This window comes from Castanea sativa, chromosome 8 (genome assembly GCF_040712315.1).
Source record: "Castanea sativa cultivar Marrone di Chiusa Pesio chromosome 8, ASM4071231v1".
Classification (NCBI taxonomy): Eukaryota; Viridiplantae; Streptophyta; class Magnoliopsida; order Fagales; family Fagaceae; genus Castanea; species Castanea sativa.
In genome coordinates, this window is record NC_134020.1 from 54600874 (window position 1) to 54661927 (window position 61054).

The window sequence follows — 61054 nt, forward strand, 5'->3', positions numbered from 1 at the left end:
AAGAAATATATCATTGAAAATTACTGGTTTAGAGACCAGACTAGGAAAAAAAAAAGGAAGAAGAAGATAGAGGTGCTATAAGTGTGTATATATAATACATTGATAAGTGTCTTATAAACCGTACACAGTTAAAAATAAAGGTGATGATGATCTATAACAAGTAGTCTTCTTCCATAAGGGTCATCCAAGACCAAAGACGTCCAAGACAGTCTTTAGAAAGGAGAAAAGAGAAATGTGCACTAGTTCATGAAATAAGGACATCAAAGCATGTTACTAGTCGTCCAAAGAGACTTTGGTCATCCATACTATAAGAAAGTATGGACGATCAATAAACACTTAGTAAAATTCTAAGTATTTTCCATTGCTCGCAAATGGTTAGACCACTCTCCCCACTAAGTCCACATATCTACCGCCACCTATGACACATGACAGCCTCCACTCACCCATGATGCCTAGGTTCACGACAACATGACCTACGCTGGTTATGATTTCATCGACATCAGTAATCTAGTAATTTGTCAAATGCATGATATTAGTTTTTAGCTTTTTTATTTTTTCATTTTTTTTATAATAGATACAATATAATTTTAACATATGACATTTGTTATATGATGATTGTTCTTTATCATAAACATTACCAATTAAACTAACTAGAACCAACAGATGTAGAGTAGGTTGATGTTATTATTTTTCTTGTTAATTCTTAATTAAATTTTAAATTTTTAAGCAAGACTAAGAAGGAGAGTTGCTGATGGTGTCCAACTATTTTAAGGCACGATTAATTAATAATATGATGAATTTTGAGTAAGTTATATGGTATAATAACTTTCTCAAAAAAAAAAAATAACACTCAAATGTTTGGGTGTATTTGAGAGAGAGAGAGAGAGAGAGAGAGAGAGAGAGAGAGAGAGAGAGAGAGAGAGAGAGAGAGAGAGAGAGAGAGAGAGAGCAAAAATGGTCATGTTTTTACCTTTAACATATGTATAAATCTAACTATTTAGGAGTTTGATAGAGTATGTGGCATGTTTTACCCAGAAAAAAAGTTGTAACTGTGCTAGATCATTAGTGGTAATTAATGTTAGAATATGCATGCTAATCCACTAAAGTCTTTATAGTTTGTGAAGAAGAATTTGGAGCAAAAGTTCATATATTTTTACAAAAAAGGAAAGATATTCTTTTTGGTTTATTGACTAATCACTTCAAGGTTTTTCAATATATAACCCCTTGGATGATGTATTGAAAGTGACCTTAAATGGCCAAATTGGATGAATGATGAATCGGGTAAAATGTGGAATGATTTTGTAAGTAAACTGGCAAGTTTTGCATATACGAGACCCAATGGACAAATTTGAGTCTTTTGCGTAGAGAAGCCTTAATAATATCACAATGTCCACAATACTTGACATTAAAAAGTTGCTCTCACAAATTTATCTGGAACGTGATTGGTAGTCACAAGTGGTGCATTACGCCTTGTCTTATTTGAATGCTCACAAGTAATCATGTGTTCCATTTAATTTAGCGTATCCACAGGCAAGTAAAAAAAGGAGTGGGTGAGTCAATAGTCAATTTCTGCTCTGAAAAGTAGATAAATAATATACTTAGCTCCCTTGTGGATTCCAAAAAATATAGCTTAAATAGTAAATATTTCCACACTCAAATCATTCTAAAATGAAAGTGCAGAAAACAATGCTTCAAAAAAAAGAAAGTGAAGAAAACAAGAAAGTATACAGTGTAGCAATGGCGGAAGAGAAAGAACAGAGTAATATCTATGTGATATGTGATTGAATATTAGCAATACTAACTGAATAAAACAATGTGTATAGTTCTCTATTTACACCTGTGATTAATGTGCTCTTTTTCTTTTTTCTTTTTTGAGATAATGATTAATGTGCTCTTAACAGAAAATATCTAATTGCAAAAAAATATCTCGGCAGCTAATCCTTTAAAGAAGATGCTAACACTGACTCTGAAGCTCCAAGGCTAAACGATGCCGTATAGCTTTGACGGAAAGAATTCTCTTTAAAACCAAAACGTCACCGTTTGTAATAATGAGATACGGTGCCATTTTTCTGCAGAGTTAAAATATGACCGTTAGCTGAAACTAGCCGTTAGGCTCTGAAGTTTCTATTCTGCTATCAGAAAGCACAACATCACGACCTGATTTAAAGTCTAAATATTCAAAGTTTCATTTAAATATTTTCTAAGTTCGCTAATCATCTAACACTTCTATTGAGCTTCCACATTCTTGTTTTGGATTTATCTGCAAAACAGAAAAAATACAAAAGTTATTTTCTTATTGAGGAAATTAAAGATTGTGTGAAGTTTTAAAAAGAACCAAATAATATTTATTTGTGCAATTTTGCTTACTTCTTCAAAAAATTTCTTTTCTTTACTTCTATACAAATTGTTTCCTTGGATACTTCATTTCCATTCTTCGTCCTTTTTGTTGTTTCCTATAATCAAAGATGCAATATGTCATTATGCATCACTGATAATATTATAACTTCATCAATCAAGTATAAGTGAACCATTTTTACCTGTAATTGTTCATTTCCTTCAATTTCAAAAACTCTAGTTATCGTAAAGTTTTGTTTGCGAACGAAGAAATTGTATGCAGTAACTTTCACTTGGAAGATGTAGGTTTTCCCAATAATGCATTTGATACTATTTGGAATAATATTGTCACCATCTACATTCTATTATTAAAAAAAAAAAAGATTTCAATTAGTGTATCATAATAGAATTAATTTAATTAAAAAAATAACCTATTTCTTTCATTTTTACCTCTTCTTCCATATTGGAGAGTTTTGTATCAAGAACTTTAAATCACTTCTTTGCTTCCTTGTCAAATACTACAAAATTTGCATGTTTTGTTATATCACCAACTTGCATGTCAAGCCTGTATTTGAAATATTATTTTCAATTTACATCAGCATTTAGATATATATATATATATATATATATATATATATATATATATATATATATATATTCAAAATTAACCAATAGTAAATATATAGAATTACTTACCTATTTTTTGGAAATTCACATGCTTTCATACATGAGTCACACCATAGTTTTAATTCATGTTTTTTCAACTTATTAGGACACTCATCACAGTAGACATAAATCGTGTCACATTCTACCAGAAGTGTGATGTAAGATCACCCACTAAAAAACAAGGCAAAGCTATGGGGCGATAGACTAACCACTCATCAATCAATACTAACCACTCAAGCCAAAAAAAATATAAGGTAATTGATGAATATCACTAGACTATGCAACCATAAAGTGGGATTGCATAGATACTAACCACTCAAGCCAAAAAAGTATTAGGAGATCAATGAATGTCGCCAGACTACCGTTTGAAACCACCTTGAGATAAGACTAACCACTTAGCAATACAATGGGCGATCTTCCCTTGGCTTGAGCATGCCTAACCGTGGCCAAGTACATGGGGGGATGCCATCATGCATCGCCAAACTACTCCTCCCCACTAAAGAGCACCTAGGAGCAGATCCTTCCTAGCACTAGGAAACGTGCTAGGAAACATTGATTTGTAGAGGAAACATAATGACCTCTTTTGGGGCAATTCTTTGAATCTTGTCCTTATTTTTTGCACACATGCTAAGAAAAATCCAAATTTTGAAGTAGGAAAATTTTCAAGTACAGATTCAACTTTTTTTTTTTTTTTTAAATTTTTGGAAGTTGAAAATAGGAAAAATCATAAAAATTAAAAAAAGTACTCGAAATGCTGAACCGATTGTTGGAAACCCTCTCTGAAATCTTGGAAAGAATTTAGGAATGGAATGAATTTAGGAACACAATTTGGCCAAAGGGAGGGGGACGAGGCGATGCAGTATGCAAGCGGGCATGCCGAAATAACCTCCTTTGGGCATCCCAGCATGCACAAAGAACCTCCATTGGGCATGTTGGCATGCCCATGGCAACCCCATGTGCATGCTATCAAGGCCAAGGCATGGCCACATGCACGTTGCCAAGGTCATGGTAGCCCAACGTGATCATGTGGCCAAGGCCATAGCATGCTCGCGTGCATGCTGCCTAGATATCCAAGAGAGGCCAAGTAAATTTGTATGCAAACGGTGTATGCAAATTAAGTGCATCGTGGCAGCTCAATTATGCCAAAATGATGGCCTAAGAAGTGTTATGGATCTGATAACCAATACTCTCTGTTGGGCATCAAGGTCACGCGGACAATATAATCAATATCCCCTTACCGTAATTTCTCTCTCTCTAAATCCGATCTTGATCTAAACACCTCCATCTCTCTTTGATCTCTCCAATCTAAAAGAATTGAAGCATCCATGCTCCTCAGCAACAAACCCCAGCCACCACCATCTCTCTCTCTCTCTCTCTCTCTCTCTCTCTCTCAATCCGAGCATAAAGCCACTCTGTGGACCTGATCTTTCCAAACCCTAATAGAAGTTTGAGAAGCATGGAGACAAGGGCGCAACCACTGAGATATATTTAGACTACAAGCTGAGTGACAAAGGGGTAGTTCAAATGGAGTATAAGGTGATAGACTATATCAAACTTTGCTAGCTATTATGGGGGGACAGCATGTGTGAGTATCTATGGAGCAGATCCTTCTTGGCACTAGAGTAATCTCCTAGAAAACTGACCACAAGTTTTTTCAAAGTGTGTTGAAAAGACATGTCTATACCATGATCCATCACATCAACCATTGCTAGTACAGAAAAAAGATAAAAACGATGGAAGGGATAGAAGGCAGAGTCTTGATTCAATCCCATATGATATCATCCTTTATAGTCTATATGTCCTCAATGCTTCCACTTTTTTGTGTCTTCAAATTGAAGTGTGTGTAAGGCATGTCATGTGTTACTATTAGTGCCAAACATTTTTTTTTTGATAAGTATTAGCACCAAACTTTAGTTAAAGTAACTTTTATAGATGATACCCTCTAAACCTAATGAATAACCTCAAATAGGGTGGGTGAACTTTCCTCCCAAACATAAAGAAACTATTATTTTTAGGACAAAATTTAGCTACAAAATTGGTTATAGCATAAGGCTACAACCTCACTCATTATATTTTTATTGAAGGTGAATTTCAACAAATCCACTATTAGATTATATTTTCTTCTTATATCTTTCATACTTGCAATATTTAGAGAAAATTAAAGATCAATAGTTATGTCATCAATAAATTGTTTAAATTGCAAGTTTTTGTTAGTTTAAAATTATGTATAAAATATAATCTTGTAGATAATATAGTAAATACTGATTGACACAAAATTTGACATGCGTATTAAGAGCGTAAAGAATATGCAATCAAACGATTAGATTTTCAAAATATGTTATAATGTTAATGATATTGAGTAAAGTTGTAGCCTTAAGCTACAACCAATTTTGTAGCTAAAGTTTGTTTTATTTGTGTGTAAACAAATATTAACTATGAAATAGACACATCATTAATAAGCTTGGACAGGAGGACAAAATTCAAAACTCCCAAAGTAGAGATCGATGAATGATATTAGACTAATAGGTAGTTTGTGTTATGCATTGGAGTTTCTATGGGTGAATAACAAAAAAGTTTACACCTGCTAGTTCAGCTTGAAAGACAATAGCGCCCATCAACTATTGACAGCTCAGAGAAAGTGAGATCGATGGATAAAGGGGAAGATCGAGGGGAAGGCCGCTTCGGTGTTGGTTTGTCACCGACGAGATGAGAATGGATGACCTTGGTGGTCGGCCATGGAGGTTCAGAGAGAGAGAGAGAGAGGTTTCTAGAAAATTGGGCATACAGCTAGGGTTTTCAGTGGTTTAAGTAGTAGTGGACAAGCAACCTCAACCAACTCTTTAAAGAATAGTTCTTTAAGCCTCATATGAGAAGAATGACATTTGAATAATAGCAAGTGGAAAGCATTATCATGCTACTGGTATGCTTGAAAGGCATAAAGGCATAGTAACTCACATGAAACAGAAGCCAACCTATCAGACGTTGTCACTTTTCCCAATTAATATTTCCTATTTTCCTTTGATTTTGTGATTTCTATAAAGAAATTTTATTATGTAATGTCTAGTTACAGGAGTTGTACAGCTTTTAAGTAAACTTCCTTACAGAAGGAATAGTTAAACACACCTGTAGCACTTTTTATTCCACCATTGAGTCAATTCCCAAGAGTTTTTAATATATTGATGGTTTGTTGAAGAACACATTGTTCACATACAGATTTGAACGTTGTACGTCTTTTTTGGTATCAGATCACAGTATGTTTATGTGTGTAATTGTGAATGATGGATCAAAAGTGGGTTCAAGTAAACAAAAGTGAGCACAAATAATTCACCATTTACATCAGCACATATCAACATATTAGTGAAATTGATAGTAAAATTGAGCGGGTCACTTATTTGAGGGCTAAGGCATATACAAAACTGGAGATGGGTGATCTGCTTCACTTGGGGATGGGAAGGTGTTAGGAACCCAACCCCACCCCCCGTCCTTAACTTTTATGTGTTTGGCTAATAACTTGTGTTAGGTTGTGATGCTTAAGGTTTCTACATTGATTCTATGCGGTGAAGCCTAGGGTTTGTTGTTTATCCCTGCATTCCTCTTTTATCCTTATTTTTCTACACTGTTCTACATCAAGCACACAATATGTTTAAATTGTTAAAAGAAAGTATCAATCATCAAATAAGAAACGAAAATACCTGATGTCTTTATAATTTCAAAATTACCTGAACTTAATATATAGGAAATGGACAATGCTAAAAGCCCCCTTCCAACAAGAATAAGCACAAAACACTTGAGTTTAGAAAATCCCCTGCAAAGAGAAACATAATTCCGCAGTGGTCATATGAATCCAATACCGGAGTGACATGGACAATGCTGAAAGCCCCCTTCCAACAAGAATAAGCACAAAAGACTTGAGTTTAGAAAATATCCTGCAGAGAGAAACATAATTCTGCAGTGGACATATGAATCCAATACCGGAGTGACATAGCAGAGCACAAAAAAAAATTTATGGGACTCTTTCCTCGTGAAAATTTCAAATCAAGTTGTGACATAGTCAAGAACAAGGTAGCTAGATATGTTTCATCAACAGCTCCAAAAGAAAAGTAGAAAGGAAAAACGGCAAAAAGAAGAGAAACAGAAATACTCCTCCAGAAAGGACTCCACATCCCAACAATCAAGATCACTAATTAGGAATCCTAATTATTTAAGAGACTACAGTCTTTGCGAACCCCACTCCATTCTAGTGGAAATAAGTTTTTTGCTGTCCTCAATTGCTAAAGAAATTAGATTGGATAGCAGACCTACTTCTAGAAAAGACTCAAGTTGTGGACATTTTATGATTTGCAAAAATTCAAGGGATTGTTTTATATTTTCAATTTCAAACATTCAGTTGTATGTTTGTATTTTTTTTTTCCCGATGTACAGCTAAAAAGAAATATAAGTAAAATCAAGATTGAACTTAGCTGCACAAGTAAAACCAATACCTGATTTGGGTTGGGGCATCCATTTTTATGCAGCAGATGTGACCAATCTTTCACCACTATTTTCCCTTCTTCCTTGGCAATTGTTTTGTTAACTGCTCTTCTGGCATGTGTTTGACCAAGCCTTTTGTGGCACTTGCTACTGACAAATGGAAATAATCTTACAAAAGAACCCAAAAAAACTTGAGAACACCAACTTTGGACTAACAATCTTAGAAGAAATCCTTTTATGTTTTCCATTTTTTATCGGATCAACAAATTTTTCAAATTTATTTATCCATAAACAATGTAACAAAGAAGCATAAATACAATCAAATGGAAGCTTAGAGGGTTGAGTGGAACAAGTACCTTATTGTCAAATGGGATTTGATCTCATCTACATTTTTGGCTCAGATAATGAGACTTCATCATTGATTTGTATGATCGATATGTGAGCAATCTTGCGCCACACTTTTATTCTTTTATATGGAAATTTTTTTATCACAGCAAGACATTGACGAAACTGTAGCTTAGAATGGAGACAATAAACCCCATCTTCTGGCATCTACTTTAGTTTGGGGATTTGAAGAGAGGTAAGGATTTGAAGGCCCTTCTTGTCTAGGGATCTCAAATTTTGAAATTCCTTCATAGGAACAGTGCTAATACTTGTGGAAGTCCTCCTCAGGAAAGCACTTCTCTTCCCAGCAATCATGACAAGACAATAATAATTGATTAAGAGACTGCAGTCTTTGCAAACCCCATTGCTTCCTTTTGGCAACGCAGAAGCATCAATGGCAAGACAATTCATATTGGTTGGCAGACCTTCCAGAAAAGACTCAACTTGTTGACAGCTTGTGATATCCAAAATTTGAAGAGATGGGAGGAGCATATCCATGTTTTCAGGAAGTGACTTTAGACAAAGGCAATCATGAACTTTTAACAGTGTAAGGTTAGGGGCTGGCAATCCCCGAGTGGGAGAATCTGCAAAATTAAGGCATTCCTTGATTTCAAAAGCTAGGATTAAAAGTTCATGTCCCTCCCAAACTGAAAGAGACTTATGTTGCCACACATGTTGATTTTGAGACTACAAAACTTTGGAAAGATATCCAAACCAAATTATGACATAGAGTTATATCTATCAAATCAAGGGAAGAGTGACATGGGAATGAAGGAAATTTTAATTCCCTACATTTAAGGATACCTTTGAAGATTTTTTAGTGTAGTCAGTGAGCCTCAACCTGAGCAATATAGGGCCAGCAGCTGGATTTTCCTCTCTCTGCACCTCTGGACCCTTGTCTTAGCTTAGTTAAAGTTAATTTTCTTGATGGTAAGAAGGGAGTTGGGCAGATCCTACTGGTGTGGACAAAAAGGACAGAAGGAGCAGTGTCATGCTGAGCCTTTGGAGCTGTCTGGAGTTAGGAAGACAATCTGCACCTACAGAGAGGTAATAACCAAAAGCAGAACTATCCTCGAGAGGCTTAATGTGAATTCCAAAATGTAAAGAGAGGTAGTCTTAGCCAGCCAATCTGCACCCACAGGTAGTTTGTAGCATCAGATGATGTAACTTGAATTAAACTAGGGAACATATATAAGATATACAACATATCCTTCTCTATGTGGTAATATATATCCTTTATGTTTTGATAAATAGAAAGCATTATGAAAAAAATGAAAACTAGAGATATATATCCATTACGTAGGGCCAAAGAAATAGAATTCTAAAAGATTGAGCTACTAATCTAAACCCCACCATAAAAATTAAAAAGCTCCCTTTCACTTTCTTAAATGCTTCAACTTTTCCTTGTTATGAATTTACTCCAAATGATGAATATCTACTTTCAAACGTCATAACAATCAACAAAAAGGAATTATGTTTGATAAGGACTGAAGAACTCTTATTTTTAGCAACAAAGAATGTGTTTAAAAATTCTGTAATCACATGTGATTAGTTAAGCCAGTACATATTATTTCCATGAGCTACCAACAAATGGAGAATAATTCAACATCATGGGACATCCCCAGTTGGGCTGTAATGAACCCAAAAGCCAGTGAAATAGAATCCTTAGTAAAGAAAATATATTGGCACAACAAACCATTAAAAATATAAGTATGCAACTAGGAACATATTCAAAATTTCCTGTAATGAATGAAAATGTTTTGGCATAGGTGAAGTCGTTTCATGTTTTGGGTCAAAGCCAACGTTTACAGTGAGGTGGGGTAGGGGGAAATAGATACAGACTCCTTAGTCACATGTGTATTCTACACTAATCTCATCTAAGAGATTTCATTACTTGAATCTTGAAGAGCAAAAAAAAAAAAAAATCTTGAAAACATTTAATGTTTTCAATTCCAATTTCTTTCATATATGGTAAATTATGTTTAATTTCCCATTTAAAGCAATAATGAATAAAAGGATGGCAGTCAGAATCACAATGAAACCTTGTCCTGCATTGCTCAATCAAAACATTGCCTCCCACAAATAGTAATTGGTGCTTTCCATTCTCAATTTTTTTTTATCAATTCTGCCCTACTTTCCAACAGTCACAGAGTTTCCAAGAAACTAAGATCGTCTGCATATTTCATAGGACAAATGTGAGAATTACTCTCTATACTATAAATTTGATTTAATGAATCTGTTTAGACTCCTTAGCCACATGTGTATTCAACACTGAATCCAATACTAGAGTGACATAGTAGAAATAAAAAAAAAATTCATGGGACTCTTTCCTTGTAAAAATTTCAAATCAAGTTGTGACACAGTTGAGAACAAGGTAGCTAGATATCTTTCATCTGCACCTCCAAAAGAAAAATAGGAAGGCAAAACGGCAAAAAGAAGAGAAATAGAAATACTCGTCCAGAAAGGACTCCTCATCCCAGCAATCAATATCACTATTTAAGAAAATCCTAATTATTTAAGAGACCACAGTTTTTGCAAACCCCACTCCACTCTAGTGGAAATAAGTTTTTTGCTATCGTCGATTGCTAAAGAAATTAGATTGGATGGCAGACCACCTTCTAGAAAAGTCTAAGCTATGGACATTTTATGATTTTCAAAAATTCAAGAGAATGTTTTATATTTTCAATTTCAATTACAAACATTTGGTTGTATGTTTATATATTTTTTTTCTTCTGTTGTACAGCTAAAAAGAAATATAAGCAAAAACAAGATTGAAACTCAGCTGCTCAAGTAGAATAAACACCTAACTTGGGGCATCCATTTTTTTGCGGCAGATGTGACCAATCTTTTGCTACTATTTTCCCTTCTTAACTGCTCTTCTGGCATGTGTTTGACCAAGCCTTTTGTGGCACTTGCTACTGACAAATGAAAATAATTTTGCAAAAGAACCCATTAATACTTGAGATCTCCAGCTTTGGACTAACCATCTTAGAAGAAATCCTTTTATTTTTCCATTTTTTATCAGATTTTAACAAATTTTTTGAATTTATTTATCCATAAAAAAATTTAGAAAGAAGAATTAATAAAATCAAATGGAGGCTTGGAGAGTTGAGTGGAACAAGTACCTTATTGTGAAGTGGGATTTCATCTTGTCTACACTTTTGGCTCAGATAATGAGACTTCATCATTAAATTGTATAATAGAGATGTGAGAAATTTTGCACTACACATTTATTCTTTCTTTTTTTGGTATTGTTTTGTCAAGGCAAGAAATTTGCGAAACTGTAGCTTAGAATGGAAACAAGAAATCCCATCTTCTGGCAGCTGCTCTAGTCTGGGGCGTCTGAGATAGACAATAGTTTTTTTTGATAAATACTGAGATAGACAATAGTTGAAGAGAGGTAATGAGTTGAAGGCCCTACTTGTCTAGGGATCTCATTTGAAATTCCTTTATAGAAGGAGTACTAAAACTTGTGGATGTCCTCCTCAGGAAAGTATTTCTCTTCCCTGCAATCATGACAAGACAATAATATATATATATATATATATTTTTATAGGAAGACAATAATAATTGATTAAGAGAGTGCAGTCTTTGCAAACCCCACTACTTCCTATTGGCAATGAGTTTCTTAGAAGAATCGATGGCAAGACAATTCATATTGGTTGGCAGACCTCCTTCTGGAAAAGTCTCAACTTGTTAGCAGTTTGCAATATCCAAAATTTGAAGAGATGGGAAGAGCGTATTCGTGTTTTCAGGAAGTGACTTGAGATGAAGGCAATCATGGACTTTCAATAGTGAAAGGTTGGGGTCTGGCAATCCCCCACTGGGAGAATCTGCAAAATTAAGGCACTCCTTTATTTCCAAAGCTAGGATAACAAGTTCATGTCCCTCCCAAACTGAAAGAGACTTGATGTTGCCACACATTGATTTTGAGACTACAAACTTTGGAAAGATATCCAAACCAAATGATGACAGAGAATTATATCCATCAGATATAACAAAAGACTCAAGGGAAGAGTGACATGGGCATATGGGAAATTTTAATTCCCTACATTTAAAGATACCTTTGAAGATTTTGTAGTGTAGTCAGTGAGCCTCAACCTGAGCAATATTGAGCCAGCAACTGGTTTTCCCGCTCTCTGCACCTCTGGACCCTTGTCTTAGCATAGTTAAATTTTATGTTCTTGATGGTAAGAAGGGAGTTGGGCAGACCCTACTGGTGTGGACAAAAAGGACAAAAGGAGCAATGACATGCTGAGCCTTTTGAGCTGTCTGGATTTAGGAAGACAATCTGCACCCATAGAGAGGTAATAACCAAGAGTAGACATATCCTCTGGAGAGGCTTCATGTCAATTCCAAAATGTAAAATAGAGGTAGTCTTAGCCAGGCTGCACCCACCGGTAGTTTGTGGCATCAGATGATGTAACTTGAATTAAACTAGGGAACATAAGATATACAAAATATCCTTCTCTATGTGGTAATATATATCCTTTATGTTTTGATAAACAAAAAGCATTATGAAAAAAATGAAAACTAGAGATATATATCCTTTATGTAGGACAAATCATTAAATTCTAAAAGATTGAGCTACTAATCTAAACTCCACCTTAAAAATTAAAAAGCTCTTAGAAAGTGAAAGAGAGCATTTTAATGAATAAAAAGATGGCAATTAGAATCACATTGAAACACGGACCTGCATTGTTCAATCAAAACATTGCCACCCAGAAATAGTCATTGGCGCTTTCCATTCTCAATTTTCTTTTGTCAATTCATCCTTACTTTCCAACAGCCACGGAGTTTCAAGAAATTAAGGTCGTCTGCATATTTGACAAGGCAAATGTGAGAATTACTCTCAATACTATAAATTTGATTAAATGAATATGTTTAAACTCTTTAGTCACATGTGTATTCAACACTGATCTCATCTAAGAGATTTCATTAATTGAATCTTGAAAAGCAAAAAGAATCTTGAAAATATTTAATGTTTTCAATTCCAATTTCTTCATATATGGTAAATTCTGTTTGATTTCCATTTAAAAGAAGAATGAATAGAAGGATGGCAATCAGAATCACAGTGAAACACTGACCTGCATTTCTCAATCTAAACATTGCCGCCCACAAATAGTCATTAGCACTTTCCCTTATCAAATTTTTTATCAATTCTGCCCTACTTCCAACAGCCAGAGTTCTCAAGAAACTAAGGTTGTCTGCATATTTCACAGGGCAAATGTGAGAACTACTCTCTATACAATAAATTTGATTAAATGAATCTGTTTAGACTCCTTAGTCACTTGTATTCAACACTGATTTCATCTTGAAAAGCAAAAGAAATTCTGAAAATGTTTAACATTTTCAATTCCAATTTCTTTCATATATGGTAAATTCTATTTAATTTCCCGTTTAAAACAATAATGAATAAAAGGATAGCAATTAGAATCACAGTGGAACACTAACCTGCATTGCTCAATCAAAACATTGCCTCCAACAAATAATTATTGGCGCTTTCCGTTCTCAAATTTTTTTTATCAATTCCACCATACTTTCCAACAGCCACGGAGTTTTCACGAAATTAAGGTCATCTGCATATTTCACAAGGCAAATGTGAGAATTACTCCCTATACTATAAATTTGATTAAATAAATCTGTTTGTCGTCAAGACCCCCCTTTGGCCTTGTGATTTTTTTTTTCAAGAAGAAGGAAAATAATAATAATAAAATATAGGCCTTTGGCTTTTGTTTTTTGGAAGAGAATTGCATTTTAAAACTACGGAATATCTGCATCCTCAAATTGTGAGCCATGGGAAGTCGGTGTTTTTTAAAATTGCCACTTTTAAAGAAAATTGTTTTTTCGTACTACAGATTTTCACAGCAACAACACTTTTCACAGATTTTACCAAGCCCTCAATTAAGATTTTGAAAATTGTGCATTCAAAACCAAATGGACACCAATCATGAAGCATTTGGGTAAAATTGTAAGAGAAGAATCTTACCAAGTGGTGAAATTAACCTTGCATGTACAGGGGATCTACATCAGTCAAATAAACATCATTTAACAAATGTTCAAGCAATTTTTCTTATTTTCTAATTAAGCAAATCATTAAATCATGTGGATACTTAACTGGTTCACTAGAATGCGTAGCTGTGCATGAATATTGAGTTGCGCACTTTTCCATTTTCACTTTGAAAGCATTGGTTTAACAAAGAACAGGTAACTGAGCATGAATCCTGTCATACTTTGGCAGAAATCAAGAGAGATATGTGCTTCTCCATTCACCATCGATGGACAACTTCATGAGCCCAACATTGTAAAAAAGCGAATCAGACAAAGAATTAGCAAGTGTCAAAGAAATCGTTTATTATTAGTAGTATTTTTTTCAATCATATATAATTAATAGACAATTTATAGAAAAAATAAAAATAAATGTCAATAAATACAATTGAAAAGAATGCAAGTAAAATCAAGGGCAGGTCAAGTAAAACAAATACCTGATTGGCTTTATTTGATGTGTTGCGCTCAATGATTTCTATGAAGGGGGTGTGAGCAATGTTGCGCCACTCTTTTCCCTTCTTCCTTTGCAATCGTTTCAGCAACAAAGGACATTCCCCGATACGTATGTGAGAGACGGAGACAGGCAGTCCCTCTTCTGGCATGTGCTTGAAGTTGAACTTAGGGCAGCCTCCGATGCCCAAATATTGAAGAGAGGTAAGGTGTTGAAACCCCTTGTTGTCCAACGTTCTCAAATTTCCAAATCCACAGACGGTAAGATCGGTAACAGTTGTGGGTAGTAAATACTCCTCCGGAAAGGACTCCACATCCCAGCAATCAGGATCGTCATTTAGGAATTCTAATATTTTAAGAGACTGCAGTCTTTGCAAGCCCCACTCCATTCTATTGCGAATTAGTTTTTTGCAGTCGTTGATATTTAAATAAATTAGATTGGATGGCAGACCACCTTCCGGAAAAGACTCAATTTGTGGACAATTTTTTATTTTCAAAATTTGAACAGACGGAAGAAAAGTGTGCATGTTTTCTGGGAGTGAATTGAGACGAGAGCAATTAACGACTTCTAATTCCGAGAGATTGGGGGCCGACAATCCTCCACTGGGAAAAGCTACAAAATTAGGGCAATCACAGATTTTCAACCTTAGGAGATCAGTTAGGTGATGTCCCTCCGAAACCGAAAGGGACTCCATGTTGCTACACCTTTTGATTTTGAGAATACGAAGCTTCGGGAAGATGTCTAAAGGAAATGACTTTTGAGAATTACAGCTATCTTCTATTTCCAATTGCTCAAGGGAAGAGTAGCAGGGGTACATCGGGAATTCTACTTCCTTACAATTACGGATAAAAAGATGTTTTAGTGTAGTGGGACTGGATAGACCACCACGAGGAAGAGACTTGAGCACAGGAAACTCGCCGATAAATAACGCTTCAACATAGTGGTTGTGGTCCATCACTCCCTCTGGCAGAGACTCCAGGTTTTCGAATCCCACTACCATGAGTTTGTGCAATGCGGGTGGCAATTCTTTCAACAGCGCATCATTACAATTCACTAATTGTAATTCACGAATAGAAGGAGCAGTTGGGAGAGATGACTCAAGCTGTTCACATTCACAAATCCAAAGTTTGGTTAAAGAAGGAAGGTCCTTGGGCAAGCTTCCACTTAGTTTTGGACATTCAACAAGATAAAGCTCTTGGAGACTCGGAAAAACTCCTCCTTCATCTTCGCCTTCTCCGTGATAAGGAGACCATTCCTCCCACTTCGACATTGCCTTAAAACTCAATATTTTCAGTGATTGAAATGGCGTAATAGTATAAGAACCACTACCATAAAAGTCGGCATCCACGGTAACAACTTCATCAAACCCAAAAACGAAGAGGTCTTGAAGAGAGGGGAGTTGTCCAAGTGATGGCAAACTAGAGCAATTTCTACAAGAGTTTAGATGAACAACTGTTATATTTGAGAATGAACTATCTCCAATCCAATTCGGAAAGCTTGTGCCATTGTAATTCTTGATAACAAGCTTTGTTAAGCTCGTATGAGGCTGCAGATTGTTGAGTACGTCTCTTTCACTTTGAGAAAAAATGCCATTGGCAGCATCCCACTCCAATGCTAGCTCCTTAAGGTGCTCCTTCTCCTTCAACTTTGCTTCCAAAGCATTAGTTGAGTTTATCACGTTCTGGAGATTCGATATCACAATGACTCCCCGAAGATTTGAAAGTTTTCCTAACTCTTCAAGTTGGAATCCAATGTCCTTGCCGACAACAAATTTGGTCAAAGTTTGAAGACATTGTAATCGACCCATTTGTATTGGCATATTTTTTAAGCTAGTTCCACTAATATAAAGATGACGCAAATTAATGAGATTTCTCATATTTTTTGGCAACTTAACTAGAAATTTACATTTTGATAAATTCAATGTTTGTAAGTTGACCAACATACATGTAGACTCAGGCAATCTCTCAATCTCAGTAAAAGAGACGTTTAAATAGCGTAGATGTTTGAAATCTCCAATTGACTCAGGCAGCTCTATATTACAATAATGTGAAAGAGAGAGCACACGTAAGAATCTTAGTTTCAATAATAGATCATGTGGTACCTTATTTGTTAAGTAAAAGTACTTCTTCTTATTTTCATCTTCTTCTTTCATTTCTAACGAAATGAAGGTGCGTAAATTTTTAGCTTTGCACAAAGCTGTAAACTTCTCTGGGATGTCATACATGGTTCTTAAGTAGGAAAAATGACGAGTTCTATCTATAATTTTGTTTGTGTTATCTCCTTCCAATCTAAAACAAAATCTGCCAGATATAGATTTAGCTAAATCATGGACTAGGTCATGCATTAGAAAACACAATTTGCTTCCATTTGATCGTTGTAAAAGTGACCTCGATACTAAATCAAGGAAGTACTTGGCACCTATAACTTCCATTTCTTCATTCTTGTTGTGTTGTTGCAGGAATCCCTCTCCCATCCACAACTGAACAAGTTCTTCCTTTTTGAATAGATAATCCTTTGGGAAGATTGAACAATATGCAAAACATTGCTTTAAATGTGAGGGTAGGTAATAGTAACTTATTCTTAAAGCTGGAAGAATATTACCCCCATCATTAGGTAGACTCCAAATTTCGCTTTTCAAAATTTTATTCCATTCCTCTTCATCTAATTTAGAGTGCAATAGACAACCGAGTGTTTTTGCTGCTAATGGTAGACTATCACACTTCTTAACGATTTCTTTACCAATTCTTTTTAATTCTGGATATGCATTAGATTTTTCATTTTCAAAGGCATGATTTGCAAATAATAACCAACAATCTTCTTCTGATAATTTATTAAGATGAAGTTTTTGAATAGGGCTCATGATCGATGCAACACTTTCGTTGCGTGTTGTCACAATAATTCTACTTCCCGATGCTCCATATTTAAAAGGAATACTCAAGAGCGCCCAATCCTCACGATTTTCATTCCATACATCATCAAGAATCAGTAAACATTTCTTTCCCATCAAATAATCCTTCAATTCAGTTTGGATCTTATTGAAGTCAGTGTTATCATGTTTTTGTGGACTGACAGACTCAAGAATTTTTTTGGTTATCTTAGGAACGTCAAATTCTTCTGAAACACAAACCCATGCTTTAAGGCTGAAATGTTCTATGATTTTTTGGTTGTTGTAGATTTGCCGAGCAAGGGTTGTCTTTCCAACCCCACCCATGCCCACAATGGGAATCACACCAGTTGAGTGGTTGTTGCTTGCTGCATCGTTTGAGAGCAGCAAGTTGACTATTTCCTTTTCATCATTATCCCTACCGTAAATTATAGTCTCTGGATCTACCAGAGAAGTTGTGGGCAATCTTTGGGAAGATCTCCCTTCAACACCTTCTCTCAGACCTATAGCATTTATTTGTGAAGCTAGATTTTCCAGCTTATCTACGACTTCTTCTATCTTTGATTCTAGTTTTCTCCCAAACCGATCATATGAAGTAGAGATGTAGTTACGTACCTTCATCTTAGAGGTACCAAAATCAGCTTCCACCTGGCACCGCAAAGCATCAGTAGCGATCCCATCCAAAAGGTCCTCTGCGTGATAGACAGCATCCTTAAGCTCATCAAGCCACTCTTTGACAGTTGTGTCTGTGATTTCCCTTTCCTCTGCGTCATTGAGCACTTTGCTGAGGGTAAGACACCATGTCTTCAGGTCTGTTAGTAGTGTAGCAGGGACTTTTCTTCCCAGGATGAAGTTCACGACCGCCGGAGACGTCATCTTGTCAAAAATCGCTTTAAGGGATGCAGACAGTATTGGTGCTACTAGGATCTCAGCCATGTTTTTCTTTTTTTTCAATGGAAAGAAATTGACAAAGTGATTAGTAACTCCAGGAAACTAATAAGAGATTGGTTTTTGTTTGTGGTGTGAAAGCCTGTGCAGTTTTTAGTTCTTAGCACATTTAAGTAGATGCAGTTCTAGTCGTTAGATTAGGTTCATGAACCCATGTGCAACCATAATACATGAACCTAATCTATTAAAAAAAAGATTAGGTTAATAGATTAGGTAACCTAATCTTTTTTTTAATAGCTTAGGGTGTTGCACTAATCTATTAAAAAATAAATTAGGTAACCTAATCTATTTTTTAATAGATTAGGTTCATGTATCCCCAGTTGCACCTGGGGAATGCTTTTTGACCAAATGTAATTTTTTCTAAAAATTTCATTTGATATTATGTTGAATCATTTATTAAAACGTAAAAAATTATATGGAATATAATTGTGTTTTGATTTGAAGAAATGTAAAACGCATTTGAGGAAGCGTAAAATGCACTTTTTAAACAATAGGTTGCAGACGGAAATGCTTCGCCCACAGAGGCCCCAGCCATGCTTTCTTGTTAAACCAAAAAAAGACAATAGGTTTTAGAAGAGAGAAGGAGAATATAGATTATTTTGCTCTCCGAATCAATGCTTCAATGATTGAGAGTCATTTAAACTAAATCCACTTTTTTTTTTTTATTAGAAATGCTAGTGTCGCAAATCATAATTTTTGGTAATCAGTAATGCTTCTCCTACTCTGGTAGCCATGTTTTTCTTTTTTGCAGTGGAAAGAAATTGACAAAATGAGTAACTCAAGGAAACTAAAAGAGATTGGCTTTTACTTGTGGTGTCAAAGCCTGTGCAATTCTTAGGTCTTATAACAAATTAGAGTAGATGCAGTTCTAGTCAATAGATTAGGTTCATGCATTCATAGTTGCACATGGGACCACCTTACCGTGTGGTTGACTTGACCCCGAATTGCCAATAATTCAACAATGTCTTCATTGCTTTTTTTTTTAATTTTTTTTTTATTTAACAAGAAAGCATGGCAGGGGCTTTCACATTGTTGAATTATTAACAATGTGGGGTCATAAAATGACATTTTGTCAAAAAGCAAAAAAAAAAACGTGCTTTTAGACAGTACTAAGGGTCCGTTTGAATAGAACTTATTACTGAAAATTAAAAACTGAAAACACTGTAGTAAAATAATTTTTAAATGTGTGAATAGTGCTGCAGGACTCATTTTTAATAAAAAATTGCTAAAAAAGTACATGAACAGTGCGCGCACTGCGCGCTTGTCCTCGCAGCAGAGAAAAAAAAAAAAAAAACCAAAACGTGGACGCAGCTAAAAAAAGCTAGATCCAAACGTCCTCTAAGTGTCTGTTTGGTTTACAATCTCAAATTCACATTTTTACATTTTAAACAATTTCACATATTTTTTTACTCACAAAAATTTTAAAAAACTACAAAAATTTTATCTCAAACTACTCTACCAAACATCTCTTTTTTTAACTCTCACGCCTTGGCTAGTAATAGGCCATCATTGCCAACAAATTTAGGCCCCATGGTTGTTTTAATTGTATTTTCTTTTTCAAAGTTTGCTTCTTTTTCCTTTTTCTAAAGTAAATTCTTTATATTTTTTGGATTTAGTCTGAGCAAATATCATGAGGGACCTTTCCAATCACCTTTTTGTTTTTGTTTTTTTCTTTGAATACCTGGCCCTTCTCATAGCCACAAATTCCACTAGAATCTGCCTAGCTATTGCCCAATACTGACTGACAGACGTTAACTTATTAACTACCTTCTAAAAAATTCTTAAGTAGTCTTGAAATATAGTGAAATTATACTTTTTCCTTTCACATTTATGGTAGACCTCACCATAAATTTAATAAGCAAGTCTTACCATAAATGTGAGAGAAAAGAGCACTATCTTCTATGTTCTGAAAGTACCTAAGAATTACTCATATCTTTCTAGCTAATCTTCTTTTGCTTTTGTTTCCGTTTGTGTCTGTTGCACATGGTTACTCAAAATCTTGAGCAAGGCAATTAAGGATGGCAATAAAAGCCCAACCTGTGGGTACTCGGTCCAGCCCGGCCTGGTCTAACCCTAATGGACTGAATTTTACCAGGTTCGATAAATAATAAGATTGGATATGGATTAAAAAAAAAAACTCGAAACTGGTCCGAGTCGGGTCCGGGTTATATGCATACCCAGCCCGAACCCGACTTGTATACATATACAATATTTAAAAAAAAAAACCTAAATATAAATACTATTTTTCTCCTATCAGATTTCATTTCCCAACCTCAGTCCCTCACCCTCACTTCTCAGTTGCCTCTCTCTTTCTCTCTCACTCTTTCACAGAGGCTCTCACACACTGCCGTCGGCCACCTACAAACCCTAACCCTTACCTCTCAACCGCCCCTCTCTCTCTCTCACAGAAGCTCCCACACACTGTTGCCGGCCACCTACTTTTGCTAATCATTGAACAAACCACAATACAAATCCAAATCTGAAAACAAGACTGAAACGATGTTGTTGCAGCATAGAGCCTCTCAACAATCTCATCTCTTCGTTGCTTCAACTTGTAGCGTAGAGCCTCCAAATCCTTTTTTTTTTTAAATTTATTTTAGCCATGGGGTGATTATCCTTGTGAAGTAGCATCGTTTTAGTTCTATACTATGTTGTCTCACATGTAATTCAGTTTGGATGCAGATCCCTGTACAATACATTTCTAATGCGAGAGCTCTTTTTCAATTGATGATTCCATTTCTTTTATTTGGTATTTTGTTGGCTTTCTATGATGAATTCAAACCAAAGGGTCCATGGTTTAAGGACTGGCACGCACACACACACACAGAGCAATGTTCTTTCTTATTTAAATTTAAATGTTATAACATGTCTGGTGACTGATAGCAAAACTTGATTTATCATTTCAAACTCTTATTTTGACTTGTAGAATCTTGCTAATCAATCATTGGTTGATGACGTACTAAAAAAAAAATACAAATCACAAATAGAAACTATTTTCAATTTTCAATATGATATTGTTTCGTTTCAGAAACAATATCATATTAAAGATTGAAAATAATTTCTATTTGTGATTTGTATTTTTTTTGATAGGTGTGATTTGTATTTCTGTTTATGTTTGTGATCAAAACAGTTTGTGGTTGTGATTTTTGTGGTTGTTTTTTTTTTTTTTTTTTGCTATTATGTCTGCAATGACATATTTACCATCTTATTAGAGAAACACGAGGAATCCAACGAAAGATGATTGGTGTATTGTCAGCATTGACATAATAGCCTCCAAATACAAGGAATACTGTCATGAGAGAGGGCCCAACTGCCATTGCTGCTTCAGTGGTTGGAAACATAGCCCCAACTGTAAGACCCATTGCAGACGCAGCAAAAGATTCTACAGTCATGATACCACAGAACCTCCCAAATCTAGAACATCAGATTTCCAAGTCAGTAACTTTATACCTTGTGATGAAATTATTCCCCCATCATTCAAATTATAAAACATCGGTCATCAGATTGTTCACAACAATCAAAGTCATGAGAAAATTAAGGACCTTGTGAACCATAGAATGATCTATAAAGAGAGAACTCTTAATAAGATATACAGCACTTAGTCAACCCACCAAGATATAAAAGCACATGCTTGCAGCAATTTAGCAAACACTGTAATGCAATAATCCAAGGCTTTACAAACTACAACTCTAATAAGTTTCCACAAATTTTTGGTTTCATGGATGCATTTGACAGCTTGATCTGATGGCCAGATTACTCAGCAAATCCACCTTTGGGGGATTTGAAAGTTGATGGACCCATCTATTTATTTAGCAACATATAAATTACCATCTTATATATCTGTAGTGTCAATGTAACATGAAGAAAGTCCCACTTCAACTTACCTGAAGAAAACTATAACTGGTCCCCCCCCCCCCCCCCCCCCCCCTTTTTCCCCTCTGATTGATTCTTTTAAAGGATTTCAATTTAAGATTATTAATTAACCTCCTTTTTAGGCCCACTGGCCAATCTATAAGTAAGTGGTAACTAACATGCAGGCCTGACTTCAGGTCTCCTTGTGCTGAGGGTTCATGCATTGTCTTCACCTTCTGTCCCACTCCCCACTTACCTACCACATCCCCTCCAACCCCCCTATTCCAAAAAAGAGGAAATAAAGAAAAAGGTAGAACAACATTTGTTGAACCATTTTAGTCTTTCCCTAGGATTTCAACTTTTTTTTCACCTAACAGTTGTTTAAAAATTTTGCAAAGAAGAGCCATATAGCTTATTCAGACAAAACAATCTGCAATTTATACAATAATACAGAGTAATAATTTTGAAGGAACTCTTTTTTATACTATTTTCATCATATTCTTCCAGAGTAACCAATGCCTTTTGTTGGGAGTAGTTATAGCTTCCAAAAAAGCAGGATATGTGTGTCTGTCTCCACTTGTGATAGTTTACACAAACATTTCATAAGTTAATTCTTCAAATCAATGTTCACCCACACTTCTCCTAAAAATAAAGGAGGAATTGCCAAGCTGCATATTGTGTCAGAAAATAAAAAGGCCGACTTATAAGACCAAACTACATGTTCACCCACATTATTTATTTAGAAAATGTGCCGATTGTGGAACTGCATCTTAACGTCTTAAGTCAGAAAACCAAAAAGCTTTATAATACTCACCTGGACAAAGTTGGATGGAGTCGAGCCATGGGGTACAACACAGCACCAAACATTAATGGAAATGCTGCTCCAATGGGAATTTCAGCTATCAATTTGGAAAGCAGATAGGGTCCTAACTTATAAGACCCCTTTGCATGCTCTCTGTCTACAATTGCACGTTCCTTGGGAAACACACCCACAGTCTTTGTAAGAGCAGCCATTGCAGTATTTATCGCAGCAACCTTAGAGAGGATAAAAAGGAAATTTAAATTAACCAAAAAGTATTTTAATTTTAGGAATAACTAGAGTTATAGACCTACAGGAAAAGTTTGAATTTTTAAGTCTGCTAAGATCATACAATCAAATTTTCAATAAGGGATGTAGCTGCAGAACAATGAAGAAGGTTTGAGTGGACATGAAATGGTAGAAAATAAAATAGACGACTGCTAGGTAATTCCAAAATACAACAGGAAGTAATTATCATCTAAATTAATGAATTTGCTTATTCTATTGAAAACAACCACCTTATATATTTACTATCTGAAATTTATATCTGTCAACCACTGTGTGTTCTGCATTATTTGGCCGGTGAGCCATGCCAGTAGGGCTATTCATACTTTAATTTGGACAAGGTATCCACTCTCCACCAAAACTGATTCAACTAGTGAAATTCAAATCGTTTCTTCATTTGTTCACCATGTGCTTCATACAATGGATTTTAGAAGAAGTCCCCACCACCCCCCATCCCCAACAAACACATTCACACAATCACTAGATTTAAGTCCAATTTGCAAAATGTGACCTAGTAAGCAGAAATCTGAGTGATTTAAGTAATGCCTTCTGGAAGAGAAACAACCAGGTTTTGTTTGTTAGACATGTTTTGTGATATATCCAGAAACAAATGAGTAAATTAAGTGATGCCATTTGGAAAATTGGAAGAGGAACAACCAGGTTTTGCTTGTTAGACATGTTTTGTGATATATCCAGAAACAAATGAGTAACTTAAGTGATGCCATTTGGAAGATTGGAAGAGGAACAACCAGGTTTGTTTTTATTAGACTTGTTTTGTGAGAGTGTACAAGTAAGCTCTTGGAAAGAAGTGGAGCACATTATCATAAGATTTAATAACAAAATTTAGAGACAACTGAATTAGCAAATGCCATTTTAGAATGTCAAATAAGCAGACCAGAAATAGGGAATAATCCAACTGAGTGGAATATGAAGCAACTAGGAGCACTGTAGTAAACTGTTACATATAAATGTTTGAAAAGCATGATGCAATATAAGGTGACAGTGAAAAAAGGGCAGGGGTTTCCCAGGGAATCAGAAACATTTCACACCTGAAGCAGTCCCATTCTGTCTTGTACTGATGTCTGAGATCTTCCCATTCTCCAGAAAACTGACCCAAATATTATAGCTGATGCAACTGACATTCTTGCCCAAACTTTATTTGTTTGCCCATCTCAAGAAGCCTAGTCAGTTATGAAAAGGTGTCAACCAAAAAGAACAAGGAATTGAAGTTTCATTGACATGACAATACAGTTGATTATATAAAACCAACTGTACTACATATATGCATCTCTCTAATAGCTGCTCCAGTGCCAAAACCCTTCATAGTAATTGAGGATAGAAACTACTTTGTGTCATGAAACATTGATTAACAATAAAAGTGGAAGACTAACCTGCATCCATGCTCGTTTAAGGAGCAACCAGAATTGCCTCCACCAACCTCCCTTCTTCTTGGTTATAGTTTTCTTGCTTAACTTCATGCCACTTCTGGAAACCTCCCTTCTGGTAATTGGAGTAGCATAAAGAATTGTTGATGATTGTAGCGAGAAAGAGTCAACAAGACCATCGATCCGTTTCTGAGAAGAAGAGACACTTTCAGAAGAACTGTAGTCAATGGATATGAGATCAGCAAGAAATTCAGCTGGATTAACATGATCTGGGCAATGGTACGTGTTGAATCAACCTTCAATTAGTCAATACTTTCAGAAGTAACTAGCCATGATATTACAGCTCCACAAACTTTACATTAACCAAATGGCATTTGAATCATTTAACAGTACTTAATTGGACAACAAAAGCTTAGTCATCAGTCATTTACAATTGACTAGCCCCAAATATGATAAATTTGAAAGTAGCATTCAATGACCAATTTTTCCTCTAAAAGGAGTCCAAATCTTCTGTTCCACTTTTCCTGCTTCACTCTATACTCCACCAATAAAAACTTGTCACGTGTTCACCTAATTAATTAAATACTATCATTATTGACTTATTAATGCTACTGTTATTAATTAATAGTAGTATTTAATTAATTAGATGAACACGTGGCAAGTTTTTATTGGTGGAGTATAAAGTGGAGCAGGAAAAGTGGGACAGAAGATTTGAACTCTAAAAGGAGAGTACTGACAAAATGAATGGAAAAGATGTGATGTTTGAAACACACACATGAATCATGAAACATGGTAGTATTTTGTCCAAAACTGGGCATTGTTTATGAAATTATGCATTTAATGGATAGTTTATACATTTCATCCAAGTGAAAGGTCCATGACATTGAACAAGCAAATTTATGGGTTAGGAAATAATTTGCAGTATATAGTTTATGTTTATGTTTATGGGTCATGCCATATATGGGACAGATTATTTCTTGGCACAATAATCCTTATGCAACCATTGAGAAACCAGGGATTAATCTTCACATGTAGATGGAATTACTTGATGAATCTCAACCAAGGATATAAATATGATTTGGGCCACACATGAAACAGGAGAGGACTAAAAACAACAACTACTGAACTTTGCACAGAGTATAAGCCACCTCTTTTTGGTGAAAATCACCACCCCACCCCTACCCCCAAATAGGAAGCAGGTAAAGATAACATTAACACAATAGCTTTAAGCAAGGTTCAGCTAACAACCCAAATTTAGAGAAGTATGCCAGTGGTTCTTCACGAGCAGGACCAGCATAAACAAGTGCACCCTCTGTTAGCAACACAATGTCGTCAAATTTGCTGTACACAGACCCCCGAGGTTGGTGTATGGAGCAGATAACAGAATGTCCATCCTGTGCAAGCTGTCGAAGAGTTTCCATTACTTTCTCTGCCTGGAAGGCATCAAGTCCTGAAAGGACAACGGTAAATTTTGTGAACAAGAAATTTTTTTTTTTTTTTTCTTTACTAGTTTTACAGGAACTAATAGGATAGCTTTTTTGTCTATGACATATACAATAACAAAGCTGCCTGAACATTGTGATTACAATTTGGAACTTCCCTAACAAGTGCGTCTTCTAATAGCATTTGCTTATATATACAAGAGATCGTGTCATAGGCTATGAATTAGAAGATTTTATACCTATCCTATAAGCTTTCATGGTTTCTTTATTGGTGCTTCAGCTTTTAAGCAGAAGATACCCTGTAGCCTGTCAGTTATCAAACAGTACAGCTTTAAGCGTTTTGGCTTTTTTGGTGGCTTTTGAGAAGCAATCTGAGGGTAGGCTGGGTAGCTTCTAAAAGCAGCTGTAGATTTTCATATTATATAAAGTTACATCCCTGCCAAACTGGCGTGTAGTTTAGTATCATGAGTGAACTTAGGTTTTAGTTTTCTCTAACTTGAATTATATTATTCATGTGCAGCACATTTAATATTCTTCTAGGGGGAGGGGGGGGGGGGAAGACTCTTATTCGGAGACATGTTTACATGTTTATTGGAGATGAAAGGTTTTTTGAAAATTATTGACCACGCCCATTGTCCAAATGTAAGTGTAATTGTGTTTGATCTGTTGTAAAGCATTTTAAAACTATAATGTCAATCAAGTGTCACTTGATAATATATGTAGACATCTTTGTAAGCACACACACAAAAAAAAAAAAAAAAAAGGAGAGCCATTAAGGTATATTGCACTAGCAAAATTTAAATTGGTATGCCTACCAGTTGTTGGTTCATCAGCAAATATGACTGATGGGCTTGCAATGAGTTCACAAGCCAGAGATAAGCGTTTCTTTTCACCCCCACTGATTCCACGGACCTTTGCATCACCAATACGGGTATCAGCAAAACTGACCTTTAAAGAAACAGAACAAATCCGTCATAGAAAGGCAATAAAAAATTAACATAAGCTTACAAATTTCAAATTAATGTTCAATCGAAACAAATTCTTTCATTTCCAACACGAAGGGAAAGCAGAAACTATTTTCAAAAAAAATGCACTGGACGCCTTAAATCATGATTTCTAATCCACAACACAGCTATTTCTTATTCAATTAGATTCTAGGGAGTCTTGAACCCACAACTTCACCCTCCACCTTACTCTTACAAGGGGAGGGCGTAGCATTAGAGCCAGAGCTCATTGGCTACCCAAAAGCAGCTGAAAACGATATTCAGCACCTGATCCTGCTTCTCTAATGCAGAGATTCAAGTAGAATTGAATTCCTAGTACAAAATATATAAATAACTCATTAGTCAAGTGCATACAATCTTACCAAGCCTAGTTTGAATAAGAGAGTGTTCAATTGGCACCAATTCATTCATTTCCAACTTGAAGTGAAAGCAGAAACTACTTTGAAAAATGCACTTAACCCCTTTTAGCATGACTTTGTTATCCAAAACACTGTTATTTCTTATTCAATTATCAAAATTACACACGTCTGGTGAGTCTTAAACCCACAACTTCACCCTCCAACTTGCCCTTACAAGGAGAGGAAGTAACATTTGAGTTAGAGCTCATTGGCTGCCCAAAAGAAGCCAAAAACAATATTCATCACTCAATCCTGCTTCCTAGTAGAATTTTAAAATTTTGAGTCCCATACACAAAATCCATAGCTAAGTCCATTAAGTCTTACCAATCCTAGTTTGAATAAGAGAGTGTTCACATATTCATCCCTCTCTTCCACCGAAGGTATCTCCGGACGCTGAAGCTCGGCTGCAAGAGACAGCGTTTCCCGCACAGTTAACTGCGAGAAAAACAGATCCTCTTGTCTCACATAAGCAAACCTATAACAAAAAATGGGGAAAAAAAACGCCAATTACCAATAAACCTCTCTAATCATATTAAAAACAACAAATTTATCACAAATTTTTTTGGCATTTACTTATAAGCTTTGTTAGAGCTAGGCTTCCCATTGACCTCCAGAAGGCCTGACAAATGCACACGCGGCGACGCCATCATCTGACCTGCAAGAACATTGAGCAATGTAGTCTTTCCTGACCCTGATGGCCCCATTATCGCTAATAATCTCCCCGGTTTCGCCTCTCCACTCACGTTTTTAAGCAGAAACCGCACCTAAAGAGTCGCGAGTTTAGTTTACACATTACAATTTCCATCACATGTTCATTTGGTTCAATCAAGTGCAACAACAACAACAACAAATTCAAATTCAAATTCTCTATGATAATTAACGAGTTTTGGTCTAAGATTTTGAAAGTTCGCAATTGATTTCACAAAAAAATTGAATTTTGAATTCAAGAAAAGAAGGAACTGACTGATTTGGAGGATTTATCGGAGAGAGAGCAAGTGATGTTGCGCCACCGGATTGTGACCGGAAAGACTTTACCGTCGGCGGTTGAATCGCCGGATTCGGAGTCTCTGGCGAAGTCGTCCTCGTCGCGGTCTTCTTGATCGGCCTCCGGCGGGAGAGCTGGGCCTGGGCCGGAGAAGAGGCGGAAGAGGAGAGCTGTAGCCACGGCGGCAAGAATCTGGCCCAAACCGTTATCGCCAATTCCGGCCACCACCTGGCCCACCTTGTTCCCGCCAAAAACCACCATTTTCGTCTCTCAGGTTTTGAGCTCTCTCTCTCTCTCTCTCTCTCTCTCAGCTTTTGTCGCTTCACACGGCAAAATTTTTTAAATAACTATAAAATCTAAACTATATTATTAGTTAGCCAAGGTTTGAAACAAATTTGGTATATAACAAATCGAGTCTTTTGGACTCGATTTTGGAATGCTAAATCGAGTATGGTGTCCACGTCAGCATAGAAATCGAGTCCTGTGGACTCGAGTTCTGTGAAATAGAAAACGAGTCCTACGGACTCGATTTTGTACCACCTAAACTGAGAAATCAAAACGCTGAAGAAGAAAATGCTGAAGAACCAGAGATCAAAACCCAGAGATCAAAACGCCGAAGAAGAAATTCAGAGATCAAAACACCGAAGCAAAACCCAGAGATCAAAACGCCAAAGCAAAACGCAGAGATCAACAACGAAGAAGAAAGAAGCAACGATGCAAATCGGATTGGGCGCCGAATCAGTCGATGAAAATCAGATCGAGCGTGTGGTTTCTCGCCGCCGCCGCTCCAGTGGAGGAGAAGAACACGTACCCAACAACCCAGGCGCCGATTCTGACCAAACCCAAGTGGCGAAAACTTCAGGCCATGGAAATCAGATTGTGGTTTCTCGCCGCCGCTTAGTGGAGGAGAAGAACACGTTGATTTGTTTTGGGTTTTGTATTTGGTTTTGTTCATGGGTTTTGGGTTTGGGATTTTCAGAAATGGGTTTGGATTTTGAGAAATGGGTTTGGATTTTGAGAAATGGGTTTGGGATTTTGAGAAAAATGGGTTTGGGATTTTTGGAGGCTTGGCAGAAAGGAAGAAGATGTGAACAAGACCTGAAATGGAGAAAGAAGGGAAGAAGAGAACGGGACTTGAAATGGAGAAAAAAGAAAAGAAAAAAGAACGAAGGGAGAAGATGATGAACAAAATGAAATCGAGTCCTAAGGACTCAATTTCTATTTGACAGAACTCGAGTCCAATGGACTCGAGTTCTATGTCTACGTGGACCACCTTTCCACGTCAGCTACAAATAATGTTGAAATCGACTTCAAAGCAGTCGATTTAGCATTCGAAAATCGAGTCCAAATGACTCGATTTGTTATATACCAAATTAGTTTCAAACCTTGGCTAACTAATAATATAGTTTGATTTTTATAGTTATTTAAAAAATTTTGCCCTTCACACTCACTCACTCAGAATATTAGTAGAACTGTTTAGACGGCGTCGTTTTTTTGGTATAGAGTATTGAACGAACGCCCAACGGGTGTGAAATGTTGATAATGGATTAGATGCACATGAGTGACGCGTGTCCCTGTTTGAGGATAAGATGGGCTATCAAGAAAAAAAAAGGCCTGTTTTTCTTACTAGTAGACTTTACACTCTTGTCATGGGCCTAGGGATGGAAAAACATACAATTGCTTTATATTCTTAAAATCATAGATTCAACCGAATGAAAAGATTGAATGGTTTCGAGATGTCACTCAATTCGAGATAGCGGATGCAACTCATCGCTATTGATAGTAAATGTCATTCAACAAGATCAAGTCACACACTTGATTGTGAGAAGGAATCACTTAACTCCAAAGCAAAAACACTTTGCAAGTAATTTTTAGAATAAAACTCTCTCCCTACTTCTGATTTCTCGTTGATATTTATAGGTGAATATATTGCATGTGAAATAAATGCTTACAACTAAATGTTTGATAATTTTCAATATAGATGACAACTCCCTAGATTGACTTCACGTCACCTTATGATCAGATTTATTATGGTGGAACAATTACCAACAAGACTTATAATTAACTTTGATTAAATAATAAAGATAAATAAAAGACAAATAGACTTATAAATAAATGACGTATGTCACTCATGTAGCTATCACATAAGTTGCCACTATGCTCTGCATAATATTTGCTATGTAATTTCAATACAAGATAACTTTATTAATACATAGATAGTTGAAGATGAAATATTTAAACTCTAGATGTCTCTATTAGAAATACCATAAGATGTCAACCAATTGAACTTTGGCCAAAACAATATAACTTTAATATGTTAAACCCATGCTGGTTTGAGGAAAAAATAAATTGTTTGAGCATTTTTCACTTTTGTATATTTTTTTTCTTTGTTTGATTGTACCCTAGCCACCACCATCGCATTGGCTAAGTAAAAAATTTAGCTTTGAGCGGCCAAATTAAAATATGAGAGTATAGTCTTTTTATTAATATTTGTCCAAGAAATATATCATTAAAAATTACTGGTTTAGAGACCAGACTAGGAAAAAAAAGGAAGAAGAAGATAGAGGTGATATAAGTGTGTATATATAATACATTGATAAGTGTCTTATAAACCGTAACCAGTTAAAAATAAAGGTGATGGTGATCTATAACAAGTAGTCTTCTTCCACAAGGGTCATCCAAGACCAAAGACGTCCAAGACAGTCTTTAGAAAGGAGAAAAGAGAAATGTGCACTAGTTCATGAAATAAGGACATCAAAGCATGTTACTAGTCGTCCAAAGAGACTTTGGTTGTCCATACTATAAGAAGGTATGGACGATCAATAAACACTTAGTAAAATTCTAAGTATTTTCCACTGATCGCAAATGGTTAGACCACTATCCCCACTAAGTCCACATATCTACCGCCACCCATGACACATGACAGCCTCCACTCCCACCCATGATGCCCAAGTTCATGACAACATGACCTACGCTGGTTATGATTTCATCGACATCAGTAATCTAGTAATTTGTCAAATGCATGATATTAGTTTTCAGCTTTTTTATTTTTTCATTTTTTATAATAGATACAATATAATTTTAACATATGACATTTGTTATATGATGATTGTTCTTTATCATAAACATTACCAGTTAAACTAACTAAAACCAACAGATGTAGGATAGGTTGATGTTATTATTTTTCTTGTTAATTTTTAATTTTTAAGCAAGACTAAGAAGGAGAGTTGCTAATGGTGTCCAACTATGTTAAGGCACGATTAATTAATAATATGATGAATTTTGAGTAAGTTATATGGTATAATAACACTCAAATGTTTCTCAAAAAAAAAAAAACACTCAAATGTTTGGGTGTATTTGAGAGAGAGAGAGAGAGAGAGAGAGCAAAAATGGTCATGTTTTTACCTTTAACATATGTATAAATCTAACTATTTAGGAGTTTGATAGAGTATGTGGCACGTTTTACCCAGAAAAAAAGTTGTAACTATGCTAGATCATTAGTGGTAATTAATGTTAGAATATGCAAGCTAATACACTAAAGTCTTTATAGTTTGTGATGAAGAATTTGGAGCAAAAGTTCTTCTATTTTTACAAAAAAGGAATGATATTCTTTTTGGCTTATTGACTAATCACTTCAAGGTTTTTCAATATATAACCCCTTGGATGACGTATTGAAAGTGACCTTAAATGGCCAAATTGGATGAATGATGGATCGGGTAAAATGTGGAATGATTTGGTAAGTAAACTGGCAAGTTTTGCATATACGAGACCCAATGGACAAATTTGAGTCTTTTGTGTATAGAAGCCTTAATAATAACACAATGTCCACAATACTTGATATTAAAAAGTTGCTCTCACAAATCCATCTGGAACATGATTGGTTGTCACAAGTGTTGCATTATGCCTTGTCTTATTTGAATGCTCACAAGTAATCATGCGTTCCATTTAATTTAGTGTATCCACAAGCAGGTAAAAAAAGGGGTGGGTGAGTCCATAGTCAATTTCTGCTCTGAAAAGTAGATAAATCAAATACTTAGCCCCCTTGTGGATTCCAAAAAATATAGCTTAAATAGTAAATATTTCCACACTCAAATCATTCTAAAATGAAAGTGAAGAAAACAATGCTTCAAAAAAAAAGAAAGTGAAGAAAACAAGTATACAGTGTAACAATGGCGGAAGAGAAAGAACAGAGTAAAATCTATGTGATATGTGATTGAATAATAGCAATACTAACTGAATAATACAATGTGTATAGTTCTCTATTTACCCGTGAGTAATGTGCTCTTAACAAAAAATATCTAATTACAAAAAAATATCTCAGCAGCTAATCCTTTAAAGAAGATGCTAACACTGACTCTGAAGCTCCAAGGCTAAACGATGCCGTATTGCTTTGACTGAAAGAATTCTCTTTAAAACTAAAACGTCACCATTTGTAATAATGAGATACGGTGCCATTTTTCTGCAGAGTTAAAATATGACCGTTAGCTGAAACTAGCCGTTAGGCTCTGAAGTTTCTATTCTGCTATCAGAAAGCACAACATCACGACCTGATTTAAAGTCTAAATATTCAAAGTTTCATTTGAATAGTATCTAAGTTCGCTAATCATCTAACACTTCTATTGAGCTTCCACATTCTTGTTTTGGATTTATCTGGCAAACAGAAAAAATACAACAGTTATTTTCTTGTTGAGGAAATTAAAGATTGTGTGAAGTTTTAAAAAGAACCAAATAATATTTATTTCTGCAATTTTGCTTACTTCTTCAAAAATGTTCTTTTCTTTACTTCAGTACAAATTGTTTCCTTGGATACTTCATTTCCATTCTTAGTCCTTTTTGTTGTTTCCTATAATCAAAGATGCAATATGTCATTATGCATCACTGATAATATTATAACTTCATCAATCAAGTATAAGTGAACCATTTTTACCTATAATTGTTCATTTCCTTCAATTTCAAAAACTCTAGTTACCGTAAAGTTTTGTTTGTGAAGAAATTGTATGCAGTAACTTTCACTTGGAAGATGTAGGTTTTCCCAATAATGCATTTGATACTGTTTGGAATAATATTGTCACCATCTACATCCTATTATTAAAAAAATAATGATTTCAATTAGTGTATCATAACAGAATTAATTTAATTAAAAAAAATAACCTATTTCTTTCATTTTTACCTCTTCTTCCATATTGGAGAGTTTTGTATCAAGAACTTTAAATCACTTCTTTGCTTCCTTGTCAAATACTACAAAATTTGCATGTTCTGTTATATCACCAACTTGCATGTCAAGCCTGTATTTGAAATATTATTTTCAATTTACATCAGCATTTATATATATATATATATATATATATATATATATATATATATATATATATTCAAAATTAACCAATAGTAAATATATAGAATTACTTACCTATTTTTTGGAAATTCACATGCTTTCATACATGTGTCACACCATAGTTTTAATTCATGTTTTTTCAACTTATTAGGACACTCATCACAGTAGACATAAATCGTGTCACATTCTACCAAACGTGTGATGTAAGATCACCCACTAAAAACCAAGGCAAAGCTATGGGGCGATAGACTAACCACTCATCAATCAATACTAACCACTCAAGCCAAAAAAGTATAAGGTAATCGATGAATATCACTAGACTATGCAACCATAAAGTGGGATTGCATAGATACTAACCACTCAGGCCAAAAAAGTATTAGGAGATCAATGAATGTCGCCAGACTACCGTTTGAAACCACCTTGAGATAAGACTAACCACTTAGCAATACAATGGGCGATCTTCCCTTGGCTTGAGCATGCCTAACCGTGGCCAAGTACATGGGGGGATGCCATCATGCATCGCCAAACTACTCCTCCCCACTAAAGAGCACCTAGGAGCAGATCCTTCCTAGCACTAGGAAACGTGCTAGGAAACATTGATTTGTAGAGGAAACATAATGACCTCTTTTGGGGCAATTCTTTGAATCTTGTCCTTATTTTTTGCACACATGCTAAGAAAAATCCAATTTTGAAGTAGGAAAATTTTCAAGTACAGATTCAACATTTTTTTTTTTAAATTTTTGGAAGTTGAAAATAGGAAAAATCATAAAAATTAAAAAAAGTGCTCAAAATGCTGAACCGATTGTTGGAAACCCTCTCTGAAATCTTGGAAAGAATTTAGGAATGGAATGAATTTAGGAACACAATTTGGCCAAAGGGAGGGGGACGAGGCGATGCAGCGTGCAAGCGGGCATGCTGAAATAACCTCCTTTGGGCATCTCAGCATGCATAAAGAACCTCCATTGGGCATGTTGGCATGCCCATGGCAACCCCACGTGCATGCTATCAAGGCCAAGGCATGGCCACATGCACGTTGCCAAGGTCATGGTAGCCCAACGTGATCATGTAGCCAAGGCCATAGCATGCTTGCATGCATGCTGCCTAGATATCCAAGAGAGGCCAAGTAAATTTGTATGCAGACGGTGTATGCAAATTAAGTGCATTGTGGCAGCTCAATTGTGCCAAAATGATGGCCTAAGAAGTGTTATGGATCTGATAACCAATACCCTCTGTTAGGCATCAAGGTCACGCAGACAACATAATCAATATCCCCTTACCGTAATTTCTCTCTCTCTAAATCCGATCTTGATCTAAACACCTCCATCTCTCTTTGATCTCTCCAATCTAAAAGAATTGAAGCATCCATGCTCCTCAACAACAAACCCCAGCCACCACCATCTCTCTCTCTCTCTCTCTCTCTCTTTTTGGTATCAGATCACAGTATGTTTATGTGTGTAATTGTGAATGATGGATCAAAAGTGGGTTCAAGTAAACAAAAGTGAGCACAAATAATTCACCATTTACATCAGCACATATCAACATATTAGTGAAATTGATAGTAAATTGAGCGGGTCACTTATTTGAGGGCTAAGGCATATACAAAATTGGAGATGGGTGATCTGCTTCACTTGGGGATGGGAAGGTGTTAGGCACTAAACCCCACCCCCGTCCTTAACTTTTATGTGTTTGGTTAATAACTTGTGTTAGGTTGTAATGCTTAAGGTTTCTACATTGATTCTATGCGGTGAAGCCTAGGGTTTGTTGTTTATCCCTGCATTCCTCTTTTATCCTTATTTTTCTACACTGTTCTACATCAAGCACACAATATGTTTAAATTGTTAAAAGAAAGCATCAATCATCAAATAAGAAACGAAAATACTTGATGTCTTTATAATTTCAAAATTACCTGAACTTAATATATAGGAAATGGACAATGCTGAAAGCCCCCTTCCAACAAGAATGTGCACAAAAGACTTGAGTTTAGAAAACCCCCTGCAGAGAGAAACATAGCAGAGCACAAAAAAAAATTTATGGGACTCTTTCCTCGTGAAAATTTCAAATCAAGTTGTGACATAGTCAAGAACAAGGTAGCTAGATATGTTTCATCAACAGCTCCAAAAGAAAAGTAGAAAGGAAAAATGGCAAAAAGAAGAGAAACAGAAATACTCCTCCAGAAAGGACTCCACATCCCAACAATCAAGATCACTAATTAGGAATCCTAATTATTTAAGAGACTGCAGTCTTTGCGAACCCCACTCCATTCTAGTGGAAATAAGTTTTTTGTTGTCCTCAATTGCTAAAGAAATTAGATTGGATACCAGACCTACTTCTAGAAAAGACTGAAGTTGTGGACATTTTATGATTTGCAAAAATTCAAGGGAATGTTTTATATTTTCAATTTCAAACATTCAGTTGTATGTTTGTATTTTTTTTTTCCCGATGTACAGCTAAAAAGAAATATAACTAATATCAAGATTGAACTTAGCTGCACAAGTAGAACCAATACCTGATTTGGGTTGGGGCATCCATTTTTATGCAGCAGATGTGACCAATCTTTCACCACTATTTTCCCCTCTTCCTTGGCCATTGTTTTGTTAACTGCTCTTCTGGCATGTGTTTGACCAAGCCTTTTGTGGCACTTGCTACTGAAAAATGGAAATAATCTTACAAAAGAACCCAAAAAAACTTGAGAACACCAACTTTGGACTAACAATCTTAGAAGAAATCCTTTTATTTTTTCCATTTTTTATCGGACTAACAAATTTTTCAAATTTATTTATCCATAAATAATGTAAGAAAGAAGCATAAACAAAATCAAATGGAGGCTTAGAGGGTTGAGTGGAACAAGTACCTTATTGTCAAATGGGATTTGATCGCATCTACACTTTTGGCTCAGATAATGAGACTTCATCATTGATTTGTATGATCGATATGTGAGCAATCTTGCGCCACACTTTTATTCTTTTATATGGAAATTTTTTTTATCACAGCAAGACATTGACGAAACTGTAGCTCAGAATGGAGACAAGAAACCCCATCTTCTGGCATCTACTTTAGTCTGGGGTAGTTTGTGATAGACAATAGTTGAAGAGAGGTAAGGATTTGAAGGCCCTTCTTGTCTAGGGATCTCAAATTTTGAAATTCCTTTATAGGAAGAGTGCTAATACTTGTGGAAGTCCTCCTCAAGAAAGCACTTCTCTTCCCAGCAATCATGACAAGACAATAATAATTGATTAAGAGACTGCAGTCTTTGCAAACCCCACTGCTTCCTTTTGGCAACGCAGAAGCATCAATGGCAAGACAATTCATATTGGTTGGAAGACCTTCCAGAAAAGACTCAACTTGTTGACAGCTTGCGATATCCAAAATTTGAAGAGATGGGAGGAGCGTATCCATGTTTTCAGGAAGTGACTTTAGACGAAGGCAATCATGAACTTTTAACAGTGTAAGGTTGGGGGCTGGCAATCCTCGAGTGGGAGAATCTGCAAAATTAAGGCATTCCTTGATTTCAAAAGCTAGGATTAAAAGTTCATGTCCCTCCCAAACTGAAAGAGACTTATGTTGCCACACATGTTGATTTTGAGACTACAAAACTTTGGAAAGATATCCAAACTAAATTATGACATAGAGTTATATCTATCAAATCAAGGGAAGAGTGACATGGGAATGAAGGAAATTTTAATTCCCTACATTTAAAGATACCTTTGAAGATTTTTTAGTGTAGTCAGTGAGCCTCAACTTGAGCAATATAGCCAGCAGCTGGATTTTCCTCTCTCTGCACCTCTGGACCCTTGTCTTAGCTTAGTTAAAGTTAATTTTCTTGATGGTAAGAAGGGAGTTGGGCAGATCCTATTGGTGTGGACAAAAAGGACAGAAGGAGCAGTGCCATGCTAAGCCTTTGGAGCTGTCTGGAGTTAGGAAGACAATCTGCACCTACAGAGAGGTAATAACCAAAAGCAGACCTATCCTCGAGAGGCTTAATGTGAATTCCAAAATGTAAAGAGAGGTAGTCTTAGCCAGCCAATCTGCACCCACAGGTAGTTTGTAGCATCAGATGATGTAACTTGAATTAAACTAGGGAACATATATAAGACATAGAACATATCCCTCTCTATGTGGTAATATATATCCTTTATGTTTTGACAAACAGAAAGCATTATGAAAAAAATGAAAACTAGAGATATATATCCATTACGTAGGGCCAAAGAAATAGAATTCTAAAAGATTGAGCTACTAATCTAAACCCCACCATAAAAATTAAAAAGCTCCCTTTCACTTTCTTAAATGCTTCAACTTTTCCTTGTTATGAATTTACTCCAAATGATGAATATCTACTTTCAAACGTCATAAAAATCAACAAAAAGGAATTATGTTTGATAAGGACTGACGAACTCTTATTTTTAGCAACAAAGAATGTGTTTAAAAATTCTGTGTTTTGAAAATTTGCAGGATCCATACAGCATGGATTTTTATTGTTTGCGATTATACAACATTTAATTAGGCAAGAAAATCATTCAATACATTAACTATTTATAGAGCGTACATAATCACATGTGATTAGTTAAGCCAGTACATATTATTTCCATGAGCTACCAACAAATGGAGAATAATTCAACATCATGGGACATCCCCAGTTGGACTGTAATGAACCCAAAAGCCAGTGAAATAGAATCCTTAGTAAAGAAAATATATTGGCACAACAAATCATTGAAAATATAAGTATGCAACTAGGAACATATTCAAAATTTCCTGTGATGAATGAAAATGTTTTGGCATAGGTGAAGTCTTTTTATGTTTTGGGTCAAAGCCAATGTTTACAGTGAGGTGGGGTAGGGGGAAATAGATACAGACTCCTTAGTCACATGTGTATTCTACACTAATCTCATCTAAGAGATTTCATTACTTGAATCTTGAAGAGCAAATAAAAAAAAATCCTGAAAACCTTTAAATGTTTTCAATTCCAATTTCTTTCATATATAGTAAATTATGTTTAATTTCCTATTTAAAGCAATAATGAATAAAAGGATGGCAGTCAGAATCACAATGAAACCCTGACCTGCATTGCTCAATCAAAACATTGCCTCCCACAAATAGTCATTGGCGCTTTCCATTCTCAATTTTTTTTTTTATCAATTCTGCCCTACTTTCCAACAGTCACAGAGTTTCCAAGAAACTAAGATCATCTGCATATTTCATAGGAAAAATGTGAGAATTACTCTCTATACTATAAATTTGATTTAATGAATCTATTTAGACTCCTTAGTCACATGTGTATTCAACACTGAATCCAATACTAGAGTGACATAGTAGAAATAAAAAAAATTCATGGGACTCTTTCCTTGTAAAAATTTCAAATCAAGTTGTGACATAGTTGAGAACAAGGTAGCTAGATATGTTTCATCTGCACCTCCAAAAGAAAAATAGGAAGGCAAAACGGCAAAAAGAAGAGAAACAGAAATACTCGTCCAAAAAGGACTCCTCATCCCAGCAATCAATATCACTATTTAAGAAAATCCTAATTATTTAAGAGACCATAGTTTTTGCAAACCCCACTCCACTCTTGTGGAAATAAGTTTTTTGCTGTCGTCGATTGCTAAAGGATGGCAGACCACCTTCTAGAAAAGTCTAAGTTGTGGACATTTAATGATTTTCAAAAATTCAAGAGAATGTTTTATATTTTCAATTTCAATTACAAACATTTGGTTGTATGTTTATATTTTTTTTTTCTTCTGTTGTACAGCTAAAAAGAAATATAAGCAAAAACAAGATTGAAACTCAACTACTCAAGTAGAATAAACACCTGACTTGGGGCATCCATTTTTTTGCGGCAGATGTGACCAATCTTTTGCCACTATTTTCCCTTCTTAACTGCTCTTCATGCATGTGTTTGACCAAGCCTTTTGTGGCACTTGCTACTGACAAATGGAAATAATTTTACAAAAGAACCCATTAATACTTGAGATCTCCAGCTTTGGACTAACCATCTTAGAAGAAATCCTTTTATTTTTCCATTTTTTATCAGATTTTAACAAATTTTTTGAATTTATTTATCCATAAAAAATTTTAGAAAGAAGCATAAATAAAATCAAATGGAGGCTTAGAGAGTTGAGTGGAACAAGTACCTTATTGTGAAGTGGGATTTCATCTTGTCTACACTTTTGGCTCAGATAATGAGACTTCATCATTAAATTGTATAATAGAGATGTGAGAAATTTTGCACTACACATTTATTCTTTCTTTTTTTGGTATTGTTTTGTCAAGGCAAGAAATTTGCGAAACTGTAGCTTAGATTGGAAACAAGAAATCCCATCTTCTGGCAGCTGCTCTAGTCTGGGGCGTCTGAGATAGATAATAGTTTTTTTTTATAAATACTGAGATAGACAATAGTTGAAGAGAGGTAATGAGTTGAAGGCCCTACTTGTCTAGGGATCTCATTTGAAATTCCTTTATAGAAAGAGTACTAAAACTTGTGGAAGTCCTCCTCAGGAAAGCATTTCTCTTCCCTGCAATCATGACAAGACAATAATATATATATATATATATATTTTTTTTTTATAGGAAGACAATAATAATTGATTAAGAGAGTGCAGTCTTTGCAAACCCCACTACTTCCTATTGGCAATAAGTTTCTCAGAAGAATCGATGGCAAAACAATTCATATTGGTTGGCAGACCTCCTTCTGGAAAAGTCTCAACTTGTTAGCAGTTTGCAATATCCAAAATTTGAAGAGATGGGAAGAGCGTATTCATGTTTTCAGGAAGTGACTTGAGATGAAGGCAATCATGGACTTTCAATAGTGAAAGGTTGGGGTCTGGCAATCCCCCACTGGGAGAATCTGCAAAATTAAGACACTCCTTTATTTCCAAAGCTAGGATAACAAGTTCATGTCCCTCCCAAACTGAAAGAGACTTGATGTTGCCACACATTGATTTTGAGACTACAAACTTTGGAAAGATATCCAAACCAAATGATGACAGAGAATTATATCTATCAGATATAACAAAAGACTCAAGGGAAGAGTGGCATGGGCATATGGGAAATTTTAATTCCCTACATTTAAAGATACCTTTGAAGATTTTGTAGTGTAGTCAGTGAGCCTCAACCTGAGCAATATTGAGCCAGCAACTGGTTTTCCCGCTCTCTGCACCTCTGGACCCTTGTCTTAGCATAGTTAAATTTTATGTTCTTGATGGTAAGAAGGGAGTTGGGCAGATCCTACTAGTGTCGACAAAAAGGACAAAAGGAACAATGACATGCTGAGCCTTTTAAGCTGTCTGGAGTTAGGAAGACAATCTGCATCCACAGAGAGGTAATAACCAAGAGTAGACATATCCTCTGGAGAGGCTTCATGTCAATTCCAAAATGTAAAATAGAGGTAGTCTTAGCTAGCCTGCACCCACTGGTAGTTTATGGCATCAGATGATGTAACTTGAATTAAACTAGGGAACATAAGATATACAAAATATCCTTCTCTATGTGGTAATATATATCCTTTATGTTTTGATAAACAAAAAGCATTATGAAAAAAATGAAAACTAGAGATATATATCCTTTATGTAGGACAAATCATTAAATTCTAAAAGATTGAGCTACTAATCTAAACTCCACCTTAAAAATTAAAAAGCTCTTAGAAAGTGAAAGAGAGCTTTTTAATGAATAAAAAGATGGCAATCAGAATCACATTGAAACACTGACCTGCATTGTTCAATCAAAACATTGCCACCCAGAAATAGTCATTGGCGCTTTCCATTCTCAATTTTCTTTTGTCAATTCAGCCTTACTTTCCAACAGCCACGGAGTTTCAAGAAATTAAGGTCGTCTGCATATTTGACAAGGCAAATGTGAGAATTACTCTCAATACTATAAATTTGATTAAATGAATATGTTTAAACTCTTTAGTCACATGTGTATTCAACACTGATCTCATCTAAGAGATTTCATTAATTGAATCTTGAAAAGCAAAAGGAATCCTGAAAGTGTTTAACGTTTTCAATTCCAATTTCTTCATATATGGTAAATTATGTTTGATTTCCATTTAAAAGAATAATGAATAGAAGGATGGCAATCAGAATCACAGTCAAACACTGACCTGCATTTCTCAATCTAAACATTGCCACCCACAAATAGTCATCGGCACTTTCCATTCTCAAATTTTTTATCAATTCTGCCCTACTTCCAACAGCCAGAGTTCTCAAGAAACTAAGGTTGTCTGCATATTTCACAGGGCAAATGTGAGAACTACTCTCTATACAATAAATTTGATTAAATGAATCTGTTTAGACTCCTTAGTCACTTGTATTCAACACTGATTTCATCTAAGAGATTTCATTACTTGAATCTTGAAAAGCAAAAGCAATTCTAAAAATGTTTAACATTTTCAATTCCAATTTCTTTCATATATGGTAAATTCTATTTAATTTCTCGTTTAAAACAATAATGAATAAAAGGATGGCAATTAGAATCACAGTGGAACACTAACCTGCATTGCTCAATCAAAACATTGCCTCCAACAAATAATTATTGGCCCTTTCCGTTCTCAAATTGTTTTTATCAATTCCGCCATACTTTCCAACAGCCACGGAGTTTTCACGAAATTAAGGTAATCTGCATATTTCACAAGGCAAATGTGAGAATTACTCCCTATACTATAAATTTGATTAAATAAATCTGTTTGTCATCAAGACCCCCCTTTGGCCTTGTGATTATTTTTTCGAGAAGAAGGAAAATAATAATAATAAAATATAGGCCTTTGGCTTTTGTTTTTTGGAAGAGAATTGCATTTTAAAACTACGGACTATCTGCATCCATAAATTGTGAGCCATGGGAAGTCGGTGTTTTTTAAAATTGCCACTTTTAAAGAAAATTGTTTTTTCGTACTACAGATTTTCACAGCAACAACACTTTTCATAGATTTTACCAAGCCCTCAATTAAGATTTTGAAAATTGTGCTTTCAAAACCAAATGGACACCAATCATGAAGCATTTGGGTAAAATTGTAAAAGAAGAATCTTACCAAGTGGTGAAATTAACCTTGCATGTACAGGGGATCTACATCAGTCAAATAAACATCATTTAACAAATGTTCAAGCAATTTTTCTTATTTTCTAAGTAAGCAAATCATTAAATCAAATGGATACTTAACTGGTTCACTAGAATACGTAGCTGTGCATGAATTTTGAGTTGCGCACTTTTCCATTTTCACTTTGAAAGCATTGGTTTAACAAAGAACAGGTAACTGAGCATGAATCCTGTCATACTTTGGCAGCTTCTTCACAAAAATCAAGAGAGAAATGTTTTTCTCCATTCACCATCGATGGACAACTTCATGAGCCCAACATTGTAAAAAAGCGAATCAGACAAAGAATTAGCAAGTGTCAAAGAAATCGTTTATTATTAGTAGTATTTTTTTTCAATCATATATAATTAATAGACAATTTATAGAAAAAATAAATAAATGTCAATAAATACAATTGAAAAGAATGCAAGTAAAATCAAGGGCAGGTCAAGTAAAACAAATACCTGATTGGCTTTATTTGATGTGTTGCGCTCAATGATTTCTATGAAGGGGGTGTGAGCAATGTTACGCCACTCTTTTCCCTCTTCCTTTGCAATCGTTTCGTCAACAAAGGACATTCCACGATACATATGTGAGAGACGGAGACAGGCAGTCCCTCTTCTGGCATGTGCTTGAACTTAGGGCAGCCTCCGATGCCCAAATATTGAAGAGAGGTAAGGTGTTGAAACCCCTTGTTGTCCAGCGTTCTCAAATTTCCAAATCTACTGAAGATAAGATGGGTAACAGTTGTGGGTAGTAAATACTCCTCCGGAAAGGACTCCACATCCCAGCAATCAGGATCATCATTTCTGAATTGTAATTCTTTAAGAGACTGCAGTCTTTGCAAGCCCCACTCCATTCTATTGCAAATTAGTTTTTTGCAGTCGTCGATTCTTAAAGAAATTAGATTGGATGGCAGACCACCTTCCGGAAAAGACTCAATTTGTGGACAATTTTTTATTTTCAAAATTTGAACAGACGGAAGAAAAGTGTGCATGTTTTCTGGGAGTGAATTGAGACGAGAGCAATTACTGACTCTTAATTCTGAGAGATTGGGGGCCGACAATCCTCCACTGGGAAAAGCTACAAAATTAGGGCAATCACAGATTTTCAACCTTAGGAGATCAGTTAGGTGATGTCCCTCCGAAACCGAAAGGGACTCCATGTTGCTACACCTTTTGATATTGAGAAAACGAAGCTTCGGGAAGATGTCTAAAGGAAATGACTTTTGAGAATTACAGCTATCTTCTATATCCAAATGCTTAAGGGAAGAGTAGCAGGGGTACATCGGGAATTCTACTTCCTTACAATTACGGATACTAAGACATTCTAGTGTAGTGGGACTGGATAGACTACCACGAGGAAGAGACTTGAGCACAGGAAAATCATAGATAAGTAACGTTTCAACACAGTGGTTGTGGTCCATCACTCCCTCTGGCAGAGACTCCAGGTTTTCGAATCCCATTACGTCGAGGTGCAATGCGGGTGGCAATTCTTTCAACAGCGCATCATTACAATTCAATAATTGTAATTCACGAATAGAAGGAGCAGTTGGGAGAGATGACTCAAGCTGTTCACATTCATAAATCTGAAGTACGGTTAAAGAAGGAAGGTGCTTGGGCAAGCTTCCACTTAGTTTTGGACATTCTTCAAGATAAAGCTCTTGGAGACTCGGAAAAACTCCTCCTTCATCTTCGCCTTCTCCGTGATAAGGAGACCAATTCTCCCACTTCGACATTGCCTTAAATCTCAATATTTTCAGTGATTGAAATGGCGTAATAGTATAAGAACCACTACCATAAAAGTCAGCATCCACGGTAACAACTTCATCAAACCCAAAAACGAAGAGGTCTTGAAGAGAGGGGAGTTGTCCAAGTGATGGCAAACTAGAGCAATTTCTACAAGAGTTTAGATGAACAACTGTTATATTTGAGAATGAACTATCTCCAATCCAATTCGGAAAGCTTGTGCCATTGAAATTCTTGATAACAAGCTTTGTTAAGCTCGTATGAGGCTGCAGATTGTTGAGTACGTCTCTTTCACTTTGAGAAATAATGCCATTGGCAGCATCCCACTCCAATGTTAGCTCCTTAAGGTGCTCCTTATCCTTCAACTTTGCTTCCAAAGCATTAGTTGAGTTTATCACATTCTGGAGATTCGATATCACAATGACTCCCTGAAGATTTGAAAGTTTTCCTAACTCTTCAATTTGGAATCCAATGTCCTTGCCGACAACAAAGTTAGTCAAAGTTTGAAGACATTGTAATCGACCCATTTGTATTGGCATATTTTTTATGCTAGTTCCACTTATATAAAGATGCCGCAAATTAATGAGATTTCTCATATTTTTTGGCAAGTCAACTAGAAGTTTGCATCCCGATAAATTCAACGTTTGTAAGTTGAGCAACATACAGGTAGACTTAGGCAATCTCTTGATCCCAGTAAAAGAAACATCTAAATAGCGTAGATGTTTGAAATCTCCAATTGACTCTGGCAACTCTACATTACAATAATGTGAAAGAGAAAGCACACGTAAGAATCTTAGTTTCAATAATAGGTCATGTGGTACCCTCTTTGTTAAGTGGAACTCCATATTCCTATCGTCTTCTTTCATTTCTAACGAAATGAAAGTGCGTAAATTTTTAGCTTTGCACAAATCCGTAAACTTCTTTGGGATGTCATACTTGGTTCTTAAGTAGGAAAAATGACGAGCTTTATCTGTAATTTTGTTTTTATTATCCCCTTCCGATCTAAAACAAAATTTGCCAGATATAAATGTAGCTAAATCATGGACTAGGTCATGCATTAGAAAGCACAATTTGCTTCCATTTGATCGTTGTAAAAGTGACCACGATACTAAATCAAGGAAGTACTTAGCACCTATAACTTCCATTTCTTCATTCTTATTGTGTTGTTGCAAGAAACCCTCTCCCATCCACAACTGAACAAGTTCTTCCTTTTTGAATAGATAATTCTTTGGGAAGATTGAAAAATATGCAAAACATTGCTTTAAATGTGAGGGTAGGTAATTGTAACTTATTTTTAAAGCTGGAAGAATACTACCCCCATCATTAGGCAGACTCCAAATTTCGCTTTCCAAAATTTTTTTCCAGTCCTCTGCAGAGTGCAATAGACAACCGAGTGTTTTTGCTGCTAATGGTAAACCGTCACACTTCTTAATGATAATTTCTTTTAATTCTGGATATGCATCAGAATTTCCATTCTCAAAGGCATGATTTGCAAATAATCGCCAACAATCTTCATCTGATAATTTATTAAGATGAAAAATTTGAATAGGGCGCATGATCGATGCAACACTTTCGTTGCGTGTTGTCACAATAATTCTACTTCCTGATGTTCCATATTTAAAGGGAATACTCAAGAGCTCCCAATCATCACCTTTTTCATTCCATACATCATCAAGAATCAGTAAACATTTCTTTCCCATCAAATTATCCTTTAATTTAGTTTGGATAAGATCGAAGTCAGTGGTATTATATGTTTCTGAACTGACGGCCTCAAGAATATTTTTAGTTATCTTAGGAACGTCAAATTCTTTTGAAACACAAACCCATGCTTTAGGGGAAAAATGGTCTTTGACTCTTTGGTTGTTGTAGATGTCCCGAGCAAGGGTTGTCTTTCCAACCCCACCCATGCCCACAATGGGAATCACGCAAGGGTGGTTGTTTCTTGCTACATCGTTTGAGAGCAGCAAGTTGACTATGGCCTTTTCATCATCATCCCTACCGTAAATTATAGTTTCTGGATCTACCAGAGAAGTTGTGGGCACTCTATGGGAAGATCTCCCTTCAACGCCTTCTCTCAGACCTATAGCATTTATTTGTGAAGCTAGATTTTCCAGCTTATCTACGACTTCTTGTATCTTTGATTCTAGTTTTCTCCCAAACTGATCAAATGAAGTAGAGATGAAGTTACGTACCTTACTCGTAGTGGTTACGAAATCAGCTTCCACTTGGCACCACAAAGCTTCAGCAGCGATCTCATCCAAAAGGTCCTCTGCGTGATAGACAGCATCCTTAAGCTCATCAAGCCATACTTTGACATTTGTGTCTGTGATTTCCTTTTCCTCTGCGTCATTGAGCACTTTGCTGAGGGTAAGACACCGTGTCTTCAGCTTTGTTAGTAGTGGAGCAGGGACTTTTCTTCCCCGGATGAACTTCACGACCTCCTGAGATGCCATCCTGTCAAATAACACTTGAAGGGTTGCAGACAGAAATGCTCCTCCTACTAGGGCAGCAGCCATGATTTTCTTTTTTGCAATGGAAATAAATTGACAAAGTGAGTAACTCCAGGAAACTAAAAGAGATTGGTTTATGCTTGCGGTGTGAAAGCCTGTGCAGTTCTTAGGTCTTATAACAAATTAGAGTAGGTGCAGTTCTAGTCAATAGATTAGGTTCCTGCATTCCAAGTTGCACATGAGACCACCTTACCGCGTGGTTGACTTGACCCCGCATTGCCAATAATTCAACAATGTCTTTATTACTTTTTTTTTGGACAAAATGTCAGTTATGACCCCATATTGTTAATAATTCAACCATGTGGAGGCCCAGCTAGATATGGCAAAACGGACGGGTCAGGTCGGATTTGGGTCGGGTCAATCGAGTTTACGCGTCAAACGGGTCATTTTTAAACTTGTCAAACGGGTTGCGGGTCGGGTCGGGTCGGGTTGACCTATATTTTTCAAACAAGTTTTTTTTTTCAATTACAAAAATAAATCAATGACAACTTGTTTAGAGAGAATGAATAAAATCAATTAAGCAAATGAATTGCACTTAATGCCACTTGTTAATATTCTTCCAATTCTGACAGTTTTGAGCATGACAAAAATTATATATAGTCATAAATTCATGATGGAAAAAATCTTCAATGTTAATAGTTCACTGTCAAAATGCATATAATTACAAGTTTACATCTTCAAAAAGAAATAGATCTTAAAACAAACAAAACAAGTAAGCTAGTAAAGTAGCAAATTATTGGTCTTCTTAAGTGTACATATTCCTATTGCATTTAAAATAATATTAAAGTTAGATTACTTAGAAAGATAAACTAAACAAAAAAAAAATTTAAAATAAATATAACATATTAAGTAAAAAGAATAAGTAAATATTTTATAAGAATTACACCTCAATCTCAATCTACTCACCGTTGGTAGCAGATTTAGCACTACAAATATTCATACTTGCAAATTGTAGCTCAAGGTTGTCACGTTTCAACTTTCAGGTTTGTGCATTATGTGTGCCTTTGGCTTTGGACAATGGACTATAGCTAGTATTGAATGAGATTTTGTTTTAAATGGTTGTCTTGTCTCATAACTCATTTTCCCATGTCATGTCCATGATTTGTGAAGCTTAGCTCTTATTGGTTGTGATGAAGCTCAAATAGTCTTAGCAAAAAAAAAAAAAAAAAGCTCAAATAGTCATTCTCTCATGTCTTGACAACAGTTTTACTTGTTTATGACTTCATATCTATAATATATAGACTATGAGTTTTGATACTTTGTGCTTTATGCACCTAGTATCACGTAATTTAAATATTTTTTTAGTAAATTTTTTTTAACAGATCGGGTCACGGGTTATCCGGGTCAGGTTGGATTGACCCGCAAAAAAACGGGTCGGGTCATGGGTCAACCCATTTTTGCTTCGAGTCAGGTATTTTTTAGGTCGAGTCAGAAAATTCTGACCCGTATTGCCATGTCTATCCCCGGCCATGCTTTCTTATTAAATAAAAAGAAAAAAAAAACAATGGGTTTCAGAAGTGGGAAGGAGGATATATAGATTTTTTGCTTTCTGAATCAATATATACTTCAATGATGGAGAGTAATTTAAACTAAATCCACTTTTTTTTACCGGGGTAAGCTTTAGGCTCCGTTTGTTTCGACGGTAAACAACTTCAGGAAATTATTTTACACCATCACGTGTGTTTGGATGCGCATGGAAAATATGATCAACTTGAAAATGATTTCCTTTAACCGTAAAATACAGCCCCTTCACCCGTAAAACGATTTACAGTTTTATTTTACCTTCAAAATCCATTTTTCAGAGTCTTACACCAGAAAAGAGAGAGAGAGAGAGCTAGAGGGAAAGTCACAAACTCCGACCACCCACCCCTAATCCAGTCAGATCATTCCCCTGATGCCTAGATCATCGTCCTCAGCCCAAGGCCTCGCCGTCGAGCTCGCGCCGGCGATATCGAGGTGCGAGATCACGCCGGCAAGATCGAGGCGCAAGATCACGCCATAGACTCTCTCTTCCTCCTCTCTCTCTCAGTTTGACCGAATGATTTACTTGCCCAGAATGTTATTGTTTTGATTTTTGTTTGTTTAAAAGTTGATGGATTGCAATTTTCTATTATAAAATTTGTTTGGAATGTGAGAAAATAACTGAGAAAATGTGAAAAATTAGTAAAAATTTTGCATTTTTAAAATATTACCAAACACTTGAAATTATTTTCTAATATAATTTTTAAAATGCAACCAAACACTAGAAAATATTTTCACTTAAAATTATTTTACACTCGAAAAATATTTTACACTGAAACAATCGCACCTTTGAGAAAATTGTATTTTTATGCTTCAAAATCAAAAGCTTGCCTTTTTTTTTTTTTTTTGGGTAAAAAAAAAGCTTGCTTTTAGATAGCACTAAGAAACTCACACGCCTCTAGCAAGTAGTAGGCCATCATTGCCACCAAATTTAGGCCCCATGGTTGTTTTAATTGTATTTTCTTTTTCAAAAGTTTGCTTCTTTTTCCTTTTTCTAAAGTAAATTCTTTATATTTTTTGGATTTAGTCTGAGCAAATATCATGAGATACCTTTCCAATCACCTTTTTGTTTTTGTTTTTTTCTTTGAATACCTGGCCCTTCTCATAGCCACAAATTCCACTAGAATCTGGCTAGCTATTGCCCAATACTGACTGCCTGGCATTAACTTACCAATTACCTTCCTAGCTAATCTTCTTTTGCTTTTGTTTCCGTTTGTGTTTGTTGCACATGGTTACTCAAAATCATGAGCAAGGCAAAAGGGTTGGCAATAAAAGCCCAACCTGCGGGTCCTCGGTCCGGCCCGGTCCAATTTTAATGGAACGAATTTTACCGAGTCCGATATATGGATTTAAAAAAAAAAAAAAAAAAAAAAAAAAACCCGGAATGAGTCCTGGTCGGATCGGGTCGGGTTTGGGTTTTATGCATACCCGACCCATATACATATATAATATTTTTTTATTTTAAAAACCTAGATATAAATACTCTTTTTCTCCTATCAGTTTCATTTCCCAAACCCTAACCCTAACCCTCAGTCCCTCACCCTCACTTCTCAGCTGCCCCTCTCTCTCTCTCACTCTCATAGAGGCTCCCACACACTGCCGCTGGCCACCTACTTTTGCTAATCTTCGAACAAACCACAATACAAATCCAAATCTGACAGCGAGACTGAAACGGCGCCGTTAGCCACAAGGTGATTATCGTTGTGAAGTAGCATCGTTTTAGTTCTATACTATGTTGTCTCGCATGTAGTTCAGTTTGGATGCAAATCCCTGTACAATACATTTCTAATGCGAGAGCTCTTTTTCAATTGATGATTCCATTTCTTTTATTTGGTATTTTGTTGGCTTGGTGTGATGAATGCAAACCAAAGGGTCCATGGTTTAAGGACTGGCACACGCACACACATAGCAATGTTCTTTCTTATTTAAATTTAAATGTTATAATTTGTCTGGTGACTGATAGCCAAACTTGATTTATCATTTCAAACTCTTATTTTGACTTGTAGAATCGTGCTAATCAGTCATTGGTTGATGACATGCTAAAAAAAAAAAAAAAAATACAAATCACAAACAAAAACTATTTTCAATCTTCAATATGATATTGTTTCGTTTTAGAAACAATATCATATTGAAGATTGAAAATAGTTTCTGCTTGTGATTTGTATTTTTTTTTTTTTGATAGGTGTGATTTGTATTTTTGTTTATATTTGTGATCAAAATAGTTTGTGGTTGTGATTTCTGTGTTTGTAATTTTTTTTTTAAATGATTGGATTGGATTGGGCTTCTGAATAGACAGCAGAAGTGGCTGGACGGGGCCCGCAGGGCCCGGCGGGGCGAGTTTGGGTCCCGTAAAAAAAATCCATTTAATAATCGGGTCGAGTCCGGTGTCACGGATCGGGTTTAGGTGTCAAAAAACTCGGCCTGAACCCGACCCGTTGCCATTCCTAAAGGCAATCCAATAATGCTATATGTCTATTCTTTTCTTTTCTCTTTTTTTTTTTTTTTTTTTTTTGTGTGGGTGCTTTGTTATAGGTCATAAAATAACAAACCAATATTTTCGTAAATGTATCACAACAAATGGATCACAAATAAGATGAGAGGAGTGGCTCCACATGGTGGTCATAGGACCACCTTGACCTGGTAAAAAAATTAATTATTATATATAAATTTAAAAAATATTTAGATTTTATTATCCTTAAAAAATATTTGTGAGGGCTCTAAAATTTTTTATGCTCAACATAATCAAATTTTGGACAAAATTTGGCAACTAACTTAATTGTAGACTAAAACTACAACTCCACTCAATATTTTTTTTATTGGATATGAATTATGAAAAATTCACCATTGGAAATTGGATTACATTTTCTTCTTATATCCTCCATATTTGCAAAATTTCCAGAAAGTCAAAGATCAATAGTTATGTAATTAATCAATTCTTTAAATTTTGAGTTTTTGTAGTCTAAAATTACATAAAAAATTAAGTTTATAGATTAAATAATAAATAACATCCGATAGACGTGGAATTTGACATGTGTTTTAAGAACATAAAGAACATGCAATTCAACGGTTAAATTTTAAAAATATATAGTTGTAAGGTCGCAATTCGTGCCTAGGACAACAAGAAAGAGGGTATAGGCCCAAAGAGCCCAATACAATAAATTTATAGAGTGTAGGTCAGAAATCTTGTTTCCAATGAGCTTAAACGATAACAACAATGACCCAAGATTACAACACAACAAGGATGAACGAGTTTATATGATGAAACTTATTTTTCAGACTCAAGCCGAGGACCAAATGCTTATATTTCTCCTCACTTAAAGATTAATTACAAATATCCAGTCTACAGTGTTTTTCTTTCTATCTCTCAATCCCCTTTTCTACAGGACCTTTTTCCTTCTTATAGCTCCTCCTCCCCTCCATTCTTACTCTCCACATGTAGATTCAGACTACTCCCCTTGATACTTGTCCCATCAGCCTCTTCTTGAAGTCCTTAGGTAATAGGTATAAGGCTGAAAATCACTGTTCATGTATCACTTCCTCATAAATGCGGCCAGAAACTTAGGTACAGAGCATTCAATGCGATGGTAGTAGCTTTCTTTGAGATATTTTCCAACTGCCCTTGCTCTCTGTGCCCTTATGAAACATATCTTCATCCCCAAGACCTTCCAAAATATCATTCTAGTCAACATGACGTTCCACCTTATCCTCACTGCACTTAGCCGAGGAGGTACTCCTTCTCAGATTATTTACATTCACTTCGTCCGCCACATTTGCTTTTGGGGCTGTAAGTTTGATATCATTATTACCGTCAATCCGTCCTCGGACAAGTAAGTGTTCTCGGACCAAGCCCATGACCCAAAAACATATCTTGGGCCTTTTATCTCCATAATAGCCCCCCAAAACTTCATTTTTCTCCCCCATCCGAGGAGAAAATTTGGGTTTTGACCTAACACAACAACTTCTACATGCCTCTCAAATTTCCACATATGAGAATGTCGTTTCCCATTTTTGAAACTGTTTCTGACGCTTCAAAGCCCGCGATGCCCCCATTAAATGCTCCAAGCGACTCCTTATCCTGCACTTTCAATGGTGCGATGTGAATCCCATGGTCAGAATCTCTCCCTAAATTTTTAGCGGGATAACTCCCGCTCTATCACGCCTCTCATATAAAACGTTTGGGAGGATACAATCTTCTCATTATTTCACAAACCAGTTAGCCCTTAAGAATCCCTTACTTTCCTAGTTCCCAAGAAGTTCCTGAAGAGTCATCTGTTCTTCCCCTTGTAAGTTTTCACGCTCCTAGATTCTTTTTCTCCTCAGCCATTCTCCTCAGCCTATTAATCTTTTCCCCTTTTTCAAAATCTTCATTTTTATTTTGTTTAAATGGGTAGATTCAAAGACCTAGTAGACACTCTTGCTGGTATAGAGGGCTTTCGAGCCAAATACCACATTCCCCTAGGAGTTGGTTTGAGATATTGCGCCCCAGACCAAATATATACCCATAGGGAAGAAGGGGAAGTCATCATTCCCATAATTGCATTCATAGAAGAAGGAATGACACTTCCCATGGGGGGTGTAACTCGAGATTACTTATATAACCATAGGTTGTGTCCGCACCAATGTGCACCTAAGGTATTTAGAATCTTATGTAATGTCGACGCTCTTAATGAGCAGAGGGGTTTGAAACTCACATGGCATGATGTTGTCCATATGTATGAGTATCACTCACTTACTGACTCGGGGTATTACCTCAAGTCTAGATCTAGCGTTGTTAGGCTTGTGTCGTGTCTTCCCAAATCTAACAAGAGCATGAAGGACGACTACCTAATTGCCTCCAGAGAGTGGCACAACGGTCTTCACTGCCCAATCGATGAGGGAACACCAGGTGTGACTCCATAAGGTTAGGCCCCTTGGCATGGGGTTTAGATCCTCTAACTTTATCATTCATATTTTTGTTGTATATTAGTTTCCTTTTGGTGGCGGATGTTATTGGTCTGACCATGATTGGCTTCTTGGATGTTTTTGCAGACAGGCAACACGTAGCGCCCCGCTTGAGCCTAACCAACGTCAAAGATCTCAACAGAGTTTTAAGGCCTGAGGTGTTTGTAAGTGAAGACGGACAGTTGAGGGCAGTCCATCTCATCCTGGGCTTTGAACCCATATCGACTGTCTTCCAAGATGTATGTAACGCAATCACAGTGGGTGACCGTAGGCGCCAAAGAATAGACGTCTCTAAAGTAGGATTTCTTGCCTCATGAGAACTGCCTAACGAACCTCCTCTCCTCCTTCTCGCACGCCCAATAAAAGCAATCCCCCCTGTACGCCCCGAAGTAACAGCCTCCAGGGAGGAATCTACCTCCTCACATTTGTCACTCGAGGAAGAAATAAACAAATTCCAACTAGAGAATGAAGAAGAGGAGCGGATTAATCCTATCAACCTTTCAGACTCCGAGAGTGAACTCGACAGGTCAACAACCAATTTTCCTCCTTTGATAATCGCCAAGGTAGATAGCGAGGCTGAGGAAGAATCGATGGCTTTGAATTAGAGGAAAGGTTTAAAGGAAATAATGGCTGGTAGGCAGAAAAGGTCATCATCCAAAAAGGCCCCAAAAACCCAACTTCCGCCCACCCTTCCATCCAACCTTCCCCCTCCCACAACCACAATCAGAACCGGCCTGCTCCTTATGGATAACCTGAAGAAGAAAAGGAAGGAGCAGAAACTAGAGGAGGGACAAGTGGTTCTCCCAAAGGGGGCTAAACAACAGAAAGTGGCCAAAGACAAATAAGTTGCTCCTACAGATAATAGGGAGGAGACAACTATTCGCGAGGTGCGCCAACAACGCATTTGAGCTCCTCGGCTGGAGGTAAAGGGGGATGTCATCCCTTTGAATGCCTCCATTAGAGAATTTCAGAGAAGGCATTTGGCCTACATCGCTGAAGCCCTGAAGTAGCCTCTCCTTCTACCAAAGGACATGGACGCTTTGAAGCATATGAGGCAGCTAAACCTCTTTATGTCGCTGAAGAGAGATCTTGCTATGGTAAGTCCCACTATCATATTAGTTAGATAAACGCTAAAGCACTTTTTATCATCTTTTTTTTTTTTTTTTATGGAAGTATTACTATTCTTGTGCAGGTAATCCAAGAAGTCTTTATTGCTGAGGAATGGATCAAGGATGCTAAGAAGGAGACCAACACCGAGATCCAAGCCCATATTGAGACCATCAAGGCCCTGGGGACCTTGAAGGAAGAGAAAAAAGAGTTGGCGGATAAATTGATTGCCAAGGAGAGAGCGCAGAAGAGCGCTGAATTCGGTATAGATAGTGCTTAGAGGCAGGCTGAAGATCAACTCAAACAACTCCATCTCAAACAGATAGACCTAGCCAGTTAGCAGAAGATGGTTCTGGACCTTAAGGCCGAGCTGGAGAAAGCCAATACCACTGCTTGGGCAGCTGAGGAAGCTGCGAAGACCTTATGGCAAGCTTCATAAAACCAAGGAGTTGAAGAAACCGAGATTCAATTAGCTGAGAAGTTGGCCGAGGTATGCAGGGATTACTGCAAGGAGACTTAGGAAAAAGCCCTCAACCTTGTAGGGGTCCTTGCTACCTCGGAATGGAGGTAGCCTGGGAGCGTATACTACCATCCCGATATTCGTGAAGTCCCAACTGCCTCTACACTTCCCTCTACCACTGCCTTAGAATCTTCTGAGCAGCTCACGACTGCACAGGACCTCCCTCCTCCTCCCCCTGAGGCCTCCAATGGATCTAGCCAAGTTGGCGACTAGAGCCAAAAGGATGGGGTGGAGTAGGATAAAGGCAAGGTAAGGAAGTCAAGCTTCCTGTAGAGACCAAGGAAGCTGCCAAGGCCAAGGATGCAGTGGTCAAGGTGAAGGAGGTAGAGGCCAAATCCAAGGAGGTGGGGTCCTAGGGCAAGGATGCTGTTACCTCTCAGCTGAACAAAAAAGAAGACCTTCTTCCCCTGACTAAAGCCTAGTCCCTAGGGTTTTATTCCTTTCGTGGCCATTTTTCCCTTTCTTTTGTAATTTTATTTTTATACCTTTTCCTTGTGGATGGCCTTTTGCCCCTATATGTAATGGGATTTTTTGTAAGCAAATTGCCCCTTCACGAGGCTTATATTAATGAGAATTACAAGTTCTTTATTCATGGTGTTTGTTTATGATTGTGCTCTTCCTTTGTGTAATTTCTATTTTCCTTAGCATTCATTTAGTAGGACAGTGAAACACGCCCCATTTTAATATTTACATAAACAATAATACTAAAACAAACATCTCTAAATTCATAACGGATGTAATCAACTATTGAGTAGACAACATTTTTCCAAGGTATGTGGTCCGAGGAGCCAGGCGTAGCCAATGTTCTATTTGATTCTTAGAAATAATAAATGTAACGTATAAAGTAATAAAGTAATAGGCTATATAGAACTGGAAAATATTTCATTAATAATAATACTTTCGCAAGTTATTTACATTCTAGGGATGTGGTACAACCTTTTCATCCAGATCTTCAAGATAATAAACCCCTATTCTAACTACTGAGGTGATGCGATATGGCCTTTTCCAGTTTGGCCCTAGTTTTCCCCAAGCTAGATTTTTTGCTGTACCCAAAACCTTCGTTAACACCAAATCCCCTGGTGCCAGTGGTCTCAACTTTACGTTCAAGTCATAACCCTGTTTAAGTTTGTGCTGATAATATGCTAGCTAAACCATATCATTTTCCCTCCATTCTTCAACCAAATCTATACTCTTCTTTAACAATCCATTATTGCTACTCGGGCTAAAAGAGCTCGACCTCAGCGTTGGGAAACTTGTCTCTAGAAGAATTACTGCTTTAGCCCCATAAGTCATTGAAAAATGAGTTTCTCCTGTGGACCTACGGGGTGTAGTTCTGTAGGTCCAAAGGACATGTGGCAGCTCTTCCACCCATCTCCCATTAGCATCATCCAACCTCTTCTTAAGCCCATTAACAATTACCTTATTAACAACCTTGGCTTGTCCATTTCCTTGTGGATAAACCGGAGTGGAATATCTATTTGTAATACCCAGATCACAGCAATATCTTCTAAAGACCTTACTATCAAGCTGAACACTATTATCCGAGATAAGGGTATGAGGAATTCCAAACCGAGTGACAATATTTTTCCAGACAAATCTTCTTGCGTCCAAATCCCTGATATTTGATAGTGGCTTGGCTTCAACCCATTTAGTAAAGTAATCCATGCCGACTAGCAAAAATCTCTTATTCCCTGTTGTCTTGGGGAAGGGTCTTACAATATCCAAACTCCATTGAGCGAAAGGCCAAGGACTGGAGAGAGAATTAAGAACTCCTCCTGGTTGATGAATATTGGGAGCAAACCTCTGACACTGGTCACACTTTTTACATACTCTAGTGCTTCCTTCTGCATATTAGGCCACCAATATCCTTGAGTAAGGGCTCTATGAGACAAGGATCTTCCATCTATATGACTTCCACAAATCCCCTCATACAATTATTCTAGAAGCAACTTTGTTGCTTCAGGGTACATACACAGCAGATATGGTCCAAAAAAATAGCGCTTGTACAACTTTTGATCCTCGGACAGCCAAAACCGAGGAGCCTTCCTACGTACTTTGTCAGCTTCAGACTTTTCCTCAGGTAAGATATTCTCTTTAAGATACAGCACAACGGGGTCCATCCAACTAGGTCCCACTTTGATATGATGAACACGGACTACGTCCACATTTATCTTAGTAGGCTTATACAAATCTTCCACTAAAATAACCCAAGGTAAACTCTGTGCCGAGGACATTGCCAAGGTGGCTAGAGAGTCGGCATGAGTGTTCCTGTTTCTAGAAATTTGCACTAAAGTGAAAGATTCAAAATTTGATTGCAAACATTGAACTTGACTTAAATATTCCTGCATTCTCGAGTCTCTGGCCTACAACCAGCCTGACTTAAATATTCCTGCGTTCTTCCCTCCCATTTTCTGAACCATAGTTATCCCTATTAGCAAAGCTTCATATTCGGCTTCATTATTCATGGCCGAAAAACCCATTCTTAAGGACTTTTCAATGACAATCTTATCTGGAGATATTATAACTAGCCCCACTTCAGATCCTCTTTGATTTGCTGCACCATCCACGTACACCTTCCACAATAGAGATTCCTTCAAGGAGATCATGCCAACTAATTTTTCATCTATGTCAGATCTCTTCATATGTTCTTCTAATGAGGGCTCAGCGAACTCGGCTACCAAGTCAGCAAGGACTTGACCTTTCACAGAGATGCGTGGAATGTACTTTATATCAAAAGCTCCCAGACTTGTTCCCCACTTGGCAATTTTTCCCGTATAATCAGCACTTGGAAGTAGAGACCTGAGCAGGAGTTGGGTTAGGACCACAACTGTGTGAGACTAGAAGTAATGGGGAAGCTTTCACGTGGCAGGCACCACTGCCAAAATGGCTTTTTCCAGCAGTAAGTAGCGGATCTCAGCTTCGTGCAACGACTTACTTACATAATAGACCGGCCTCTGAACACCGTTGTCAACTCTTATTAGTACCAAGCTAATAGCATGGGAAACTACAGTGATATAAGCAAACAATACCCCATCTGCCTCAGGCCTAGACATAATAGGTGGCCGAGAAAGATATTCTTTGAGCTGTTGAAAAGCCAAAACACACTCCCCAGTCCATTCAAATCCCTTCCATTTATTCAGCAACTAGAAGAAAGGCCTACATCTATCTGCAGACCAAGAAATAAACCGATTTAAAGCAGCCATCATTCCTGTCAATCTCTGAACTTCCTTAGGATTACGAGGTGGCTGCAAACTGTTAATTGCCTTAACTTGATCAGGATTAACTTCGATTCCAAGATGTGTAACCATGAAGCCCATGAATTTACCAGATCCCACGCCAAAAGAGCATTTGGAAGCATTTAGGCGCAACTTATACTTCCTTAGTGTCTCAAAGACATTTTCAAGATTTCCAACATGCTCAGACACCATCTTACTATTTACCACCATGTCATCCACATAAACTTCAATGCTCTTCCCCAACCGTGATTTGAAAATCCTAGTCATCATCCTTTGGTAAGTAGCTCCTACATTCTTCAAACCGAAAGGAATTACCTTATAATGATAATTTCCTGTAGGAGTGACGAAGGCTGTTTTCTCTTGATCGTCCAAAGCCAAAGGTATTTGGTGATAACCTTGAAAAGCATCTAGGAAACTCATCTAAGGATGCCCAGCCATGGCATCCACCAACTGATCAATGTGAGGCATGGGGAAAGGATCTTTGGGACACGCTTTATTCAAATCAGTAAAGTCTACGCATACCCGCCATTTGCCATTTTTCTTCTTAACCACTACCGTATTGGCCAACCAATCAGGATAAAACACTTCTTTGATAGCTCCTGCTTGCTTGAGCTTAATTATTTCTTCTTTGATAGCTTCAGAATGTTCTTTAGATGATCACCAGGTGGTTGCTTTCTCGGTACAACAGCGGGGCTGACATTCAAATGATGAAGAATGAAGCTCGGATCGACCCCCGGGGCCTCATAAGCATTCCAAGCAAAAATATTTAGGTTTCTCTTAAGGAACTTCACCAATTCCTCTTTCTCTTGAGGAGGCAGCTATGTGCCTATCTAAAAATACTTTTCTTTATCATCACCTATAGAAACTTGCTCTAAAGCTTCACATTCGGCTTCCATTGATAGACTTCTTGATAACGCCGGCTCCTTTAATTGCTACAAATCATGATCATCTGATGCCGAGGACCCACCTCTAGACTGATGTCTAACTGCAGCCACCATACATTGCCTCGCTGTAGACTGGCTTTCAATCAGCTCTTCAACCCGGCCCCCGGATGGATATTTCACCTTCAAATACAAAGTGGAAGGGACAGCCCCCATGGCATGAGCCCAGGGTCTCGCCACAATGGCTGTGTATGGAGAATAGATATCCATCACTATGAAGTTGACCTCTACAACTTCTGACCCTATTTGTATCGGTAACTTGACTTGCCCCATTGGTATAACCATCTTTCCATTGAAACCTACTAGAGGTGAATCATAACTAGTCAAATCTTCTGGTTTTAACCCTAAGCCTTTATACAAATAGGGGTACATAATTTTTGCCCCACTACCTTGATCCACCATTACACGTCTTACATCATACCCCCTATCCTGAGTGTGACCACCAGAGCATTATCATGTGGTTGTATAGTTCCAACCTTATCCTTCTCTGAGAAACTCAAAGCCAGTTTTAGTGCAACCTTAGCCCTCTTCAACTCATGGTTATAGGTCTCGAGTAATTTCCGAGCCACAGTCATTACCCGGGAAAGACACGAATCCGTCCTTCCAGGAGTCCCAAAGATGACATTAATGATGCCCAACGGAGGCCTTGAAGAGGTGTTCCCTTGAGTACTTGAGCCTGTATGACCGACTTGCCCATTGGGCCTATATAGGAACTGTTGCAACCTTCCATCTTTAACCAATTACTCCAAATGATACCACAAATTTCTGCAATTCTTAGTGGTATGTCCTCGCTCTTGGTGATATTGACAATAAAGGTTCCGGTTACGTCTTGTGGGGTCTCCACTCATCTTGATAGGCCATTTAAAGTAGGGCTCATTCTTAATCTTCTCCAGAATTTGATGAACTGGCTCTCAGAACACTGTGTTGACAGCTTGTGACACAATACCAGCCGCAATCTGCCTGGTGAAATCCCGCCAAGGATGATTATCGTTATATTTGTCCGACCTAAAGTCCCTCCTATCCTGAAAGACCACCTTCACCTTTCCTTTACCTAACTGTTGATCCTCCTCAACTCACTTATACTTATCAATATGGTCCATGAGCTAGCACACACTACTAACTACTTTCCTAGTTAAAGACTTCCTTAAACCATGCTCGGCTGGTAAGCCGACCTTGAAAGTTCTAATGACCACATCATCAAAATACCCATCAATCTCATTAAACATCTCCCAATATCTATCTGTGTACATTTTTTAGGTTTCACCCTCTCGCATAGCCATAGACAACAAAGAATCTAAAGGCTGAGGGACTCTATTGCATGTAATGAAGCGAGATCTAAATGCCTGGGTGAGTTCCTTAAAGGAATCAATAGATCCTGATCCCAGGCCATCAAACCACCTCATCACGACAGGCCCCAAGATAGATGGAAAAACCTTGCACATCAACGCCTCATTCTTGGAGTGCACAACCATCCTCTAGTTGAAATAACTTACGTGTTCCACAGGGTCAGTTCGACAATTATACATGGTGAATGTTGGCTGAGCAAAACGCCGAGGAAGTTTTCCCCTTTCAATCTTACATGTGAAGGGTGACTTAGAAATTTGATTGAGTGCCCTACTTATAGCATCAGTTCCCAAGCTCCTGCTGGACGAATTCCTATTCTGGCGGTTATGGGGGCTATTATCTTCATACGAGTAAGACTCACTAGGGGGAGTTCTTGACCTTGGCCTATAGTTGTCCTCCTCATTTTCATTCTCACCAGAAGAAGAGTCAGAAATGGACTAAATCCGCCTTCGTCGTTCCTA

The 61054-nt window shown here is 36.7% G+C and overlaps 2 protein-coding genes, 1 long non-coding RNA gene and 2 pseudogenes across 3 annotated transcripts; all 5 read right to left on the bottom strand.

The window, feature by feature from the left end:
• Positions 1 to 10306: 10306 nt before the first annotated feature.
• Positions 10307 to 12449, bottom strand: LOC142606992 (uncharacterized). Its single transcript, XR_012839214.1, has 3 exons — positions 11919 to 12449; positions 10980 to 11687; positions 10307 to 10772 (listed from the first exon to the last, which is right to left on the bottom strand). It is a non-coding gene; the product is annotated as an uncharacterized LOC142606992 (long non-coding RNA).
• A 1580-nt stretch (positions 12450 to 14029) lies between these two features.
• On the bottom strand, positions 14030 to 18254 carry LOC142606990 (putative disease resistance RPP13-like protein 1). The gene is made up of 2 exons (XM_075778379.1): positions 14340 to 18254; positions 14030 to 14140 (listed from the first exon to the last, which is right to left on the bottom strand). The coding sequence occupies exons 1-2, from the start codon at positions 18171 to 18173 to the stop codon at positions 14099 to 14101; spliced, it is 3876 nt and encodes a 1291-aa protein (XP_075634494.1). The 5' UTR covers positions 18174 to 18254; the 3' UTR covers positions 14030 to 14098.
• A 4593-nt stretch (positions 18255 to 22847) lies between these two features.
• On the bottom strand, positions 22848 to 28645 carry LOC142606991 (ABC transporter G family member 7-like; annotated as a pseudogene).
• A 3879-nt stretch (positions 28646 to 32524) lies between these two features.
• LOC142606995 (putative disease resistance RPP13-like protein 1) lies at positions 32525 to 47030 on the bottom strand (annotated as a pseudogene).
• Positions 47031 to 55990: 8960 nt separating this feature from the next.
• On the bottom strand, positions 55991 to 58389 carry LOC142606566 (uncharacterized). Its single transcript, XM_075777883.1, has 5 exons — positions 58247 to 58389; positions 57443 to 57871; positions 57127 to 57340; positions 56492 to 56881; positions 55991 to 56188 (listed from the first exon to the last, which is right to left on the bottom strand). The coding sequence occupies exons 1-5, from the start codon at positions 58387 to 58389 to the stop codon at positions 55991 to 55993; spliced, it is 1374 nt and encodes a 457-aa protein (XP_075633998.1).
• Positions 58390 to 61054: the final 2665 nt, after the last annotated feature.

Coding starts and splice junctions, on each gene's coding strand:
- LOC142606990 (XM_075778379.1), bottom strand. CDS start 18,173: ATGGCTGAGATCCTAGTAGCACCAATACTGTCTGCATCCCTTAAAGCG. Junction 14,141..14,339: donor CATCAAATAAAGCCAATCAG/GTATTTGTTTTA, acceptor GGGCTCATGAAG/TTGTCCATCGATGGTGAATG.
- LOC142606566 (XM_075777883.1), bottom strand. CDS start 58,389: ATGGGCTTCATGGTTACACATCTTGGAATCGAAGTTAATCCTGATCAA. Junction 56,882..57,126: donor AAAAGTCTGAAGCTGACAAA/GTACGTAGGAAG, acceptor AAGTGTGACCAG/TGTCAGAGGTTTGCTCCCAA. Junction 56,189..56,491: donor AAGCCAAGGTTGTTAATAAG/GTAATTGTTAAT, acceptor AAACTTAAACAG/GGTTATGACTTGAACGTAAA.